This window comes from Ovis canadensis, chromosome 6 (genome assembly GCF_042477335.2).
Source record: "Ovis canadensis isolate MfBH-ARS-UI-01 breed Bighorn chromosome 6, ARS-UI_OviCan_v2, whole genome shotgun sequence".
In the NCBI taxonomy this organism is placed as follows: Eukaryota; Metazoa; Chordata; class Mammalia; order Artiodactyla; family Bovidae; genus Ovis; species Ovis canadensis.
This window is the reverse complement of record NC_091250.1, coordinates 118,969,034-119,041,122: the sequence shown is the minus strand read 5'-3', so window position 1 is coordinate 119,041,122 and position 72,089 is coordinate 118,969,034. Positions and strand designations below refer to the sequence as shown.

The 72,089-nt window shown below is 41.6% G+C and overlaps 1 protein-coding gene across 1 annotated transcript; it reads left to right on the top strand.

Moving 5' to 3' along the window:
- The first annotated feature begins 18,196 nt into the window (after nt 1-18,196).
- On the top strand, nt 18,197-69,881 carry SPARCL1 (SPARC like 1). Its single transcript, XM_069594683.1, has 11 exons — nt 18,197-19,198; nt 47,920-47,983; nt 51,291-51,458; nt 51,966-52,931; nt 54,394-54,463; nt 55,481-55,599; nt 56,323-56,443; nt 58,538-58,674; nt 60,791-60,939; nt 62,045-62,193; nt 69,433-69,881. Exons 2-11 carry the CDS (start codon nt 47,930-47,932, stop codon nt 69,459-69,461), a joined length of 1,962 nt encoding a protein of 653 aa, XP_069450784.1. The 5' UTR covers nt 18,197-19,198; nt 47,920-47,929; the 3' UTR covers nt 69,462-69,881.
- The last annotated feature ends 2,208 nt before the right edge of the window (nt 69,882-72,089 follow it).

Here is a 72,089-nt window from a genome sequence, read left to right as displayed (position 1 = left end):
CAGAGAAGCCTGGTGGGCTACAGTCCATGGGATTGCAGAGTCGGACACTACTGAGCGACTAAGCACAGCACAGTATGGAATCTAAAAAATGGTAGTGATGAATCTATTTGCAGGGCAGGAATAGAGATGCGGATGTAGAGGACAGATTTGCAGACACAGTGGAGGAAGGAGAAGGTGCGACAATCGAGAGAATAGCATTGGCTTATATACATTACCATGCATAAAATAGGTGACTAGTGGGAAGCTTCTATATAGCACAAGGAGCTCAGCTCAGTGCTCCGTGACGACCTAGAGAGGTGGGATGGGTGGGGAGGAGCCTCAGGAGGGAGGGGATACATAGATACTTACGGCTGCCGATTCACGTTGTAAGGAGAAACCAATACCACAGTGCAAAGCAATTATCCTCCAATTAAAAATAAAGCAACTAGAAGGAGGTGAACAAGTCAGACACTTGGTCATAGACAGGAAGAGCATTCCAGGCAGAGGCAGCAGCCAGTGCCAAAGTCCTGTGGCATCACTGTGTCCAGTGTGTTTAGAAGCTCAGGAAGGAGACCAGTCTCATTAAAACAGAATGAGTGAGCTACTCCATTTCTGCTGCTACTGCTATTGCTAAGTCGCTTCAGTTGTGTCCAACTCCGTGCGACCCCACACACGGCAGCCCACCAGGCTCCTCCATCCCTGGGATTCTCCAGGCAAGAATACTGGAGTGGGCTGCCATTTCCTTAACCACTCTCAACTGGTCTCTCCAAGTCCTTTTCCTCTTTTCTCCTTTGTTTTCCCCTCGCTTAAATGAAGTATGTTTTATAACAATAGGTGAGGGCTCAGAAAGGGCTTCCCAGGTAGTTCTTGCGGTAAAGAACCCACCTGCCAGTGCAGGAGACATAAGAGACAACGATTCAACCTCTGGGTCAGGGAGAGACCCTGGAGGAGAGCAAGGCAACCGGCTCCAGTATTCTTGCCTGGAGAATCCCATGGACAGAGGAGCCTGGTAGGCTACAGTTTATAGGGTTGCATAAAGTTGAACAGGACTGAAGCAACTTAACACACACACTCACACACACACACACACACACACACACACGTGTTCAGAAAGGTAGCAATATTGACACGCGTTTTGTTTTGTTCCCATGAAAGTCTTGTTTCAACTCAGTGCTGAGAACTGGAATGACAGACCAATTCAAGAACACCAAGCCACAGGGGTTTCCTCTAAGAATCTTTCACCAATGCTTTTCTAATCCTCAGCCCAACTGGCAGAGTGAAGGCTTATAATCAAAAAGCAACTATAGAATACCGCCTCTTTATTCACTCGGCCTGTTTGTTCCTGTGTGTTTTTAAGAGGCCACGGACGGTAATACTTAACAAAACCAGAAGGCAGGGCTATTATTTCTAAATTGTATATAAACCTGTATTCTAGGAAGAACTCTCTAATTCTTGATCCTGATGTGCTGCAAAGGAGGAATCACTCGGGATACCATCAGAGCAAAGCTGATCTGTTCTCAAGCCCACGGGTTCACTCAGAAGGGCCTGAACACCTGTGTCTGTGAGTGAAACCCCATGTACACAAGTGAGCCTTGATGGAGTCGTGATACGCGCATAAGATTTTTTTTCACTTAATGTCTGATGGAGGCAGTTGGTAATGCAATGCAAGTACGGGAATAATAACTTTTAATTTATCCCTCATCTTGTTCCACAAAAATGAAAACGTTTTTGTTGTGAAAAGATGACACAGACACAAGATAGAGGGTGAAACAAAAGCCTGGGTAAGCCCAGGGTGGAGTCCACCTGCAGTACAGGAGAGGCAGGAGACACCGGTTCGATCCCAGTGTGGTCAGGAAGATCTCCCTGGAGGAGGGCATGGCAACCCACTCCGGCATTCTTGCCTGGAGAATCCCATGGACAGAAGAGCCTGGAGGGCTGCAGTCCAGAGGGTTACAAAGAGTCGGACCTGACTAACGCGACTGGTCACACATGCACACGTGAAAGACCACCCAACTCGGTGTCCTCTCAAGACTGGCCTCATCCCTTCCCCACCTGCATCTACACTTCAGCCCTCCTGGAATTTATCTTCCAGTTGTCAGGATGCTCGATGCTGCTCCCTTCTGGTCAGGAATGCCAGTGCCCCACCCCTCCAACCCCACCCCTGCACCTCAGGTCATTCCTACTCATCCGCAGGTCCAAAGGGCACTTCTTCAAATTAAGTCCAGTACCCCTGTTACACATGTCATGCTATAAAGCTTCCTTTCCTTCATCGCCCTTTTCAGTTTACACACTGACCTGTGTGATTAATGAATATCTGTCCCCTCCACTAAGCTGTAGGCTTCATGAGGACAGAAATCCTCTACTTGCACTCCCCATCATAGCTGGCACAGAAGGGGCGCTTCATAGATACCTGTTGGATAAAAGAAGCCTCCTGGGAGTCAAAGGAAAGAGAGAAATATGATACATTAAAGCATTTACAAAGTCAATGAGGAAAAGCAAACAAGTTTTCCAGGCAAAACACAGGTTTTCCTATGTTCTGAGTTTTGAGTAAATTTTCTCCCATAGGCCCTCAAAAACAGAGGATTGTGTAAATTTGCAGGATTGCCTGCAAATCTTTATGTTGATATAATAATACATTTTAAACAGCTGTCTCTTAAAGTATCCCTCAATATAGGCCTCTGCATGCATGCAAAGTCACTTTGGTCATGTCCAACTCTTTGTGACCCTATGGACTACAGTCTGCCAGGTTCCTTTGTCCATGGGATTCTCCAGGCAGGAATACTAGAGTGGGTTTCCATGCCTCCTCCCGACCTGGGGATCAAACTCACATTTCCCTGCATCTCCTGCATTGCAGGTGGATTCTTTACCCACTGAGCCACCTGGGAAGCCCAGTACATATATACCCCTTCTTTTTTTAATTTTCTTCCCATTTAGGTCACCACAGAGCATTGAGTAGAGTTCCCTGTGCTATACAGTAAGCTCTTATTAATTATCTGTTTTATACAGAGCAGTGTATATATGTCAATCCCAATCTCCCAGTTCATCCCACCCCACCCCATCCCCCCTTTCATGTGCTTATATTTGTCAATATAAATAATTAAGGGGAGCAGAACAAGGTGACCTATGAGTACAGGTTTCTCAGGGTTCTGGCTTAATGCAGAGGTAACATAATGTCAGTGAAACTGAGAGAGAGGGTTGCCTGTCCTTCGGGTCCTCTTCCCACAAATATTTCTTGCAGTCAGGATTAAAGTGTAAATAGACAGCAGAGAGCTGAAGGTTATATTCTCTGTGAACATAGAAAGGGCAAACCCACACTCATCCTCTGATGATCAGCTGGAAGGAGTATGATTATTCAGTTGACTGTTGCTCCGAAGGAAGCATGCATTCACCTGGAGAATTCTTCAGTTCCTCTCATTTGTTTGTGAAAGATGACAGTGGTTCATACTCCCCTCTTGTGGCCACTTCCAAGTTTACTGGCTTTCAGGCACACTACAGGAGCAGAGTAAGGCAAATGAGAAATCATATTCCTTTTCTCAAGTCAGGTAATCTTGGAATCACCCCATCAGTCATTCTAGAATGTCAGACCAATTTTTTTTTTAAGTGACAGGATGTTTAACAGCATCTTAAAACAGCATTTGAGTTAAAACTGGCAGAAGATTTGATGAAAATACATGAGAGGTCTGATCATTCCTTGTGTATTACCCTTCCTTAATCACATTTGGCTTATCTCAATTTGGGCTTCCTAGGTGGTGCAATGGTAAAGAATCTGCCTGTCAGTGCAGGAGATGCAAGTTCGATCCCTGGGTCAGGAAGATCCCCTGGAAGAGGAAATGGCAACCCACTCGAGTATTCTTGCCTGGGAAATCCCATGGACAGAGGAGCCTGGTGGGCTACAGTCCATGGGGTCACAAAGGGTTGGACACAACTGAGAGACTGAGCAAATGAGTACTTACATCTCAGTTTAGTCCCTTTAAGTGGCACAGCAGTCTATTTGGAATTTGGGGAGGGAAATCAGAAGAAATGGCCAAGTGGATGAAGCAAATGCATCACAAACGCTCATATTACAAATGTTTATTGAGTACTTGACACTGCAGGGCATCGGGGAAGTCAGTCAGTCGTATCTGACTCTGTGACCTGATGAACTGTAACCTACCAGGCTCCTCTGTCCATGGAATTTCCCAGGCAAGAATACTGGAGTGGGTTGCATTCCCTTCTACAAGGGATCTTCCCAACCCAGGGATCAAACCTGGGTCTCTGGCATTGCAGACAGATGCTTTACCATCTGAGCCATCAGGGAAGCCTGAGGTTACATTTAGAAAACAATCCTTGCTTTAAAATGTTACCCAGTAGGAGAGATACCCTGGTGGCTTAGATGGTAAAGAGTTTGCCTACAAAGTGGGAGACTCAGCTTCGATCCTTGGATCCAGAAGATCCCCTGGAGAAGGAAATGGCAGTCCACTCCAGTATTCTTGCCTGGGAAATCCCATGGGTAGAAGAATCTGGAGGGTTACAGTCGGACACAACTGAGTGAATTCGCTTTCACTTTCAGGGGAGACAGGGACTTATATACGTATAACTGTATCGCATGATGAAAAGTGATAGATTCCAAAGAAAAAAATTAAATTAATACTCTTCCCCTCTGACACAGGACAATACCAGAGATGAGAAGTGTTAGGGGCACAGTAATATGCTACGTCTTCTGAACCAACACATTCTAGTGCAGGACAAATATGGACAAAGGATTTACTCTGCATCAGATCTTCTAAGCATCTTATCAAAAATAGTATGCTATTCACTCCACACCTGTTAAGATGGCTGCTATCCAAAAAGAAAATAACAGAGACTTCCCTGGTGGTTCAGTGGTTAAGACCCTGCAGTCCCAGTGCAGGGGGCCCAGGTTCGATCCTTGGTCAAGGAATATCTCATGTGCACTGTTACACAGCCAAAAATAAATAAGTAAATACATTTTTAAAAGTGTGCAATTCTCTTTTTAAAAAAGAAAGGAAAAAAATAAAAAAAAAAAGAAAGGAAGTGTTTGCAAGGATGTGGGTAAATTGGAATCCTTGTGTACTATTGTTGAGAATGTAAAATGGAATACCTACTGTGGAAAACAGTATGGCAATTCCATTCCTCAAAAATACATAAATAAAATTGAATTACCGTATCAGCCAGCAGTTCTACTTCTGACTATATTACCAAAGTAATTGAAAGCAGGGATCAAAGAGATATTTGTATATCCATGTTCATAGCTGTAAAAATAAACAATAATAAAAATGTGGAAATAACCCAAGTGTCCATTGACAGATGCACAGATAAACGAAAATGTGATACAGATGTTCAACAGAATATTATCCAGCCATAAAAAGGAAGGGAATTCCGACATATGTGCCGACATGGATGAACCTTGAGGACGTTATGCTAAGTGAATTAAGTCAGTTACAAAAAAACCACAGTTACCACTGTGCAATTCCATTCATATGAGTTACTTAGAGTAGTCAGAACTGTACAGACAGAAAGTAGAATAGTAGTTCCAGGACTCTGAGGGATGAGAAGGGATAGGGGGCTATTGTTTAATGGGTAGAGGGTTTCAGTTTTACATGATGGAGAGTTACGGTGATGGATGGCCTAAAAAGTATTGAAAGTGTTAGTCACTGAATCTGACTCTTTGCGACCCCATGGACTGTAGCCCACCAGGCTCCTCTGTCCATGGGATTTCCCAGGCAAAAATACTGCCATTCCCTTCTCCAGGGGATCTTCCCAACCCAGGGATCGAACCCAGTTCTCCTGCACTGCAGGTGAATTCCTTACTGTCTGAAAGTGAAAGTCACTCAATCCTGTCCGACTCTTTGCGTCCCCATAGACTATATAGTCCATGGAATTCTCCAGGCCAGAATACTGGAGTGGGTAGCCATTCCCTTTGATCAATATTTAATAAGCACATAAAGTTTCAGATTTTTGACTTCTCTTTAAAACAATAAAATTATCTGGCAACACTGGACATTTATTCCCCCATGGGAATAAGAATGCAGTAGTAGAACGACAGATGACTGTTTTTAGATCAGGGGTCCCCAACCTCCAAAATCTAATGCCTGATGATCTTAGGTGGAGCTGATGTAATCATAATGTAAATAAGATGCACAGTAAATATAATGTGCTTGAATCATCCCCAAACCATCCCCCAACCCTGGTCCATAGAAAAATTGTCTTGCATGAAGCTGGTCCCTGGTGCCAAAAAAGGTTGGGGACCGCTGCTTTAGATGGATCATCCTTTACAGTTCCCAAGTCCCAAGCACTTCCTCTTGTCTTCCTGACACAGGGCCCAATGTCAGCTGCCAGTCATCATTATCCTGAGTGTGTTGTTTTCTTGCTTCTGACCTTCTCCATTCTTGTGTCCTCCCTGGCCCCTGTGGGCAACTACATCTGTGAATGTGAGTCCAGAGGGAGAGAAGAGTTGGCTGTGAGGTGACCAGTTCTTCCAATCAGGAAGGTGATCACAGGAATGAAGAAGAAGTTCATGTGCTAAAAATACTTATCCTGCTGTTTTTCACTGAATCTCAAACTATTAACATATAACCTAAGAAAAGCTGACAAAATGGAACAAAAACCTTGTAATTAAGAAAAATTTGACTACATTTCTTCAGAAAAGCAACTATAATGTTTTCAGAAAGTTTTCTGACCTTGTTCCTTTATATAAGTTTTAGAGTAATGAATGCTGTTAGATATTAGAAAAGGTGTATGGATTCATTACATATTCTAATGTGTTGTCTATAGATTATAAGATAAAATCAAGCATGTGCCTGCTGATACTTTTTAAGTTGACCTGTCTTTATACTTAGAAATGTCTCTTAATAGTAGGCTTTCCTGGTGGCTCAGATGGTAAAGAATCTGCCTGCAATGCAGGGAACCTGTGTTCAATCCCTGGGTTGGGAAGATACCCTGAAGGAAATGGCAACCCACTCCAGAATTCTTGCCTGGAGAATTCCATGGATAGAAGAGCCTGGCAGGCTCTAGTCCATGGGGTCACAAAGAGATGGACATGACTGACTATCACTCATATATATTAAAAAGAGTTCAACAGGAAAACATAAAAGACTCAATCTCTCCAACCATGAATTATTATAGTCAATTGAGTGTGTGTGTGTGTGTGTGTGTGTGCATGCACTGTCATGTCTCACTCTTTGCAGCCTCATGTACTGTATTGTAACCTGCCAGGTTCCTCTGTTCATGGAATTTTCCAGGCAAGAATACTGGAGTGGGTTGCCATTTCCTACTCTAAGGGCTCTTCCTGAGTCAGGGGTTGAACCCACGTCTCCTGTTTGGCACGTGGATTCTTTACTACTGTGCCACCTGGGAAAGTGATGAAAGTGAAAGTCACTCAGTCATGTCCAACTCTTTGTGGCCCCATGGACTATATAATCCATGGAATTCTCCAGGCCAGAATACTGGAGTGGGTAGCTGTTCCCTTCTCCAGGGGATCTTCCCAACCCAAGGATAGAACCCAGGTCTCTCACATTGCAGGCAGATTCTCTACCAGCTGAGCCATCAGAGAAGCCCAAGAATAGTGGAGTGGGTACCCTATCCCTTCTCCAGCGGATCTTCCCCACCCAGGAATCAAACCCAGGTCTCCCGCATTGCAGGCAGATTCTTTACCAACTGAGCCACCTGGGAAGCTTCAGTCAATTGATTACACTACAATAAATTGTATGTTTTTAAGCATGAGATGTGCTTTAGTCAATTGTTGAGGCTCTTTAGTCAAGGGTGCAAAACTGACTCTTGGGAGAGGTAAAAAATCCTATTCTTTTTTGTATATAAAACAAAATTATGGATAGAATACATAAATGCATGTCCAGTGTAGCTATGATATTACAGTTTCGTGAAGTGGAAGAGCAGAGGCACTCAGGAAAGCAGTTTCAGAGGGCCTTTGGCAGAGTGACAGTAAAGAAGAAACGTTGAGAACTACTAGACTAGAAAGAACAGGCATTGTTCAAATCACCCATGGTGTCTCCACTTGAGTTGCCAGCCAGTTAACGCCAGTGCAGACTCTGAGCTGTCTGTGCTTAGTTGCCCAGTTGTGTCCGATTCTTTGAGACCCCATGGACTGTAGCCAGCTAGGCTCCTCTGTCCATGAGATTCTCCAGGCAAGAATACTGGAGTAGGTTGTCATGCCCTCCTCCAGGGCATTGAACCCAGGCCTCCTGCATTGCAGGTGGATTCTTTACCATCTGAGCCACCAGGAAGGCCTTCTGATCAGTCCTGATCAGGCTCTCTCATCATTTGCTAGAGATGGAGCCTCAGTTGTAGCACTGCCAATGCTCATGTGTACAACCAACCCACGTGACATCTCTCTAGCAACCCCAGTGCTCTTCCACGACTGAATTATTGACAAAAATACAAATGCCCTTGCTCAAAACCAAGAAGAAAACACACGCACTGGAGCACATTTCCAGAACAGGATTGAATTATTACACAAACAGGACTTCTCAGTCTAAAACAGCTTGCTCTGGGAACTAGACAGTACAGCCAAAAACGCATCAGACAGATTGAGAGGAGGGCGGGCTTTGGCGAAGAACAGCAAAATGACCTCACCCCTGAGATAGCCTGAGCATAAACTTCAGTCCTGGTGAGCAAGACACATCCTGTGAGTCAAATGCACAGAAATGTGAAGTCCAGCTGCACCTCACTTGGACAAGAGATCTGAACACCGAATGTTTGACACATTGCGTTGTGTGTCTAGCCCAAAGTGGGATCAGGATGAGAGCAGCTCACACTGCTAGTACAGGGCCACCCAGATTCCCCCAAACTCAATGAGGGCTCTGTCTGAGAAAAGACAACAACCCAGGCCTCCAGGGACGGATGTGAGCAGCTGCTGTGTTTGTAGAGCTTAACTGAAAGGATGTGTTTTAGCCCTCTGCCTGAAAGCCATCATCCTTCAGAGGGTTTATTAGCAGTTTTTGTGAAAAGAGAGGGCATTCTAGTCTCTACTGCAGAAGGCTCCATGACACTTCCAGCAGCATCCAGCTTCCTTATTGGTGGCTTCACCATTCATTTATTCCCCAAATAAATCCACCACAGTTTATTATTATTATTAATTTATTGCTCCTATTCCAGTCATGCATTAGACAAAGCATTATGCAGACATCATCTCTTCCTCAGAATTACCCTATGAGGTAGGTATCGGGTTGGCCAAAAAGTTCTTTTGGGTTTTTCTGCACCATCTTATGGAAAACCTTGAGCTACATTTCAGGGCAACCCATTATTATTAACATCTTCATTTGACAGATGAGGACCTGAAGACACAGAGAGGTTAAGTAACTCCCTCAAGGTCACACAGCTAGCAAGCAGCTAGGACTTGAAGTCAAGTCCGTCAGACTCATCAATTCTCTACAGTACTTCATCCTGGGAGAAGAAGGATTTTCAATACATGCTCCACCACCTGAGAGCCGGATTGGTATCAATCATATTGAAGGTAGCAGCACTTGTTTCTGGTGATATTCAGTCACGTCAGTGATTAGAAATATCCTGTAGGCCTTTTTAATGTCCTTTGATAATCTGGCATCTGATAGGGAAGTCAGCACAAAAGAATGAAGGCAGAAGAAAATGACAGGCATTGAATTTCAACTTTTAATGTCCTTCAATTTAGAATTTACCAATTTTGAATCAAATCACTGGATTTATGTATCTATGGGTAACTTTTTAGACTGGGACTCAGACATGGGTCTTGCATCTTAGTAACAAATTTAACAATTATGTTAATAGTCAAGTACTATCAGACTGGGTCCTTTAGGAATCTTTCAGTGGTGATTAAAACTTCTCAGGGGACAAAAAAAAAAAAGAGAAAAGATTTCTCGCTATTGTGATGAAGGACTTCAGAAACACAAAAATGGAGACAGACACTTAACTACTAAATGAAAACCATCTGCTCACATGCAGGTGCAAAAATATCATCATGAGCTGGGCGGCATAAAAAACAGCTGTGGATTTTGATTAAGCTGAGAATAACCTTAAGCAATTACAGAGGACAAAAATATGTATGAAATTCTCCTGTTTCCTTCATCAGGCCATTGCAGCTTCACTCTTTTGAATTTCAACTTTAGTCTTTAAACTCAGCTCTCTAGAACAGAGATGCAGACATAGAGAGTGGACACGTAGCCACAAGGTGGGGAAGGGGAGGGTGGGAGGAACTGGGAGATGAAGACTGACCTAGGCACACTACCATATGTAAAATAGACGGCTAGTGGGAACCTGCTACAAAGCCCAGGGAGCTCAGCTCGATGCTCTGTGTTGAGCTAGAGGCATGGGATGGAGCAGAGGCGGGGAGGTCCCAGAGGGAGGGCATACATGTATACAGTCAGCTTGATCTCCTGAAGGAGATCAACCCTGAATATTCATTGGAAGGACTGACGTGAAAGCTGAAGATACTTTGAACACCTGATGCAAAGAGCTGACTCATTGGAAAAGACCCTGATGCTGGGAAAGATTGAAGGCAGGAGGAGAAAGGGATGACAGAGGTTGAGATGGTTGCATGGCATCACTGCCTTAAAGGACATGGACGTGAGCAAACCCCAGGAGATAGTGGAGGACAGGGAGGCCTGGTGTGCTGCCTGGGGTCCCAAAGAGTTGGACACAACTTAGCAACTGAACAACAACATAGCTGGTTCACTTTGCTATATAGCCGAAACAACACAACATAGTAAAACAGTTATACTCCAATAGTAAAACAAGAAAAGAAAAGCGGAGCCTTCCACCTGAAAGTTACACACAATCATTATTTTCCTTATGTCTTCAAAGACTTCTCACATGTTCCCAGATTCTCAGTAATCACATCTTCAACTTTGTAATCTCTTGCATGGCTCATCGGGGGTCATCCACTGTCTGGGAAGCTACTTGAGGTGGGTCCTGCTCTGAGACCCATGACTGGGTCACCAGCCATTGCCCCCTCCTATTTAGCTCCTATTTAGTGCCCCTCTTGGGCACCACTGAGCCACCAACCTCACCAAGCCCTCTGCCTCTGCCCAGCACTGTCGCTGCTAGTCGACATCACTATTGCCATCACCCCAAGGGTCTACACTGCACACTGTTGCTGGAGCCAATGAGATGCTCCAAGTAGCTCCATGTGCTCTGGAGTCATCCATACACCAGAGCCTGCCATGCCTTGCTTGACCCTGAGTCACGTGGTATGCAAGCGGGACTGCTTATCAAATCAAGAGACTTAATTAAATAGCTTGTTCCATTTAAACCTAGTGTCCCCCTCTTCCCAGAGCACACTTGAGTCCACTGAAGACTGGCTTAGGGTCAAATATAAAAGAAATAAACTATCCCACCACTCCACAGGCTAGATTATTGAGCTAATCTTATCTCCCTGGTTTCCTGTTCCCTTAGAATGAGTCTTTCCCAAGAAGTCCTTAGTTCTTCCCAGAGGATCCATCCCACTCATCCTGCAGGCATGCCCAAATTTTTCAGTTGTGCATACAACTAGGGGCCAACTGAACCACAGAATAGATATCAAAATTTAATTGCAAATAAGAATTACATTTTTTTTGGAGTTTTGCTAATATCAAAACGGAAGGATAAAAACCAAACTATCACAGATTGTTACTGTCTCATAGAATCTTTTACTTAACTAGACTTTAACATTTTTCCATTACCTATCCACCTTAATGACGTTGTAGTAAACAGCAAAAAGAAGTGTGATATTGTAAGCATCCTCTAAGGGTACCATTTGCTGCTCTATATAGTGCCTTATATATTTTTCTGAAATTTTTTTACCCTATGAGTTTTACCATTCATCATAGTTTCCACATTCCTTTAGTTAAACCGGAAGTTTATGGTTAAATTGCAACCCACCTTGTAGTGGGTCGAGTTGTGTTCCTCAAAAAGATACATTCAGGACCTCCCTGGTGGTTCAGTGGTTGAGAATCTGCTTTGCAAAGCAGGGAATGCCAAGTTCGATCCCTGGTCAAGAAATTAAGATCTCACATGCCATGGGAAACTAAGCCTGTGTCCTGCAACAAAGCCTGGGCCAGTGCAGCCAACATTTTTTTAAAAAAGATATATTCAAACAATTGGTCAATAAAATATGGACAAAAGTGATGTGTGTCACACCCTGGCAGAAACTTTAAGAACTAAGCAGAGTTTCATCATTGATCCTATGTATAAAATAGGTAACTACTGAGAACCTGCTGCTACTCAGTGGTGACCCAAATGGGAAGAAAAAAGAGGGAAATATATGTATATGTATAGCTGATTCACTTTGTTGTACAGCACAACCCTGTAAAGCAATTATACTCCAATAAAAATTGATTGAAAAAAAGAACTGAGCATAGTTTGCCATACTTCTTCCTCCTCTTTCTGTGTTGGTCCACCCGAATCCTGGAGTAAAAACAATGCAGAGCAGAATTTCCACAGAGCACAATAAACTTCATGGCAGATAGACGGGAAACTGTGACGGACTTTATTTTGGGGGGCTCCAAAATCACTGCAGATGGTGACTGCAGCCATGAAATTAAAAGACACTTGCCACTTGGAAGAAAAGTTATAACCAACCTAGACAGCATATTAAAAAGGAGAGACATCACTTTGCCCACAAAATCCTGTCTAGTCAAAGCTATGATTTTTCCAGTAGTCATGTATGGATGTTGAGAGTTGGACTATTAAGAAAGCTGAGGGCTGAAGAATTGATGCTTTTGAACTGTGGTGCTGGAGAAGACTCTTGAGAGTCCCTTGGATTGCCAGGAGATCCAACAAGTCCATCCTAAAGGAAATCAGTCCTGAATATTCCACTGGAAGGACTGATGCTGAAGCTGAAACTCCAATACTTTGGCCACCCGATATGAAGAACTAACTCATTGGAAAAGACCCTGATGCTAGGAAAGACTGAAGGCAGGAGGAGAAGGGAATGACAGAGGATGAGATGGTTGGATGGCATCACCAACTCAATGGACATGAATTTGAGTAAACTCCGGGAGTTGGTGATGGACAGGGAGGTCTGGTGCGCTGCAGTCCATGAGGTCTCAAAGAGTTGGACACAAATGAACAACTGAACTGAACTGAACAATCAACGCGGAGTAGGGATGAAAACAAAACATTTGTTGTAGGCCCCTGACTTTCTGAAGTTCTTTTGTTATTTCAGCATAATCTGTCTTGATAGATGTATTTTATGTTTTTGCCTTCCTACTCTTTCTAATCTTCTAGAGCTCCTTTCTACCTAATGATAAAAGAGCCAAATTGCTTAGCCTGACATACAAAATTCACCCAACCCTAACCACTCTTCCTCTTTAGATTTTTTTTTTTTTTGCTTTGAGTTATAAGGAGAAAGATGGCAATTAATCACATTCAGCACATGATATTTAGCAAAATACTTTGCATATTTGCAACTGTCTTACTTTTTAATTACTTCTGTCAGTCAAGCCTCTGCTTAAGACCTAATAAAGGGTGTGACTAAGCCCATGGGTGTGCTGGGCCAGGGGAGGATGGCTACAGCAACATCTGCAAGTATCCATAGTCAGGAATTGACCCCACATCTGAGACATTGGAAAAACCAATTCAACGTCTCAGCACAGTCATCTCATTTCTAAAACAGGCATTTAATATCTACTGGGCTATTATGAAGATAAAATGTAAAACAGAATGTTTAGTGTTAGTCACTCAGTCATATCTGATTCTTTGGGACCCTATAGACTGTAGCCTATCAGGCTCCTCTGTCCATGGAATTCTCAAGGCAAGAATACTGCAGTGAGTAGCCAGTCTCTCCTCCAGGGGAATCTTCCCAACCCAGGGATCGTACTTGGATCTTCTGCACTGCAGGTGGATTCTTTATCGTCTGAGCCACCAGGGAAGCCGTAGGAAAATAGAAAATAGTGATGGAATAAGTAAAGAAAAACTATATTCTCTAATTCAATAAAAAAGTACAAAGATGAGAAAGAAAAATTAACTGAATGAGTTGATAACCAAGACAGAACTGAGAGATCTGAAATGGTTTGGTGTCAGGATATGATGGTAGTGCAGAGGAATGGAGGAAATTCCATAGAAAGAGGTCAGAGACTAAGCCAGAATTGAGAAATGAGTGTGGTTCTCAGAAGTAAGGCCCATAAAGAAATACATTTTAAAAAGTCTGAAAAATACATGGGATGCTATGGACTGAATGATGTCCCCCCCATATTCATATGTTGAAGCCCTAAACCCCAATGTGACTGGATTTGGAGAAATAGCCTTAACAGGTTATTTCAACTAAGGTGAAATGAAGTCAAAGGGTGGGACCCTAATCCAACAGGTCCAGCACCCTCATAAAACATGGAAGGGGTCACAGGGGTGTTTGAGAGTAGAAAAAAAGAAGATAAAGTGAGGACACAATGAGAAGACAGCCATCTACAAGGTAAGGAGAAAAGCGTCAGGAGAAACCAGCCAGGCGGCACCTTGGTCTTGGACTTCCAGCCTCCAAGACGTAAAGAAGGCTGAGCACCAAGGAACTGATGCTTTAGAATTGTGGTGCTGGGAAAGACTCGTGAGAGTCCCTTGGACAGCAAGGAGATCAAACCAGTCCATCCTAAAGGAAATCAACCGTGAACATTCATTGGAAGGACTGTTGTTGAAGTGCCAATGCTTTGGCCACCTGATGTGAAGCGCCAACTCATTGGAAAAGACCCTGATGTTGGGAAAGATTGAAGGTAAAAGGAGAAGGGGGTGCAGAAGATGAAATGGTTAGATAGCATCACCAAGTCAATGGACATGCATTTGAGCAAACTCCAAGAGATAGTGGAGGCAGAGGAGCTTGATAAGCTGCAGTCCATGGGATCACAAAGAGTCAGACACGACCTAGCAACTGAACAATGACAAAGCTTCCCAGCGTGTGTACTTTGTTATGGTGACCCTAGAAAAGTAACACAGGGCATCAGCAAGCAGAAGGTCCTACAGACTAGGTCTCAGCCGAAATAATCATCGACACTGTTTTCACTACATCTTCCCTTCATCCAGACTCACTTCCTACCTGGGACTTTCCACTCTGTGAAATAAAATTCCTATTTTATGGGACGACAAGAAAAATTTAAACATAAACACTTCTTCTCTGCCCTTCGTTCTCCTCTCTCCCTCACAGTGCACTGTGTATCTGATTATACATGGACCAGCCCTCCCCCATCAGCAGGATTACCTGCTCAACCATAAAGAGCGATGTTCTCTTAGCATCAATACAACAACTTCTTTAAAAAATCACATTCCTTCTTGATCTTGTGCAGGGTCACATGAACCACCATGAAGACACTCAGATCTGGAGTAGGTAAACTGTCAGTAATAATGTCATCTGATCAAACTATGAGTCTGTTTGTGCTTATATTTAAAATGGATAACCAACAAGGACCTATTGTATCACACAGGGGACTCTGCTCAGTATTCTGTAATAACCTAAGTGGGAAAAGAATTTGAAAAAGAGTAGATACATGTGTAAACATAACTAAATCATTTTGCTGTATACCTGAATATAACACAGCATTGTTAATAAATTATATTCCAATATAAAATAAATTTTTAAAAATATTATGTCATTTGATGTACAGCCCTCTCTCTCAAAAAACTTATATAACCGTGCTTTGACTTCTAATGGATGGAGCAAGTCTCAGAGCTTGCTGAGCTGTTCTTCCTGGGCTATAATCCTCAAATCTGGCTCTATTGAAATTTTCCTTTTTTTCCTTAGGTCAGCTGATCAATTGTTCATCGACAACTTGTCCAAGGTAACCATGCCCTCTTCTGACAATGAGTGTACTCTTGACCCTTAGGTTCCTAAGACGCAGGAACTATGACATTTCTCTCCTATCACCCAGAGATTTGTGCTGTGTATAACAAAAGGACTTATCTGATGCTTGAGGACTGGTGAATATGTTCCGTGGTCCTTAACCTGAATCAAAGGTTCTTAACTTCAGGGAGGTTCATGGATGAACTTTAGGAGTTTGGCCACAGCTTTCACTAGGGTAAAGGGGAGTCCTAGAATTAAAAGCTTGAAAAACCACCAACTTTGAAAAAACACTTCAAGGGTCTGACTTTTGTTGGAGCCTTCTGACCGAAGCTGATTTTATGTGGGTCAGTTCATATGCAGGAATGTAATAAGCTCCTTTTTATCAAAGTTCTCCCATCACATTTAGATAATGGATAAGTGTCTAAATCCATGCCACAGCTCCATCTGTTAGCGTGGTATTGGAGTAGGCTTATTGTCCTCAGCTTCATGAGCTGTAAACTATTTTAGAAACAACAATTTTAGAAACAATTAGTTTGGATATCTGCCCATAAACATTTCCAAAATAAAGTCATACTTAGATACTGTGGATTCAAGGTTAAAAATACACACATTCTCTCTTTTCTCTGTTATCTAATTGTAAGAAATGCAATGGGTCTTTTTAATCACTTAGATTAATAAGACCTAGAGCAAAATCCTGTATAACTGACAGTCAAAATTCTCAAGCTTTGCCACCTACAAATTCCTTAGGTACATATTTACATTTGAGAGATAAATCCAGTTTACTCTAACCAAGTTATTTGTTATGTTAACAGATTTCTGTAGGAAATTTTATTAGGATCATTTTGTAAAAACATAAAATATCAATTTTAATATTAGAAAAAATACTTTTCTTGGTCAAATCTTTTCCCCACAGCCCTCCAGCTGAAACTTTCCCTACGTTCTCAATGAATTGATATAATTACCTGAAACCAATCTCATGAAGACATGTCAGACAAACGGGGAATGTTGTTATAAGAAGTTAACACTTTAGGTCCCAGAGAAAATTTTCTTTAGCCTTTCCAGGTAAAATCTTCGGTAAAGCTCGTGCTTCAGTAACGCTTGTCCTATGTACCCTGTAGGGCTTCCCAGGTGGCGCTAGTGGTAAAGAACCTGCCTGCCAATGAATTAAGAGACATGGTTCCTTCCCTGGGTTGGAAAGATCCCCTGGAGGAGGGAATGGCCACCCACTCTGGTATCCTTGCCTGGAGAGATATCCCGTGGACAGAGGAGCCTGGAGGGCTACAGTCCATGGGGTCGCAAGAGTTGGACATGACTGAGGTGACTTAGCTCACACACGCGTACCCTGGAAGAGTCCCACCACACCTGAGGTCCTCAGAGCCTTTGAAGAAACGGTGCCCATGTCTCCCACACTTCTCAGACCCAGATGTGTGAAGAGGCAGAGGAGAACCAGAGTTTAACACAGCCCACCCCTTTGATCCTTCTCTGAGGAGACTGCTCACACCCCAGACCTTGGCTAAGGAAAAACATCCCATTGTCTGAGGCAAAAGGACATCACGTCATTTCATCCTGCGCCTGGCAAGGCAGTTTGGAACAAGCGATCCTGATTGCAGAGACATTGAGACAGTTCCCAGCTGCACCGTGACTTGTTTGCAGTTCCTAGGCAACTTGCCCAGTTTCCTCTGCTCCCAAATTTTCCCAACTGCAAAACTGAGATAATTCTTATTACCTTTCTCTTGCAGTGATCTGAAAAATAAATAGGGCCAATGTTTCTAAAGTGACTAAAGACAATTGTCTGAGGGCGTATTTGCCTAGAATTACAGGTGGGGTTTTTCTTTCTTTTTGATAATGTTGTTTGCCTTTTGTGCCAATTTTGGCATAAACGTAGTAAAATTTAAAGCTACTTTAAACTCTGACCTACCTAATGTTAATGGAACGTTCACATTATGCCAAACACTGTGCTAGGCACATGGAGAAAACACAGAGACATGTTCCCACCCTCAGGGACCTCGCAGCTCATGGAGAAGGAAGTGTTAGAGCCTAGATATTGAGTAGCGTCAGTCAGCAAGGTAGCTGGGTTGGAATCCTGCTCCACATTCTACAAGCTAGAGACCCTGGAAAAGTCACTCAGTTTCACCAAGCTCCCGTCTCCTTGTGTAAAGCATAATCACTAACATTTGAGGGTCTATTGGGTGGCAAGAGGTATTTACCTACTTAGGATGTAGAACAGCCATCTGAGATGGACACTATTATTATCTCCTTATCTGTATGCCCATCTTATAGATAAGGATTCTGAATCATAGAGACTTTATTTGACTCATCCCAGGTCATACACAGTTAGGAACCAATGTGCAAACCCACGTGGTGTGGCCTCAAACGTGCAGACTTTCCCACCAAACCACACTATCATCGAACAGACGTGATGGTCACTTCATGTAGACTGGGCAGGATCAACTGAGACGGATGCATAAAGAACTGTTAACCAATGTCTGACACATAACAAATGTTCAATAAACGCAGAAGTTGCAGTGGAAGAGATGAAACACATATGGAAGTAATGGAAATGGTAAGTCTATTTCATGGGAAAGCTCCCTCTTACAGATCAATCATTATACAGGGGGTTATGGTAGGGAGTTCTGTTGTGGAAAGAAGGGTTTATGAACTGCAACATTTCTGGATCAACATATAAGTGATCCAGACAATGAAGGAATAGTGCTTCATATATATGTAAATTTCTGAAGGTCATCTTTTGAAAAGGTTAAAGTACCTGCAATATCCTGCTGTTACTAAATTCAGACGCATTCGTGAGAACAGTTTTTGCACAGGAGACGTAAAAAATGCATCTACTACGATTATTCTTTCCCCTTCCTTAACCCCCATCCCCCCTCCAAGTTCCTTTAGGAAGAAACCACAGCATGGAGTCTCTTTTCAGTCTCTTTTAAAATTAAAAAACTCCCAAAAAGAGATCCTGCTTGTAAAACCTTTTAGAGTTGTTTGAAAAAGAGAAGGGGGGGGGGGGGGGGGGGGAAAGGCGCATAAGGAGCCAAGTGCTTATATTCTGGCCAAGTTATGAGCCTCTGAGAACAAGAGCTTGAGGGGAGGACAGTTAACCCCATTCTCTCGGGCAGAGTGAGCTCCTTCCCGCGGGTCTGCACTGCCTGTGACGCTCAGCGCACCCTCACCCTCCTCGGGAGAGGCTGGACCGCCGGAGAACTGCGGGAATCCGCAACAACAAAAAAAAACGATGACAGTCTGAAATACGTCCCAGTGCCAACCTCCGAATTCGTCTGTCACCTCAGACCCTGACGAGCTGACAGAGCAGCAGAATTTCAACTCCAATAGACCTGAATGTGTTTCTGGGCAAAGAAGCAGAGCTAAACAAGGAGAGAGATTTAAAGAACATTGGGCATTTGTCAAACTTATTTCCAGGCTGTGTGCAAAGACAGGATTCAGCTGCAATTTTCTCCCACGGCTCTGGGTCCAGCCACCTACCTGAAGGTAAATTTTAAGAAGTTTACTGTATTGGCTTAATTGTATTTGTTAACCTAGTTTGCATGATCAGATAGAGAGGTCTAATATTTTTGCCTAATACAAAGCCACTCGTTAACAACAACAATGAAAAAAAAAATCCTTTTGCATGATTTACAGAAAAACTACTTACTAGGGAATTTTAACACTAGAAGTCATGTTTCCTTTCCTTCCCCATGGTTAAAGAGCAAATACTAATAAATGATGCTTACAAATGTAAAAATATTGTTGGCCAGACTAGCATTCAGATCTTGGTGAAGTCTGAAATCCTGAAATGTGTTTTGCAGAAATACTTGACTAACTGTATTAAATAAACCAAAAGAAAAGTGGTTGTTAAAAATAAACTTTCAAATCAAAGTAATTTGGGTGTTTTCCCTGTTTAAATTATCTAAAGTTATTCAGTCATCACCACTTTCCCAGTCTTTTACCTAATAGCAATGTAGAAATGGAACATTTTGCTTCTCCAAAAGATAAGAAAATTTCTATAGTATTATATTCATCTTTGATCGCTTCTTTAGTTATTGTGAATATTTTTTTTCCTGATTCCCTTTTAGAGTTTTCTGACTCATTGTCTCTTGTCTCCTTCCATTATTTTTTTAGGATGCATACTCACATACACAAAATTCCTAATTCCTAATAATGTTTTATTTAGGAAGAGATAAAAGGGGAAGGGAATCAAAGAGCTAAAAAATTATCATAACTCCTATATTGTGAGGTACCTTCATTTCTGACTCTGTCTTCTAAAATAAAACAATAATGCAAGCCATGCTTCCTCATTCCTCCTGGGAATTAGAGGTCGCCCTGCAGGAGAAAGCCGTGCTTTCAACTGCAGATCAACGCTGTTGATCTATAACCAAGAGGTCTTGCGGAGAGTGTATCCCTTTCGAACTGCCATTAATCTGCAAAGAGGTTAAATATGTCACCTTGGCATTATATCCGAGCTCCCCTCTGGCCCAGGGCCTAAGTACACTGAATAGAAATGTTCACTTGGTCCAACTCAGCAGAAATCTTCTTTTTTATTCTCCCCTTTCTCATGGATATCAGTCTTTTTCAGTTCACAGCTTATTCAGCTCAGCCCTGATGGTTATGACTATCATTCACTATGACTATTTAAAAAAAAGGACACCCCTTTCAGGAAATATTTAAGTTTATATTTCTGTCCATTCAGTAAGAGCCAGCAAAGCACAGAAGTCTGTTTCATCTACTGACCATCCAGTGCTGCTTTCCACATTTTGGAAAAGAATATATATATGTTATTAATCAATCTTGTTTATTTTCTTTCAGGGAATTTTTGTACAGCCATTTAGCAATTCAAGTCCTGGGCTTTCTTTTCCAGATCCTTTGGTGTTTAATCCCCAATAGGCACTCAGGCACAGTTTTACTTATCAACTAAGTAAAAATAATAAATAGTGATGACAGAAATGAAATGAATAGTGATGTGTCTAGACAGTTTCAAACATTTTTCATTTCATTTCCTCTCAACTGCTTATTTTTATTCAATTGATCTGTAATATAAAACATTGCTATCTTATTTAAATTTAGCACAAGGTCCAGAATGTGTATTGAATCTTTTTCCCCCAAGAATATAAGTGACTAATTTTCAGACTCCACATATCATTTTGGAACAACCTCTAGTGAAGGAGAAGGAAGCCCCAAAAATTCAGAGGAACTTCCCCTGTAGGCCTGGATGTCCAATTAGGCTAGGAACTGGTTCACACAAGGCCCACAGAGCATCTTCTCCCAAGGGCTGTGCTTGCAATGGTGGTACCACCTGAGGCTAGCCTGATTTTTATCTTGGGCATTAAAAAATGGTCAGAAGTCTGGGGAATAGAGTGTGTGGTATGGTCTTGACTGATTGTAGGGAGATAGTGTAATAAAGTGAGTAAGATCATGGGCTCTTTAAACATACAGATCTGGTTTACATCTGGCCTTTACCAGGGTCTGTGACTTTGTGAAAATAACTGTTTGATCCTCAGTGCCCTCATTTGTGGAAATCGGGATCTTAAAATTAGTTACTGCCTTAGCAATCTGTTGTGAGAATTGAGAGGAAGTTAGCTATGCCTGATATATTTGAATCAATCTATCGATCATAGCTAATATGAATGGAACTCTGTAGAAAGGAAATTTACTCTAGCTTTTCCCTCAGGGTTTCTTCCTTGTAGTTACACACTTGCTGTAAAATAAAATGTCAATGCCAGGTCTATGCCTAGAAGAGTAGGTAGATCATGGGTTTCAGTGTCTTACATGCCTGAGTTTAAATCCTGACTTCTGCCTCTTACAGGCTATGCGAGCTTGTGGGGTCACATCACACCTTCTGGACTGAATTTACCCATCTATTAAGCAAATAGTGATAATAATGCTTACACTAGGGTGGTTGTAGAATTTAAATAAGGTGTTTTTTTTTAATGTCAGGTACCTCACCTGGCAGAATACTAGACACAGAGTGAAGAAGTTTTTAATTCATTTTTATTGAAACATAGTTGCTTTGCAATGCTGTGTTAGCTTCTCCCGCATAGCAAAAGAAATCAACCGTATGCATACATATATCCCCTCCTTTCAGATTTTCCTTCTATTCAGGTCACCGCAGTGTGCTAAGTAGAGTTCCCTGTGCTATATAGTATGTCCCCATCAATTGTCTGTTTTATACGTAATATCAATATTGTATACGGGTCAACCCCAATCTAGTGAGAAAGTGTTTGATTACACACTTGGAATAATTTTTCTTGCAGTAAAATTGGGGGTCAAGAAAAAAATATTCTTTGAATTTTCTTTTGATTCAAGGAAATGGAAAAATAAATAAATCTGACCCCTAGTGAATTCCCTTGGGTGTATGTGGGTGGGTGGGGGGAGAAGCTCAGCATAAAGTATTACTGCTTTACCAATTAGTTGCTTCATAATGGCCAAGTCAAGTGAAACCAAAGTGAGCTTTCTGTTTCAGATTGCTGTTAAGAGGGGTGAGACGAAATGGGGCTTTGTGTTCAAATCTGTTTTATTGGCTACTTGGACAGGAGAGAAGGCCCCAACATTTCTCCTTTCTTATCTTTTCTAAAGGCAAGAATAGGAGTTTTGACTTGCTCTTGGGGTTGTTTTTTTTTTTTTTTTTTCCTTGCTCTCTCTAACTGAAATTCACACGCCAGGGTCTGGGTTTTGTTTTTTGTTTTTGTAAACCTCTCCCCTATGTTCCTAGGACCGAAATGTCAGCTGCTTTTTCTGGCTACATGCAGCAGGAGCCTCCTGTCGTCATAGCAATGAAAGCGTATAGAGAGACTCGAGTTTCACAACCCTCTCTGTGAAATCACTCTTAGTCGGCTTTAAAAAGCCTTCTTTAGAAATGGAGCCTCCCGTCCTGGCTTCTTTCCTTCCTATTATGCAACCAACTTATGTACACCAGTGGCAGTAGCCAAACATTTCCTTTAAAGAGTCAATGAATGGATGTAAAGACAATGAACAAGAAAGTTACTAAATGGTGACCATTTTACTGTGGAGTGCAGGGAACAACCACCGGGAAGGCCAAGGAGGAAAAAAAAAAGCAAGGAAAAAAAAAAGCAAGGACCTCACTTTCTAGCACAGGCTGCACATCCCACAATAGAGCCATTTTCCGAGTTCCCACTACCTCCTCCCAGCTTCATCATGAGCTTATCCAAATGGTTATCAATCAAGGGGATACAGGGGCAGGTTTCCTGGAATCCTGGCACTCAGACTCTCCAGATTTTTATCGTCTCCACTCTTCACCTCATCCTCCCATATATAAAAGAAAGATAATAGTGGTCATAAATTTGTCATGGGAATTGAATGAGCTACTGTGTGTAAGACTCTTATTACAGATTCTGACCAGTGGTAAAGGTTGGCTGTGAAGCTCACCAAGCCTCAGTTTCCCCTGCATCTTAAATGGGAATAACAGCTAACATAGATTGTTGTAGGGTTCACTGAAACAATGGATGGAAGTGCTCAAGGAGTCATAGCTCTTTTAATACTCTTCTCATTAGGTCTAACTCTGATAAGAATGACCTTTTTGAACCTTGAATCTCCCAGTAAGTAAACTATAATGAAAACAGGCCTCAGAATTGTCACTGTATAAACATGAACCCTTGAGTATCTTAAGAGAATAAAAGGGAATAATTGAGGATTTTTACATTTATAAAGAGTAAATAAAAATTCTTCTCATCTTAATTAATGCTAGGGCAAAAGGTATCAAAGCATTTTATCTTTCATTAAAATGCCTTTTTTTTTTTTTTTTTAGTTTCTGGCAGAGCAGTGGTTAAACTTGTGCTTCCACCACAGAGGGCACTGGTTTGATCCCTGGTCAGGGAACTAAGATCCTGCTTGCCACACAGTGCAGCCAAAAAAGAAAAAGAAAATTCCATTTTAGTTTCCTCAGTGTTGAAATATTACTTATTTCTTCAGGTCATGAAACAAATATTTTTATCTTACATCTCAAATGGCTAATATGATGGCATCACCAAATCAATGAGCATGAGTTTGAGCAGACTCCAGGAGACAGTGAAGGACAGTGAAGGAAGCCTGGTGTACTATAGTCCATGGGGTCACAAAGAGTTGCACACAGCTGAACGAATGAACAACAATTCTGTGTGAAATGCCTGGAATACTATAGGTGCAAACAGAGAAGTGTTGTGTTCTTGTAGCACTTACTATGTAGTTAGGCAAACAGGCATTAATCAAATCATCACGGTAATAAAAAGTGGAAAAATATATATTTTTGTTAAGAACATGTGTGTGTGTGTGTGTAATTGAATCACTTTGCTGTACAGCAGAAATTAACACAAAATTGTAAATCAACTAGATTTTGATAATTTTTTTAAGAAAGTACCTTTGCCCAAACATAAAGTGGCCTCAAACAAAAAGTCATCTTCGTTTTTCTAATGAAAAGATCCTCAGGCAAAGTCTTTGGCCGGCCTAAGTGCACAGACGGATAATATATTGTAATGTATACTTAGGACACTTACTCCATTGTTACAAATACATTAAGTCTCATATCATTTTAAATATTTTATGCTTCTAAAAATACTTTTTACCATTCTTCTATTTCCTGAAACGACGTTGTTAAAACTCTCTCTGTGCATCTTTAGATCATTGTGTTCACCGGATCCAGTCTGTAATTATCTAATAGAGAACAGTGCATCATCCATCTTCCGCAAGTCACTTCTCAGAAATCTGCTGATGCTGCAGATTTGAGCCCCAGGCATAAATTCTCATCCTCTGGTTATGATCTCTACATTTAATTACCTGCTATATGACTTTTTTCCAGTGCTCTTTAAAAGGCTTATTTAAAACCACCTGAGTCTATAAAGTGTGGTTTTCTAAAACTGTGTGATTCCAACACTTGCAAAAATGAAGTCATGCCTCAGGAATAATTACCAAATCTGCTTTAAATATCTTCATCTCTTTTTTTCTTGTCCAGGTGACCTTCTTAAGATCAAAAATAAGCCTTGCTTTAGATCATTTCAGGCTGTTTGCCTGAAATGGTACTCTGTTGTTGAAAATGAAATAACTGAGACCATGACCTTTCATGTAGGAGACATCAGAAGTACTAGAATATAAGGCAAATCCCTCTTTTCTATGGCTTGATCTGGGGTGGGGGGAGTTTGCATTATATGGAGCATGAATTGTGTATAATTATATGCTGATTGATAAGTGTTAAGAAGGCAAAACACCTTTGTTCTAAGAATGTATATAAGGAACCTGACCTTCACTCAAGGTCAGTGATGGCTTCCCTTGATCCAAGGCTAAACAAAGATTAACTCTATGAGAACTGTGTGTGCTGGGCAGTGGTGGTTGGGGCAAGTGGGTGCTGGCAAGAGAATTCTGAGTGTGTCAATACTTTGTGCAAGGACCCTGTAGCAGGAGGGATCATGGTATATTTGAGGAACAGAGAGAAGGCCAGCTCTTGTGAGAGGAAGGAGCAAGGCAGTGGGAGACATGAAGTGTAAGCAGGTCCCCATAACACCCTCTTCCCTAAGTACTAAAAGTATTTATCCTCTGCTTGAGTCATGTTTAATATTCAATTCTGGTTAGAATTGAAGATCCAATGGGTATGAACTGTATCCATCCCTGCCTAGACTTGCATAGTTGTTGTTTTTGTTCAGTAGCTTGGTTGTGTCCCACGCTTTGCGACCCCATGGACTGCACAATGCCATGCTTTCTTGTCCTTCACTGTCTCCCAGAGCTTGCTCAAACTCATATTCTTTGAGTTGATGAGTCAATGAGCTCCAACCATCTCATCCTCTGTCACCCTTTTCTCCTCCTGCCTTCAATCTTTCCCAGCATCAGTGTCTTTTCCAGAGAGTCAGCTCTTCGCATCAGGTGGCCAAAATATTGGAGCTTCAGTTTCAGCACCAGTCCTTCCAGTGAATATTCAGGGTTGATTTCCTTTAGGATTGACTGGTTTGATCTCCTTGCAGTCCAAGGGATTCTCAAGAGTCTTCTCCAGCACCACATTTTGAAAGTATCAATTCTTCAGTGCTCAGCCTTCTTTATGGTCCAACTCTTACATCTGTATGGACTACTGGAAAAACCACAGATTTAAATATATGGACCTTTGTCGGCAAAGTGATGCAGGTTCAGTTAGTCAAGATGACAGGCAGGTGAAGGTCATACCCTTAGAAAGGTCTGCATCTGTGAATCTGAGTGTATCATACACTGGAAGGGCTGGAACACTTTGATATCAAATGGTGATTCAGCAGAGATCTCGAAATAGAAAGCCATCTTTCTTAATCCTTCAGATTACTGTAACACCCAGATACAGAGCTCTCCCAAGAGATTCACTAATATTTTAAAAGCCCTGAAGCAACAGAGTTAACTCTGGATCAGGTAACAACGTGTATACCTTAGCCAAAATGTGACTAAGGGATTTGCTCTCTGATAATCTGGCTATGTGTAAAGGCAAGGTGGAGGAGAATGTTCTGCTTGAGTCTGATTATGAAATATCTATAATAATCATTTTGGTCACTCCATTTCCTTGAAGGGAAATTTTTCCATAGCTGTAATAATTTCTTAAAATAGCAGCCTACAGTCTTCCCCTGATATAAACAAACTTCACCAAAGATACCTGGCCTTATTTGGAAGCGTGGACATACATACTCTGGGAAAGATACTAACAGTAAGAAGAAAAGTGAAGTAACAGGGAAAATGGTCAGTGCAAACCTCTCCTTTTTCTAGGGCATATGTTATGTTGCGTTCAGTTCTTCTTACTTCCAATGAGGCAAGATGATCGGATCAAGTAGTCATCATCTGCCTTGAAAACCGAAAATGGTAAAGGAAGTTTCCTAGGTCTCAAAGAAAAGGAGTAGGACTTATAAGTTTGGCTGAGGCTGCCAATGAAGGAACCAACAATGGTAGAGTATATACTGGCTGCCTGAGGAACTCGAGTCAACATGAGAATTCAATTAGAAAAACTTGAAAGGATAACTGCCAGAATTAAGATTTCCAAGGAGTCGACGTAGCCAACACAAGAGATGGAAAAGAGTAGACTCCAAGCCCGTTCCTGACTTTAAAGGCATGGAAGGCCATGTTTCCATTCCAGTTCAGTGGTCAGACAGCTTGTCAACGCTTAGGAGAAAAAGGAAGAGCAGAGAGATAAGAAGAGAGAAGAGATATAGCAAGATACGGAGTATCCCATGAAGATAGATGGTTGGAGTAAGTAGATTTATATGGCAAGGCAACAGCAGAACTTTAAAAATAAAATGTGACATTTAAAATGTAAATTTAAACTCATGTTCTTTTTTAAAAAAACATCTATAGGAACTGAAAATAAATCAAATACAGTACCTACTCTGACCCAATCTTATTCCAATTTAGACTTCTAGAAAATATTATGGAAACTGAAATGGAACCAATACAAATAAGAACTCAAAATGAACCACAGTGCCCAAAATGTTTTCTGGTTGTTTGTGTAAATTCTGTCTAAATCTAGATGGAGAATGCCAAATTCTACAATATGCCAAACTTTAGGTGCTCTTGCCTTCTCTAGGAGCTAGAAGTTTTAGGAAACCAAGAGACAGAGAGACAAAGAGTCAGAGGGCTTCATTCGGAGGAATGTCCTATGTTTCCTACCAAATGCCAAGCAATATTTAGCTATCACTTGCACTGCTTTCTACCCTCAACCTGAAGGACCACACACTTAGTCTTGGAGACCAGAGCTGAGATTACTCCATCAGAGGTCAAGGGTGGCTGACACCCACATGGCCCATTCTACCCATTCCTTTCAGACCAGTCCCTGCAGGCTTGGCTGGACTACCCTTCTAGCTAGAAGGAAGATTATTCAGACCCTTTGCTTTTTTTTTCCAGTGACAGAACTCATAGACCTGCTGAGAAATCTAATTACAATCTCCTTTCATGGTGAAATCCAATTACAACGTCTCCTACCGTGAAAGCTAATCCTTTAGATACAAAAGGAAACTCAACAAAGTGGTTTCAGACTTGAGGATGTGTCTATGTTCTGACCTCTCTTAAGCAACTATGCAGAAAGGTTGCAGTGACCTTGACCTGCCTTGTTTAGGAACAATGGTCATTCTATTACTACTCCCATTCCCATAAGAAAGAAAAGTATACTCTTATTTGATCCCAGGAGTTTCTAAACTCCTGTCTCAAGGATCTATTAGTTGAGCAAAGCAAATCCTCCATGTACACAGTCTTGATTCCGCAAAATGACTTCTGGAATGTGGAATGTCATGCCAAACAAGAAAAAAAAAAAAATGAAGAGTTTGTAGTCAATATCTTCCTATAATTTTTTCCTTATTTTCATTTCTTTCTTTGGCTGCTCCAACTCTTAGTTGCTGCATGTGGGATCTAGTTCCCTGATGAGAGATCGAACCTGGGCCCTCTGCATTGGGAGTTCAGAGTCTTAACCAATGGATGGACCACTAGAGAAGTCCTTTTCCTAACATCTTTAATGCCCCATGCCACTCTTTCAGCCAACTCATTCCCTTGAGGATAATAAGGAGCTGCCATGCTGCTTGAAAAAGGGTCACCCCAAATTCCTAAAACTTATTTGAGATAAATGGAGACACTTCTCAAGATAGTCATTTATGGAAACACATATTTTACAAATGCCTGGCAAAAGTCTGTAATTGCTGAAACAATGAAACTACCAACCACATTCCAATCACATCATTATTTCTACCACATAATCACTCTAGTCCACTGAATAAGTAAGTGTAAGACCCAGATTTGCAGCCTAGCCCCCCAAATGGGCAATATTTTTAGAAGGAGCATCCAATCAACTTGCAAGTGTTTTTTCAAGGGGTCACTTATTTATTTATTTCCTTTTGGCTCTGATGGGTCTTTATTGCAGTATGCGGGCTTCCCATTGCGGTGGGTTCTCTTGTTGCAGGGCACAGGCCCTAGGGTGTGTGGGCTTCAGTAGTTGCAGCTCCCAGGCTCTGGAGCACAGGCTCAATAGTTGTAGCTCATGGGCTTAGTTGCTTCAAGGGATGAGGGATCTTCCCAGACCAAGGACTGAATTCACGTCTCCCGCATTGGCAGGTGGATTCTTTACCACTGAGCCACCAGGGAAGCTCAACCCATACATTTTTAATTGAGTATGAGCAGAACAAGAACACATAAATACTTTTGTTTTGTTTTGTTCTGTTCTGTTTTATAATAGGGTAAAGTTTACTATGGGCTTCCTGGGTAGCTCAGCTGGTAAAGAATCCACCTGCAATGCAGGAGACTCCGGTTCAATTCCTGGTAGGGAAGCTCTCCTAGAGAAGGGATAGGCTATGCACTCCAGTATTCTTGGACTTCCCTGGTGACTCAGACAGTAAAGAATCCATCTGTGGGAGGCCTGGGTTCAATCCCTGGGTTGGGAAGATCCCCTGGAGCAGGGCATGGCAACCCACTCCAGTATTCTTGCCTGGAGAATCCCCAAGGACAGAGGAACCTGGCAGGCTACCATCCATGTAGAGACTAAAGGGAAAGGAAAAGGGAAGTTGCTCAGTCATGTCCGACTCTTAGCAACCCCATGGACTGCAGCCCACCAAGCTCCTCCATCCATGGGAGTTTCCAGGCAAGAATACTGGAGTGGGTTGCCATTTCCTTCTCCAACGTATGAAAGTAGAAACTGAAAGTGAAGTCGCTCAGTTGTATCCAACTCTTAGAGACCCCGTGGACTGCAGCCTACCAGGCTCCTCCATCCATCGGAGTTTCCAGGCAAGCGAAGTTTACCACAGTTTTATAATACTGCTATGCCCATAGAGTTAATAAATGTAAATGAACAAGGATAAGAATCCCCCATTCAGAGTGACCCTCAATAGCCCCAAAAGTAATGTATTTTTACTTGATTCAAGTTGAGTTACCTAATTATCTGTATAAAATGATAGAGACACACAGGGAAGATGACCTAAAATCTACAGAAGTCAGAATTGATTTTGATTATGGGTCAAAGAAAACCTGTAGCTGGTTTCAAGACATCGTGACTGGTCAGATCTTCATACTGCCTCTCTTGTTGTTGTTGTTTATTCGCTAAGGCGTGTCTGACTCTTGTGACCCCATGGACTGTAACCCTCCAGGATGCTCTGTCCATGGGATTTCCCAGATAAGAATACTGGCGTGGGTTGCCCTTTCCTTCTCCAGGGGATTTTCCTGACCCAGGGATCAAACTTATGTCTCCTGCATTGGCAGGTGGATACTTGACCAGGAAAGTCCCTCATGCTGCACAGTGGAATCATTTTTAACTCTCAAACCATTTGTTCAGTAAATTTCGCAGCCCTTTACTGGGGACCAAACAACTTTGAGCTAAATCTAAATCGACAAACCATTCTGTTGGAATTCACAAGGAGCAAAACGCAGGTGCTGAACCCCAGGTGTCTTCTTTCCTTCTCTTTTCCTTCCTTGCTTCCCGGTTCCAGCACACATAACAGCAGGCTTTTAAGGGGATAGAGATTAAGCTCTTTCTAGGACAACATTTCAATGATTTCTAAAATACAGGCAGATAAAACTACGGGAAGCTTTTGTTTTAAACCAGGAGCTTAGAGCTTTTGGCATAGACCTTGGCATGCCCAGTGGTCTTGCATTAGTATCTTTTTAGGGGGACAGAGAAGTGGAAAGTACCAGCATCAGCTCACCTATAAAAACAGATGATTGATGTCTTCCTGTGATAGGAAAACAATGCAAAGCGATTGATTTCTAAAGTAAATGTTTTCTTATAATTTGAAAAATAACCTGGGTAGAAAGTTGGAGATTACCATGGTCTGAGATCTGGATATGACTAACTTCTTTTCTTTCTCAAAAGGTGACACACAAAATTCCAGCCCATGCTTCTTCTAAATTTGATTCTTTGTTGCTTTCTCTTTCCCAAATCCTGTGTTTAGATGGTGGCCACAGTAAGGTCTGACGTTGTGGTCATGGCTGGAGGTGGCCAACTCACCTCACGCTTCCCAGCATCTTGTTAGAGGGGTTAATATCTCTAGAGATCCATAGCCAGTTATTGAATGCGGTGTGTACTTATCAGTGCCAGGAAACCCAAAATAGCCATTGTCCAAAAACAATTAACAACAGATTCCCTTGTGCAGTATTTTTCATCCAAAATACAATTTTGTTTTAATTTGGCTAAGTAGATTACTCTTGATTGGGCAAATTTCTACCCATTCTGGGACTAATCGTCTAAAACCAGTATTTTTAGAAGTGTTCAGTCAGCCTAAGCTAATGAGTTGTGTTTCCTTTGGTGTGGGAAAGGAAAAGAACAGAGAGACTCATTTACTTCCCAAGTCTCCAGATTAATCCTGGTGTCAGGACATTCTAGAGACTTCATGAAAAGGGAAATGGAAGAGTAAAGAGAAAAATGCCAAGTTCCAACTCAAAACACTCCCAGAGCTAGTTGCCCATATTTCTTTCTAAAAGTCTTCTATTTTATACCACCTTCAAATCCTGTGTGAAATCATTTTAATTGAGTACTAATCACACGTAACATCTTGTAATTTTTTATTGTCTCCAAAGATAAAGACTGATATGTTCCATTTAAAAAGAAATATGTGCACTTGCTAAGATATGTAAGGGAGGAAAAGCTTTTTCCTCTACCCTCTTATGTTAAGTAATTGGGGTCTGCAAATTAAATTGACCAAATACAGATTAATAGGAGAAAAAGTTTATTCCCACATATAGAGAAGCCAACAAAGGTTCAGTTCAGTTCAGTCACTCAGTCAAGTCCAACTCTTTGCAACCCCATGGACTGCAGCACACCAGCCTTGCCTGTCCATCGCCAGCTCCCAGAGTTTACTCAGACTTATGTCCATTGAGGCTGTGATGCCATCCAACTATCAAATCCTCTGCCGTCCCCTTCTCCTCTTGCCTTCAATCTTTCCCAGCATCAGGATCTTTTCCAATGAGTCAGTTCTTTGCATCAGGTGGCCAAAGTATTGGAGTTTCAGCTTCAGCATCGGTTTTTCCAATGAATATTCAGGACTGATTTCCTTTAGGACGGACTGGTTGGATCTCTTTGCAGTCCAAGGGACTCTCAAGAGTCTTCTCCAACCCCACAGTTCAAAAGCATCAATTCTTGGGCACTCAGCCTTCTTCATAGTCCAACTCTCACATCCATACATGACTACTGGAAAAAACATAGCTTTGATGGAGCTTTGTTGGTAAAATAATGTCTCTGCTTTTTCCTTAAGCTGTTAAAGTCTTACCTACCTAACACAGTGGGAGAAAGAAAAGGGAGAGAAACAGCTTCCATTGGAAAAGCAAAAAGGTTTGTTTAGGAAAGACAAATAGTTTTTAGAACAAATGAGATAAGAGTTTGTGATACTTGTCTATAAAGATACAAGTGGTTTTTTGGTCTCCTTCAAAGTCATAGAACTCCCCTGAAGAGGACTAGGTCTTTGTCTCTCTTCTGGGAGTAGAAGCCACACTGAAGAGGGAATTTATATGACCGTTCTCACTTCTCAAATTTTCTGTTTGTAGTTAGACAAGGGAAGCTCTGAGAAGGTTTCTTTTTGCCTCTATTGAATTCCAATGTCTTCATCCTAATAATCTGTATATCAACTCTAGGATTCTAAGTGTGTCCCTATAGCTACTACAGAAAGACTTGAAACAGGGCAGGACAGGGGAGCAGGAGGAAGCTTTGTTGGCAGTGGATCTGAATTATATTTAAACCCATAAATCCCAAATTTGAATCAAAGACTGTGTGGTTTAAAGTCCCAGCAAGGAAATGATGGATCCAGGAAGGAAAACTGAATTTGTGGACTTGAGTGTGTTTCAGTTGTGTCTGACTCTCTGTGACCCCATGGACTGTAGCCTCTCTGCCCATGAGATTTTTCAGGAATAGTGGAATGGGTTGCCATTCCCTTCTCCAGGGAATTTGAGAAGAGTGAAATTAAGGGGTTACTAAGGAGTGAGCAGGGCATAGCGAAGTCACAAGGGGTTGCAGGAATAGACTAAGAAGAGCTAAACTTGTATGAAGCAGGGAGAGGAAGACTTTTTGAACTCAGAAAATGCTGGGTGGAGAAGGACACTGATCTTCAGGTGAGGGACATAGTCACCAAGAGGGTGCTGAGAATATATGTTCCCTGATTTTACTCTCCTCCTTCCCTCCAATCTCTCCTGACAATGCACCCCATTGGCTGAACCCAACAGAAACCATCCATCATGCAAGAAAACCTGCTGATGCAGTTCACACAGGCCCTGGGGCAGCTCAGGATGGAGAACGCTGGAGAGTGGGTGTGGAATGACTCTAAGATGTGCGGATGTTCAGAAGAACAAAATCTCTTCCCAACGTGGGAAAGGCAGAATGCACAGCTCTGTAGACCAGCTGTGTCTTCTCCTTGCTTGAAAGAATTTTCTAGAACGTCCCCTCTGACAGCATAAATAAGCCTAGGGTTTTCACCCTATTTTCAAAGAACTCCCCAAACCCCAGCCACGAAATCCATTAGGGTTTACTGTATCTGCGGCTTTCACAGAAGGCAGATAAGGAGTAACATTTCACCACTGGGGTGGGCAGTTCTCTGATTCAGCATGTTGGCCGCGTGAGAAGCCACTGTGGGCATGAACTGAATTCTGAAGGGACTTCTGCTTGGAGTGAGTGTTTTCATTAGCAGTTCTCAAAACTGCTCCTCAAAGCCCATCATTGTTCCCCAACACCATGAGAATGAGGTTACTTGGAACTGTTCTTAGGTATGACTTGCTGTTTTTCTTGATCCTGGAAAAGAACAACCCCAGTGAATGATTCTTGGTACATTCACAGAGCCAAAAGCACTTGAAATTCTTTTCCCAACTAGCTGAACTCAACAACGGACTTACTCTGTTAACAAAAGAGCAGAGACAATTTCCATTGAATCCAAAGAGATATTATGTGCTGGTAGAGTTTAACTAATAAGGAAAATTCAAATAAGAGCAGTCAAAGGAGAAAGCTAAGAACCTGGCATTGAGAAAAAAGACATTCCAAGGAGGTTGAGAACAAAATAACTTATGGGGTTGAGAGAGGAACTAAACACCGGCAAAGAATAGGACTAATGTAACTGATCACTTCAGGGGCTAGGTCGGCTTTGAAAGGTGACTCTGACGAGTCACCAGCAAATCACTTAGATATTAATTCTGTAATTGACAAGTGCCACAGGCCTTTAGGTGAGCCATACTCAGGAGTGGATTCAGAACTTGCAAACCAGAAGTTGACATAACGTGTGGGAACTTCTTTTTTAAAAATAGAAAAATCGAAAGTGGCATAGGCTTTTGTAAGAAGCCTGTACAAGTAGGAAGCCCTGGAATTTGAGCTTCTTGGCTTTGTGGCACATCCACCTCTGACCGTACTCAGAAGTCTGTGCCTCAAAGGATATGCAAGAAAAGGGAAAGGAATGAATAAATGTAAGTATGAGAAACCCCCGCATTCACAGAGAAAGAGGAAATTGACAAATAACGGAATATGATTTGAGGAAAGAAAAATAAATACGGCCCAAGTCATTTCTTCCCTACACCCCAGGGCAGGGAGGGGTGGTGATTTTCCAGAGGACTGTCAAATGCCTCAGGAGAACAGAGCACTGCCTCCAGGAGTCCATCCCATACAAAGCTGTGAAATGAGACCAAGGTTGCTCCATGTTTAAAGAATCCACCTCCCAATGCAGGAGATGCTGGTTCAATCCTTGGGTCGGGACATCCCCTGGAGGAGGAAGTGACAACCCACTCCAGTATTCTTGCCTGGAAAATCCCATGGAGAGATGAGCCTGGCAGACAGTCCACGGGGTCGCAGAGTCGGGCATAACTTAGCAGCTGAGCATGCACACATGGGATTAGTGGGTAGCAAAGTAAGATAAGGAACTCTGAAAGGAATGATGAAGAGATGTCGAAACAGGGTTATCGCACAGTTTTGCCTAAAATAAGTCTGTAGGGATCCTCTAAATATAGTTAAAGTAATCCCTCAATTACACACTACAGGATGGAAAGAATGTACTAATTTCTCCTGAGCTAGAAAGAGAGAGATCCTTGAGAAGGTCAAAGCCACCCCTTTGGAAATTCTTGCATCTTTTGGCTTGCATGCTCCTCATTCACAACTGGACACAGTGGTCAGAAGGATGTGCAGGAAGCTCTCATGGAATGGATGGATGGATGTATGGATTCTCTATGAAGTAGAAGTGAGGTGACAAGTGGGAATACATGAATGATGCATGAGTGAAATATTTATGATAGTCCTGGCACATAGTAAAATCTCAAAAAAGATACGCCATCACATCAGTTACTTTATTAACCAGCCAAGAATGAGAACCTATGTTTTCAATAAAATAATACATTCTTGAATATAAGTGATTCTACTTCTAAAGAATATTTCACTCAAGATATTTAATGCCCATGCCAATTCTTCATTGCTGCTTACAAACTGTGACTTTCAAATAATACTTATTGCACAATTTCTCAAGATTTTGTGGGTTAGGAGTCTGGGCAGGTCACTCAGGGGTGCTGAGTTGGCAGGTGAGCCACTCTGCAGGGCCCACAGCGGCTCCACTCAGACACACTGTGCCTTTGCAAGCTTTGAAAGCTGGGGTCAGCAGGGATCATTGAACAGTGTGTACAGTAGGGTGACAGTCTCTTACAAAATGGCTTGGAACTCCCAAAGCAAAATGTTCTGAGAGATTCGGGTCAAAATTCCAAGGCTTCTTATGAGCTAACCTCCAAAGTCCCAGGACATCACTTCCACTTCAATCATGTGGTCAAGTAAGCCACTAAAGGCAGTCCAGATTCAAGGGGAGAATTTGACTTCACTTCTCAATGGAAGATGCAGCAAAAAATTTACAGTCATCATTATTATACCATATGCTTATACATATTAAATGAAAAATGTTAGAAATTGTCTCAAGACAACTACTCACATGAATTAGAATAGAGTTGACATTGGTGGGTATTTAGTTCTTAATGGAAGACCTGTTTGTGCCATATCAATGTTTCATATGTATATTTGTTTTGGTGGTCTATGGGCCAGCCAGAAGACCTCCAGGCATTTGAAATTTCAAATCCTGGGCTTCTGCAGAAAGGCTATACTTATAAAACAGAGTCTAGCAGTCATCTTGTAAAACCCCAGAGGAGTTTTCCTACAAATTTGGTAATAAGACACTTTGTTTCTAAGAGACGGAAAAGGCTCTCCTTGAATTACCCTACCATCTTTCATCTTTAACCTCTGTATTCCCACGGGGGGTGGTGGGGGAATGGGACAAAGGGAAGGAAATAATAACTTAAGGGAATTCCCTGGTGGTGCAATGATTAGGACTCCATGCTTTCACTGCTAAGAGCCTAAGTTCAATCCTTGGTTGGAAAGCTAAGGTCCTGCAAGTCAGGGGGCACAGCCAAGAAAAAATAATGATAATAATTTAAGAACTCCAAGTAAAAGGATGAATCAAAGTTTCTGTGCATTATTACATATTACAGTTATTAAGCCATCTTTATCCTTATGAATATTTCAATGAAATGATATCTTTTTTCATTTTTATAGTTAGTAAAATTGTCAAATGACTAGTTGATCACATTTGAATCTCAAAACAACCCAAAGAGATAAAAAGGAAAACTATTATCGTTTTTCCTGGTTTGTAGATGAAGAAGACAGTGACTTGACCAAAGTCTCTGGCCTAGTAAAAAATATATAGTTCAGGTCAGGGGACTTTCCTAGTGGTCCAGTGGCTAAGACACTGCTCTCCCAGTGCTGGAGTCCCAGGTTCAATCCCTGGTCAGGGAACTAGATCCCACATGTCTCAACTAAGACCCAGCACAGAGCCAAAAACATAAATAAATGTTTTTTAAAATTTATATAGTTCAGGTCTAGACTTAGATCTTCCAGTTCCATACTATGCTTAAATTCCAGGGCTCGTTACTTTCAGCTATGCTGCTGCCTTTGAATAAATTCATACATTTGGGCAAAATGACATTTATCTAATTTCATATAAACACTGAATATTTAAGTCTTCAAGAATAATAACTCTATATTCAAAATTTTTTCTCACTCCTGCATTTTTATACAGTTTTATTTGCGCTTTCTGCAAAAATAACAATTTGTATTCTGTAGAGTGCACACCAAATTTGAATGTCTCAAAATATGACTTTTTACTTACCCAAGAATAAATGGTATTCATCATACTTAGCAAGAACATCATGGGTTTCATTTTCAAAGTATGTTGCAAGCATCAGCTGATTAAACCTTCTGTAGTCTCCAGTCTGACAGATGTTTTAAAAAACCTCTCATTTCCCAGAAAAGTTCTCCACTCTGTCTTATTTACACAAATCAGTAAATTTGTTCAGTTCTTAAAATAAGAAGCAAAAGGCTGTGAAATTATTTTTGATCAATATATCGCAAATACAATTAGCTTCGTGAGACGAAAATGCCCAGTGACTAATCTGAAGGTCAAAGTGGAACACAGCAAGGGAACTCGAGGCCTTTTGCTTTCTAGATACTGGACTATTCCACAAAGCTCTGTCTTTAAAAATACAACACAGGCATCTGCTTTACAATTAAAACTTAAGGTGCTTTCCTGGTTGGGTCATTCTAAATGACATAACCATAGTCTTCCTTTAAATTTTGTTTTTAATTTCAGGTGGAAATAAACATGAGACCCCTAAAAAATAGTTCCATCCTGGGACACAGTAAAGAATCAGGGACCATGCAAGAAAGGTTGGGGTGGACTCCCCAAAAGCCTGCACAGCTGACCACTGAAGCTCATACAACAAGCTCATCCTGCCTTCATATGTCTTCTCCACAGCTGTGCCAAGATTCTCAGCATTCTATAGTTCACTTGAGATAAGGCGAATGTGAAAATAGCTCTTAACTAAGACTAGAAAGACACTAACTTGCAAATTTTATCTCCTACTGATGGATTAGATGTATGTGCAAAACTAGAATTTAAATGTGTGGAATATAGAGCAAGTGAGTTGGTTTTACTGAGAGAACCAAATGTGAACATATTCTGGAATTAGGACTCCTGGGCAGCTTGAAATCCACAAGGGGAAGAAGACTTGAAAAGAGGGAAGAGAAAAAGTAAGGAACACTGAAGGCTGATTTCTCTTATACCACACAAAATAAAGGGCTTCCCTGATAGCTCAGTCAGTCAGGAATCCACCTGCAATGCTGGAGACCTCGGTTTTATTCCTGGGTGGGAAAAATTCCCTGGAGAAGGGATAGGCTACCTACTCCAGCATTCTTGGGCTTCCCTTGTGGCTCAACTGGTAAAGAATCCGCCCACAACGTGGGAGACCTGGGTTTGATCCCTGGATTGGGAAGATCCCCTGGAGAAGGGAATAGCTACCCATTTCAGTATTCCGGCCTGGAGAATTCCATGGACTGTATAGTCCATGGGGTCTCAAAGAGTCAGATACTACTTGAGCGACTTTCACGTTCACACTAAATATGAGCCATAATGGCTATAATGGTACTATTATTATGGGATTTTTTTTTTTTTTTTGCTTACTGGAACTTTGTTGCTGTGCACGAGCTCCGTAGCTATGGCACCGGGACTTAGATGAGACATAAGAGATCTTAGTTCCCCGACCATGGATTAAACCAGGCCCTTTGTATTGGGAGCATGGACTCAGCCCGTGCACAACAGGGAAGTGGTCCCTATAATGATAATCTTGATGACAAGCACCAGACAGAGCAATAGAAATAATACTCATTTACACATATATCTTTCAAGTTTACAAAGAGCTTCCCCGCCTCCATGGTGCCCTTTGACACTGGATTTGTTATTCCCATTCTGTAGATGAAGTTTGGCAAGATTCAATAATTTGCTCAAAGTAGTATTTAGTACTTGGCAGAGCCAAGGCCCAACGCCAGACTTTGGATTTCTATTCTGCAGCCTATTCTGTGAAACCGTGTGAGAACCCTGGACTTGGAGTCCAGAGTGCCATGTTCTAGTCCTTGCTCCTGCTGCTGCTGCTAAGTCGCTTCAGTCGTGTCCGACTCTGTGCGACCCCATAGACGGCAGCCCACCAGGCTCCCCCGTCCCTGGGATTCTCCAGGCAAGAACACTAGTCCTTACTTACCTCTTAAGCCTTTACATGTGTGCTGAGTCACACAGTCGTGTCCGATTCTTTGTGACCCCACGGACTGCAGCCCACCAGGTTCCTCTGTCCTTGGGATTCTCCAGACAAGAATACTGGAGTAGGTTGCCATTCCCTTCTCCAGGAAATCTTGCTGACCCAGGGATTGAACCCGGGTCTCCAGAATTGCAGGCAGATTCCTTACCATTTGAGGCACCCGGGATATATATAGCCAAATAAGTTAGATATTTCAAGCTTCTGTTTCTTTCTTTCTTTCTTTCTTTCTTTTTTTTTTTTGGTCACACCATGCTGCATGTGGGATGTTAGCTTCCCAACCAATGACAGAAACCATGCCCCCTGCAGTGGAAGGGCAGAGTCCTAACCATTGGACCGCCAAGGAATTCCCAAGCTTCTGTTTCTTTAGAGTTAAATGTTATCTCTCCTCCTTTCCTTATTGGATAAAATGAGACAGTATGCAAGAAAATATTTTACATGCTATGAAATGCTATATGAATGTGAGGAAGGTGTAAATACATCCAACTTAATGAACTGATATTTCTAGGCGCCTTACCTCAACAGATCCCTACAATTAAGCTTTCCTCCCTTTTGTCTGGAAGAACAAAGAATCTCTCCTCTTCTAAGTAGTATCAAAGGCTTCAGTTCAGTTCAGTTGCTCGGTCGTATCCGACTCTTTGTGACCCCATGGACTGCAGCACACCAGGCCTCCTTGTCTATCACCAACTCCTGGAGTTTACCCAAACTCATGTCCATTAAGTCGGTGATGCCATCCAACCATCTCATCCTCTGTCATTACTGAGCAAATATTTATCAAGGGCTTACTGACATTTTATCATCTTACTTAATCTCCATCATCACTTTACAAATGAAGAACTGAGGTTTCAAAAAAGCTGAATAATTTACATAAGATTAAACAAAGCCCAGAAGGTCCCCTTTCAGAGCCTATGCTTTTAATCACTGAGCAATACTGCCTTCCCAAGGACTGAGGCAGCTTCTCTGTTTTTCCCCCATTTTCATTATCTATTACTGCATAACAATCCACCCCAAAATCAAATGGCTTCAACCCGATCCCCTTATTTGCACATGATTCCACAGTCCATCCTGAGCTCACCTGGGTCGTTCCTCTGTTGACTTTGTCTAGAGTCACTCCGGAGGCTTCAGCCAGCTGGGAGCTCTGCTGGGGCTGAACCTCCCACAGGCTCTCATCCTCCAGACTCTTTTTCGTGTGGCCACTTACTGGTCAGCAGTCTGGACTGGCCTCCAGTCCAGGCCTTTTTGCATCACGGCAGATGGCTTCCACAGGACGACAAATCCCACTGCGTAAGTGCTGCCCAGGCCTCTGCGGTCATCATCCTGGCTGATGTCACATTGACCAAGGTAGTCACAAGGCCAGGGGCAAAATCGCAGTGTATGAAACCCAGGAGGTGCGGTTCACTGGAGGTCATCGTGTTTACCACAGCTCCTGTCTTCCCACCTACCTTCTCATTCATTACTTATGCCTTCCCCTCTGCAAAGAAAATGCTTGGATGACCACGTAGGTGTCCGACCCTCTGTGACCCCATGGACTGTAGCCTGCCAGGCTCCTCTTTCCATGGGATTCTCCAGGCAAGAACACTGGAGTGGGTTGCCGTGCCCTCCTCCTGGGTCAGGAAGATCCAGAGATCGAACCCGCATCTTTTAGTCTCCTGCATTGGCAGGCGGGTTCTTCACCGCTAGTACCACCTGAGATATGGATCAGCATATTAGAATACAAATAAACATTTCCTGTGCCTGCACTTTCCCCTCTAGCTAACATCTTACTCTCCTTCCTTTCATAGCCAGCTATCTTTTATTATTATTATTATTGATTAATTGATTTGGCTGTGCTGAGTCTTAGTTGTGATATGTGGGATCTTCAGTCTTTTTTGAGGCACACAGGATCTTTAGTTGTGGGATGTGAACTCTTAGGTGAGGCATGTGGGATCTAATTACCTGACCAGAGATCAAATCCCGGCCCCCTGCATTGGGAGCAGAATCTCAGCCACTAGACCACCAGGAAAGTCCCTCCCCGCCAACTGTCTAAAGAGTGGCCTACACTCACTGTCTTCACTCCATTGCTGTCTATTTACTCCCCAGTTACTGAAGACGCCTCCACTGACACTATCACACCAAAACCACCTCCTCTTCTTCAACTCTCCACTAACCTCTGCATTTCCAAAGGGAAGGATAATCCTTAGCCGTGTTTACTCTGACCTCTCAGTAACATTCAACACTTTCTTTTTCTTACGTGGCGCTCCTGTCTCATCATTTGTATCTTTCGTCTTCCCATCCCCCAACAGCACCTAATGATCTACACTAACCAGTGTGCTGGCTCCTGCCCTCTGTTCTATTCACTGTATGAAAAGTAAGCTTTTCATGTTCACTTCCAGATCCGTTTATCTAAGTATGTGGAAGTCTCAGTTGCTCAGTCGTGTCTGACTCTTTGCAACCCCATAGACTGTAGCCCACCAGGCTCCTCTGTGCATGGAATTCCCCAGGCAAGAATACTGGAGTGGGTAACCATTCCCTTCTCCAGGGCCTGGAACCCAGGTCTCCCACATTGTGGCAGGCCATCTCTTTACCATCTGAGCCCCCAGGGAAGCTGCTTATCTAAGTATCAGTTCAGTTTAGTTCGGTCGCTCAGTCGTGTCTGAGCCTTTGCGACGCCATGAATCGCAGCAAGCATCACCAACTCCTGGAGTTCACTCAGACTCACGTCCATCAAGTCAGTGATGCCATCCAGCCATCTCATCCTTTGTCGTCCCCTTCTCCTCCTGCCCCCAATCCCTCCCAGCATCAGAGTCTTTTCCAATGAGTCAGCTCTTCGCATGACGTGGCCAAAGTACTGGAGTTTCAGCTTTAGCATCATTCCTTCCAAAGAAATCCCAGGGTTGATCTCCTTCAGAATGGACTGGTTGGATCTCCTTGCAGTCCAAGGGACTCGCAAGAGTCTTCTCCAACACCACAGTTCAAAAGCATCAATTCTTCAGCACTCAGCTTTCTTCACAGTCCAACTCTCACATCTATACGTGACCACAGGAAAAACCATAGCCTTGACTAGATAGACCTTAGTCGGCAAAGTAATGTCTCTGCTTTTGAATATGCTATCTAGGTTGCTCATAACTTTTCTTCCAAGGAGTAAGTATCTTTTAATTTCATGGCTGCAATCACCATCTGCTGTGATTTTGGAGCCCCCCAAAATAAAGTCTGACACTGTTTCCACTGTTTCCTCATCTATTTCCCATGAAGTGATGGGACGAGATGCCATGATCTTAGTTTTCTGAATGTTGAGCTTTAAGCCAACTTTTTCACTCTCTGCTTTCACTTTTATCAGGAGGCTTTTTAGTTCCTCTTCACTTTCTGCCATATATCTCTACTCAAATTCAACAAGTTCAAAACTAATTCATCATCTTTCTTCTAAAACTCTTATAATCCCTTGTCTTAGTATTAACACTACTGTGTACCCAGTGGCCCAAATTAGAAATATAATAGCCCAACCCTCTTCCTTCTCTTCTTTCCACAGTATACAATTTGTCATTAAGTCCTACCTGTTCTGCTTTTAAATATTTCTCAAAACTATCCACCAGTATACCAGCAAATGTTCAACAACCATTTTTTTGCAGGGAGATGGTGGAATTAGGTAGCATTTGAAGATTTCCATGGTGTAATTCTCCCGCCATGGTTGATTTCAAGCTACTAGTGTGACATCACTGAACAGACTTGGGAAGAGAAGTGCATTACCACACATTATATAGTATTTCCACCTACAGATACAACAGGCATAAATAACCTTAAGAAAATAAGTGGTAAAGTAGTAAAAATAAGTATAAAGGGGTGACTTTTGAGTATTTCTTTTGTTTTTAACATAATTAAGTTGTAAGTGTATATAATTTAATTTTCAATGATGGCTTTGTTTAATAGCCAGCTCACAAAATTCCTGGAAAGTTAGCAACTGGCTCCCATGAACCAGGACAAGCTGGATCTGTCTCTTTGTTTTCCATTCTCAAAACCAGAGGCAAAATTTAAGGCTCTGACCATCTCTCATCTTGATATTGCAATTTCCTCCTGGTAAGTCTTTCTACTCATCTGTCCCACACATGATTGTACCAAGGATCCTTTCTAACATTCAGATGTGATTATATCACTCCCCCACTTACAATCAGTCATTGAGGCCCCATAGTTTTTCAGCTGGAATTTAAAATTCCTAGTTTAACACACAAAGACTTGCCTTGTTTTGAGCCTTCTCTCCCTCCGCTTCACCCACTAACACCCTAGGAACACAAACACACTGTCTTATGACTCTGGACCATTACCCATGCTGTTTGCATCCTCAGACGGCCCTTCTGTCTTTCATACAGCTAACTAGTACTGACTGGTTTTTCAAATCTCAGGTCAAAAACTTCCTCTTCCTAAAGCCTTTCTATACAGGAGCAGTAGACTGTAATGGTTAAGAACACAGACATAAAAGCAAATTCCTAGGTCTCAAACACTGGTTCTGCCACTTAGCTGAGTAACCTTGAACGCATTACTTAACCTTAATTTCCTTACTAATAAAATGATGAAAATCAAGTGTTAGGTAGTAGAATTATTTAAAAGATTCAAAGAGCTAGTATATGCAAAAGCCTTAGAATGGTACCTAAAATTTAAGCCCTTAAGACTCAGTAAATGTTAGCAATGTGTGTGTGTGCTAAGTTGCTTCAGTCTTGTCTGACTCTGTATAGCCTGCCAGACTCCTCTGACCATGGGGTTCTCCAGGCAAGAATCCTGGAGTGGGATGCCGTTTCCTTCTCCAGGGGATCTTCCTGACCCAGGGATCAAACCTATGTCTCTTATATCTCTTGCATTGGCAGGTGGGGTCTTTACCACTTAGCAACACCTGGGAAAACAATGTTAGCGTTAAAACTACCTAATTGTAAATGCTTCTTATCTGTATTTCCACTGCATCATGCACACACTCATCACATTATACTAAATCATCGATTTACTTGATACCTTCCTTTGTAACTCTTCAGGCAGGAACCAGGTGGCCCTGTGCTTAGGCAGAGTCTAGTAAGAGCTCAATAAATGAGTAAAAGAGTGATTGAGTAATAGTGAAAGAGTGATTGAGTTGGCTCTGGCCAACTGGACACATATTTCGTTTTTACTCATTTGGTTTCATTAGATTTGAGAAAGTGAAGGGAATTTGTGAGATCCTGTGATCAAATCAAAGGGAAACATGTTCTCAAATGTAATTACCTATATATACTGCTATTAAAACTAAAATCAGAAGGAAATTAGCCTTAAAACCCACAATATTTTTGCTGATTCATTCTGCTTTTGTGTTGCTACCATTTTAAAGAAGAGTGGTTAACAGTCTCAGCCTAATTCCGTCATTACTTGTGATGAACGTAGGAAAGACTCCTGGAGTTAAAGGGAGCTTTGGTCAATGTGTGGGCAAAAGGACTTTATATGTTCCACTGGAAAATTCTTCTGACCTCACGGCAAAACTTAGATTATATTATTTTCTGAGGTTCTACACTGTTGTCCAAGAATTGCTATTTGACTTTTACGGAAAATGAAAAACGCAAAAAGATGAATCAAGCACTTCTTAGGCATCAGCCATTTATACAAATACTATTTCTTCTTCTTTTTCTTTCTTTCTTTTTAATTGAAGGAATCACAATACTGTGTTGGTTTCTGCCATACATCAACATGAATCAGCCATAGGTATACTTTGAGCCTCCCCATTGAGCCTCCCTCCCACCTCCCACCAATACTATTTCTTCTAATCTTCACAGAACTGAATTAGATGTTGTACTAGGGTTCTCCAGGGTGGTGGTGGAGGTGGGGGGGATATATATGTTTATGTGTACAGACAAGAGAGAATGATTGCGTGTAAGAAATTGGCTCATTCAATTATAGATACTGGTAAAGTTCTGTGATTTGCCTTCACAAGTTAGAGACCCAGTAAGCATGGTGATCCCAGTTAACTCTGCAGCTCTAGTCTGAAGGCCTGAGCAACAGGGGCCCTGATGAGTGTATGTTACATCCAGAGAGCATCCATCCAGACCAGTGTTCCCGCTCAAACGGTGAGGCTGAGGAAGCAAATTCTCACTTATTCCAACATTTTGTTCTATGCAGGTCCTCACCAGATTGGATGAAATCCAATCAGCTTTATGCAGTTGACTGATTCAAATGCTAATCTCTTCAGAAACGCACTCACAAATGCACCTAGAAAAAATGTTTAACCAGACACCTGGGCATCCCACAGGCCAGTCAAGTTGTCACGTAAAATTAACCATCACATAGCCAACAGAGACCTACCAGGAACTCTGCTCAGTGTTATGTGGCAGTGTGGATGGAAGAGAGTTTGGGGAAGAATGGGTACATGTATGTATATGGCTGAGTCCCTTCACTGTCCGCCTGAAATTGTCACAACATTGTTAATTGGATATATAACAATACAAAATTTAAAAATTAAAAAAATAAAATAAAATTAACTATCACAGGTGTTATCCCCATTTTCAGATGGGGAATCTGAGGCTCAGAGGGTTAAGTAACTTGCCAAAGATTCCACGGATGGCAAATGTGGGTTCACGTTCAACATCGTCTGTGTTTCTAATCCCAAAGTACCATGTTCCTTCTACTAAGCCAGTAGTTCCAAATCAGGTGAGTTTGCCCTCCAGGGTGACTTGGCAATGTCTAGAAACATTGTTGGTTGTTGTAACTGGTGGGGATTAGGGGACTTGCTACTGACATGTAGTGGGTAGAAGTCAGTGATGCTACAAACATCCTATGATGCACAGGACAGCCTCCACCACTAAGAATTATCCCACCCCAAATGTTAATGGTGCCAAGATAAAGAGACCTTGTGCTAAACCATACTATTTTATATTTAAACAGTTTTCTAAAACAGTAGAAAAATAATAGGCTGATCTAAAACATAGATGATTCAGTTCAGTTCAGTTCTGTTGCTCAGTCATGTCCGACTCTTTGCGGCCCCATGAATCGCAGCACTCCAGGCCTCCCTGTTCATCACAAACTCCCGGAGTTCACTCAAACTCATGTCCACAGAGTCGGTGATGCCATCCAGCCATCTCATCCTCTGTCGTCCCCTTCTCCTCCTGCCCCCAATCCCTCCCAGCATCAGAGTCTTTTCCAATGAGTCAACTCTTCACATGAGGTGGCCAAAGTATTGGAGTTTCAGCCTCAGCATCAGTCCTTCCAATGAACACCCAGGGCTAATCTCCTTTAGGATGGACTGGTTAGATCTCCTTACAGTTCAAGGGACTCTCAAGAGTCTTCTCCAACACCACACTTCAAAAGCATCAATTCTTCAATGCTCACCTTTTTTCACAGTCCAACTCTCACATCCATACATGACCACTGGAAAAACCATAGCCTTGACTAGATGGACCTTTGTTGGCAAAGTAATATCTCTGCTTTTCAATATGCCATCTAGGTTGGTCATAACTTTCCTTCCAAGGAGTAAGTCTCTTTCAATTTCATGGCTGCAGTCACCATCTGCAGTGATTTGGGAGCCCCAAAAAGTAAAGTCTGTCACTGTTTCCCCATCTATTTCCCATGAAGTGATGGGACCAGATGCCATGATCTTCGTTTTCTGAATGTTGAGCTTTAAGCCAACTTTTTCACTCTCCACTTTCATTTTCAGCAAGAGGCTTTTTAGTTCCTCTTCACTTTCTGCCATAAGGGTGGTGTCATCTGTATATCTGAGGTTATTGATATTTCTCCCAGCAATCTTGATTCCAGCTTGTGCTTCTTCCAGCCCAGCGTTTCTCATGATGTACTCTGCATAGAAGTTAAAAAAGCAGGGTGACAATATACAGCCTTGACATACTCCTTTTCCTATTTGGAACCAGTCTGTTGTTCCATGTCCAGTTCTAACTGTTGCTTCCTGACCTGCATATAGGTTTCTCAAAAGGCAGGTCGGGTGGTCTGATATTCCCCTCTCTTTCAGAATTTTCCACAGTTTATTGTGGTCCACACAGTCAAAGGCTTTGGCATAGTCAATAAAGGAGAAATAGATGTTTTTCTGGAACTCTCTTGCTTTTTCCATGATCCAGCAGATGTTGGCAATTTGATCTCTGGTTCCTCTGCCTTTTCTAAAGCCAGCTTGAATATCTGGAAGTTCACGGTTCACGTACTGCTGAAGCCGGGCTTGCAGAATTTTGAGCATTACTTTACTAGCATGTGAGATGACTAAAGCTCCATAAATTTAATAAATATTGATGGAATGAGTGAGTTAATATTAAATTCTAGACTAAGATTTTAATAGCTTCACCTGCCTTTGAAAATTTAGGAAGAGTAAGTGATGGGTTCATGAGAAATTATTTTTAAAAGGGAGTCAGTTTCTAGATCCAGACAAAAGCAAAATATTGTTCAAGAAAAGAAATTTTAAAATGATTCAACACAAGAAATTACTGTTTTGCTCAGTTGTGAAGAATATTTACATTGTCATAATGTTAAATAATGTTTTAAACAGAAATTGTGATACAACTACTTTAGGAAGAGGGGGAAAAAGGAGAAGAGTATTGTGTATATGTGTGCACGTATGTTGTGTGTGTGTGTGTGTGTGAAATGATAGCTGATATAGTATTAAATCAGTTGGATAATGTTTAATATTAATACATTTTTAAATACCCACTTAAGCATTTTTAAAAAATATGAGTAACAGAAGAAACTTCTTCCTTTCCTTAAAACATCAAAGTATTTTTTAAGCTCTAGGGATGCATTTGTACATAAAACTATGATTGTAAGAAAAATCATCTAAAACAGTCATCTCCCATTTGTAAAACTCTGCACTGAATGTGTGTTTCTCCAAAACCAAGAAGCAGTTTGTTGAATCCAAACCTAACACACTGTATTACTTCACTTTGTGACTTTTACGTTCACTGTGAACACTTACAAACCTTCAGATCTAAGATCTGCATACGCCTCCAATTAAGGAAGCACAATCATCAACAGAGACAAGTTCTGCCAAACACAGCCAGGCCAGAAAATCCAGGAGCATTCTCACTGGGACACGATTGGGTAAAAACTGTCATGAATCTGTCTTTTCAGACACGTTAATCCACAAAGACAAGTGCCTTTAAATACAAAGGACAGTATCAAGCTCAGTATTTGCTAAGCAGAGTATCTTTTAACTTCTTACAAAGAAACTTTTACCCATGACTGTTAATTATCTTCTTGATTTACAGGTCTAGAACAATGAAGACTGTCATTTTTTTCCTATGCATTTTGGGAACTGCAGGTGCTATTCCGGTAACTGTCCTTTTCTCTGTTGTTACTTAAATCTCTCCCTCCTGACATTCAGTTTAGGAATCCTCCATTAAAAAAAAAAAATGTTCTTGAGATTGTGCTATTTACTTAGTAATGTGTTAATCATATCACTTGATTTTATAAAGCCCTAAACTGTTAAGAAATAAACAGATCAGGGACAGCCCCAACCAAAAAATAAATAAGTAAATAAAAGTGTTCTTATATAACAGTTTAAAATTCTTTTATAATTTTAATCATATTCTTTTTCTCATGCAGGGAATGAATGACTAGTTAAAATGAAATACGGCACTTTTTCAAAATAAATTTCTTCAAGAACTATCAGGCTCTACAAATATAAATATAAGTGAAACTGTTTGCTAACAGTCTATTAGCCAAATACCAAAGAGAAAAGGAAGAAATAAATTCTCCTATGGAAGTTCACCATACTAATATGAGAAATCTAAGAAATCAGTTTGAGAAATCTTGGAGCAAATACCCACCCTCTCCAGCAGTATTTTCTGCAAGATCAATACATCCTGACTGAGAAATTCTGAGTCTATAATAAAAACAGGAACCAAGAGGTTAGGCACAGGAAAATGATATAAATTAATCAGATCCTAACTTATCCTTGGAGGTACATCCAAGCAAGCATGCTGAAAGCAGACAGGACTAAAACATTCTTTTCTTCACACCCAGATATACTGGCCCCAGCATTCACCCTGTAATAAATCAGCCTCATAGAAATCAGATCATTTGAGACTGTGTCAGCAGCCTCAAAATACCTGAAAGCTGTCTTTGTTTCTTCGTTTGATTATAGCTTGGATGATCATTTGGCTGTCTCCCAAGAGATCTATATCATCCTTAATCAAACTAAGGGATTTGTGCCTTTTTTCCCTTTTCACCAAATGAAGGAATCAACCTTGAAACAGACAAAGCCCTTTATCTCTTGTCCCTTCCCTCCCTCTCTATTGCATCCAAGATTCTGTCCTTGCTTTTTGGATAGCTTCTGGTTGCCATCTGTGCCATGCCACCCGGACCAATAGTTCTTAGAAAACAGAATTTGTGACCACCCCTGAGAATCGTGCTTAAGTAGCAAGGAGCTACTCCGGCTGGAATTCTACATTGTCCTCTGAAATTACAGAAGTGGAATCACTATTTTCAGCATAGAGGAAAGTTCCCACAGAACCATTGTTTTCTTGCCCTTGCAGCTGTTGTTACAAATGTAAACAGGCATCAAAAGTGTCTTTGAACCAAATGTTTGAATGGCACGCCTGTCTACAGACATATTCCAGATGTTTCCCTATTAGGAAAACGTGTTTTAATACAGATTCAGTCCATTGGCAAAAAGCTAAGTATCTTTTCAAATGATGTACCTATTAAAAGTATTGTATCATTTTTCCCACCTGCCTGAATTCTCCAGAAATCAGTGGGTTCTGTATGGTTAGGAGATTCCACATGGATTTCCAGCGGGTATGTTGTTTCAAATGTACACATGGACAGAATGATGAAACAGAATTTTGCCTTTGAAAATTCCTGAAAGATAAGCTGTCATGTTTTTCTTGCATTTCTTCCAGCTTCCTGAGGGGGTGTGGGGGAGGCAGGACACAGACCAGGGGAGCAACTGTCCACAAAGCCAAGATCCCCAGCCACCACTGTCATCCATCAGGCCAAACCGGCCACCACTCTCTTTCCACATTCCTCTGAGGGCTTTTCTGGAGGGCCTTCCCTGGTGGCTCAATCAGTAAAGAATCCGCCTGCAATGCAGGAGACCCGGGTTTGATCCCATGGTCTGGAAGATCCCCTGGAAAAGGGAATGGCAACCCATTCCAGTATTCTTACCTGAGAAAATTCCATGGACAGAGGAGCCTGGTGGGCTACAGTCCATTGGGTTGCAAGAACTGGACACTACTTTGCAATGAAATCACCAGCACCACGCATTTAAGACTTTGCCTTCCAGTGCAGGGGGTACAGGCTCAATTCCTGGTCAGGGAGCTAAGAACTCATATGACTTGCGGCCGAAAAACCAAAACACAAAACAGAAATTTAATAGAGACTTTTAAAAATGGTCCACATAAAAGATCTTTTTTAAAAACGGTTTTTCTGTATACTTGATTCAAATATGATCATTCCTTTTAGTTGAAAAGATAATAAGCAAGAGAGGAAGCCACATCTTAAAAAACCTCATACACTATATATTTCTTTATATTATACAATAAACAATATAGGACTTGCTAATGGAGTAGACCAGTCAAACCAAATAAAATCTGAGTTTTGGACCTGCCTGACATCTGAGTGTCCACAATATCTCTCTAACAAAGATCTGTGATAAATACCTGCCTAAGATACCAGACAGTTCATATTATTACCACTGTAGGATATTACTACTGGCTATAGTAATTTTTCACTTGGATTATCATCCCTTTAAAATTCAGAAAATGTGTTATATACTTAGCCTTATCTCGATATTTCTTCTCATTGCACCTTTAGAGATGAGAAAGTAGAGATAAACAATTTGTCAGACCACCAACAGATAGTAAATAGCACAGTCAAAACTTGAAGGTCTCTTGGCTCTATGTCCAATTGTTTGACTTTTCCATCAAGCCTCACTGCCCAACTCTTCATCTGTGCCTCCAATCTTGCTAGAAATAGAACCATTCCTCTAGAGGAAACAATATTCGATAGCTATTCAACCCTAGTAGACCTGGTGTCCTGTTTCATATAGTTCATTAATTAGTTCAAGATTAAATTATTTTTTACTATTATACATGATTTCTCAATGGATATAAGACTGATAGTGTTAGGAAAATATATAAATACAGAATAAAGGATTTATAACTTTTTCTGCTAATTATCAGTGAGCACTTATAAATTAACTTAAGAAAATATTCAATGCAATGATAACCTATGATTAATCTGACTTCAATCTGACTGTATGCTAAAGAGTTTTCAAAATCATGAAGTTTAAATGCTTTGTAAAAGTTTGAAATAATGCCAAAATTATTTTGGAAATAATTTGAAAATAATTCCAAAAGTCAAAAGTTGCTATTCTTGAGATTATTTTGCCCTATTTTCCCCTAGTCTCTGCATTATAACTTTTTCTTAATCATGACTGGGATTTTTTTATCACTTAAGATTATATTCTGACTATTTGCTTATATCTTTAAAAATTCTAGAGAGTATTTTTTTGCTGATGTTACAAATGAAATATATTACTACTAACAATGATGACAAGAAAAAATAACTAGAAATTGTAAGTATTAACATCTAGGCATGAATAACACAAATCAGTGTTTAATTTTTTTTTTTTCAGACACAAGCAAGGTTCCTATCTGATCATTCCAACCCAACTGCTGACTCCTTGAGTTCCTTCCAAGAGGCTGAAACATCTGAGCACACTGCAATCCCACTTGTAGAGGCTGAAGATGCAGAAAATGAAAAGGAAACTGCAACATCCATAGAAGACCATTCCCATCATAAGGTAAAAGGAATACAGGTGTACTAGTACAATTTTTTAAGTCTCCAAAGGCCTCAATTTTAAAGCATGGTTAAACAGACTACCTTATTCACTCTAAGTTTAATTTTTTTAAGATGATGATCATAGAAATACATGAATATGTAAGACTGAGTGCCTTTGCTGTCCACCTGAAACTATCCCAACATTGTTAATTGGCTGTACTCCAATATAAAATGAAAAGTTTTTTTTAAAAAAAGATAATGATCATATCAACTGCCTCCAATCTCTAAAAGAATTGTGAGGATTAATGAGTTTTACTTCTTGGGCTGAAGTGGTACATAATTCTTATATTTCACAAAAGTCAAATTCAGGTTAAACTCATAGTTGCTAAATGTGAAAAACATCATAAATAAGTTTATAAGACATTGTGTGAAGAAAAAGAATAATAACTATTCAATCTTGCTTATGAATTGCAAATATGACATAGATTAATATTATCATTTGTTTCAAGAATAAACTTTTTTTTTTCAGCCTGAAAAATCTTCAGTGCTAAAGTCAGAGGAGGAAAACCATGATCAGTCAGCGGATCAGGAAGAGAGTTACAACCAAAATCTGGGATTGCAGGACCAAGAGAAAACTGAAAGTGACTTAACTGAGAATTTGGAGTATTCACCAACTGAAGGCGCATTGGACCTAAAAGAAGACATGAGTGAACCTCAAAAGGAGAAACTCCCAGAGAGCTTCCTTGCTCGTGATGTTAGTTCCATTGTAGATTCTAACCAACAAGAACGCATCACAAAAACAGAGGAAAACCAAGAACAACCTGTAGATGCCTCTCATCCTCAGTTGAACAGTCAAGACCCAAGTGATCAAGGAAACCAAGATCAGGACACAAATGGAGAAGAGGAAGGAGGGAGAGAGCCAGGTGAAGTGGGTACCCACAGTGATGAAGAAGGACGGGAGACAGAGCTTCCCAAGGAGCCTTCTAACAACGAGCAGGAAGAAGACAGTACCCAATCGGATACTGTTTTGGAAGAGTCTTATCAACCAACTCAAGAAAGCAAGATGCAGAAAGAGGAACTTGAACAGGGTAGCCGAGAACAAAAAGAGGAAAACAGCAAGGCGGAAATGGAAGAAGAAACTGCATCAAAAATCGATAAGCCCAGTCAAGATACAGAATGGCAGAGCCAAGAAGGAAAGCCTGGCCCTGAAGTTATCAGCAACCATGAGGAGATGGATAAAAAGACCCTTTCTGAGCCTCTATTGGTGGAGCCTACTGATGGTGTTAATGCCATGGCCAGAAATCATGGGGCCAAGGATAACAGCGATCATGGCCCCAGACACAATGCAAGTGAGGACTACTTCATCCCAAGCGAGGAGTTCCTGGAGAATGAAAGAGCTCAGTCCATTTACTATCACACCGAACATGAAGAGCAAAGAGAAAAAGCACAGGAGAATGAGAACGTAGATACCAGTGAACCTGTAGAAAACCAACGGGTGAGATTATTTTCAATGATGCTTGTCTGATAAAGCAGTTAGCTTTATTAAAAAAAAAAATAGCCATGACCTTTCTCTGTGTTCTTGCAATCTCTGTGCTTATCTCTCAGTACCTTAGTGAAATATTTTATAATTATGTATTTTTCTCTGCATCTCCATCATTAGCCTGAAAATACCTGTTTTATTTGGGTTCCCCTAGAAGTAGACCCTGGATTTTAGTGCAGTTTGTTTGAGAGGTACAGGGACAAAGAGGAGTGGAGAAGGGATTCAGGGAAGAAAAGGAAAGTAGGTAATCAGTGGTATATCAGTTAAACCATGTAAAGCATGTTTTTCTGAATTATCAAATTTGGAGAGTGAAGGAGCTATGGCTTTTACATAAGCTGAGAACACTAGGAGAGGTGTCAATTTCCAAGTATTTCCAATCTATCCTTGAGAAGGCCTTCTAGAGTTTTCCAGGCACCGAGATGCAGATACTGGCAGCAGAAAGTTCCTGGTGCTAACTAAACAGGTAAATTCTGACAGATATGAGGATGGGAGATGTGACAACAGCTGCTCTCATGCCTTGAGAGCAGACACCAGGTCAGTCAGGCTGAATCACCAATATCTTGCAAAATGCCTCTAACATAATAGATCCAGCAATGTTTGTTGACTTAGCTTATAGGCAATGAACAAAGACTTGAGCCACAACTTTATTCAGCAGACATGCACCAAAAGGATAATCAGGGAACAGCAACAGGGTGGGGGAAAGGAAGAAACACATTGTTATTTGGTTGTTTAATCATTTGGAGCTTTCATGCAAAACCCTGGCGGGCACCCACCAGAAGCACCTGATACAGCTTTTTGGTAGGCAAGGTGGACAGGAATTTTGATTCCTGAGAACTCTGCTGCCATTCTAAGGTAGGAGTTTTCTTACATTTGAGGAACTTGGTAAGAAAATTTTCCCAACAGCTTCATAGAGATTACTGACATAATTGTGTCTTAAGAGGATCACATGGTAATACCACATTTCTACTCTCTTCCCAAAGCAAAGGGGGAGGTTCCAACTTTGCTTCTGGTGTTGGTTCCAACTTTTACTGGGTAAACCCAGACATGCACCTAAACCCAGTTAATAAAGACAGAAACAAATCCTGTTTTCAAAGGGCTACTGTCTCTTTCCACCACTGTGGCTCGTGTCTCCCTCTGAGATCTAAAATGATTGGGGTAGGGACTTCCCTGGTGTCCAGTGGTTAACACTCTGTGCTGCCAATGCAAGGGGCGTGGGTTCAATTCCTGGTCAGGGAAGTAAGATCTCAGATGCCATGCAGTGTGGCCAAGAAAAAAGTTTTTTTTTTTAATAATAATTGAAGTAAAATAAAATGATTGAGGTATGAAAAGATCTGTGAAGGGATGCAGAGTGAAAATATAAATAATGGCACAGCTTTCCTCTAAACATAATTCCACTTCCGCTTTTGTTATTATACAGGCCAAGAAAGCAGAGAGCTCACCGAAAGATGAGAGTTCAACTGAAGGCAACAGGAGGGTGCACAGTGTCGGTGAGAATGGGCTCAGCCCACTGTCTGTGACCGTATCTGGGAGAGACGGAATGGGCCACGCTGGGCTATCCCCACCTCTTCATCCGAATTTTTTCTCTCCCAACTCCTCCCCTAGGAAATACTCCCATAAATTGCTCACATTCTCCTGTGCACATTTGATAGACAACTTCGGTTAACTGTGTTTACAAACTGGAAGTCCAGTTGCAATATTACTGATAGAATTATTTTTCTCAAAATCATTTTGCTTTGAAGAAGCATTAATTCTGCCTTATTTACACTCAAACTCATATAACTTAAGAATTTAGATTCCATATTTAATTAAGACCTAATCTCAATCTTTGAGTTTCCCTGGTGGCTCAGATGGTAAAGAATCAGCCTGCAATGTAGAAGACCTGGGTTTGATCTCTGGGTCAGGAAGATCCCCTGGAGAGGGGAATAGCTACCCACTCCAGTATTCCTGCTGGAGAATTCCATAGACGAGTCCAGTGGAGTACAGTTCACAGGGTCTCAAAGAGTTGGACACAACTGAGTGACTAATACTTTCAATCTCAGTCTCACACTCCAATCACAAAATTTTAAATTTCAACCAATAAAATTCTCATGGCTTATTTACCTTTTGACCAACTTGCACAGCCTAGCACTATAGATGTCAGACTATGACCATTACAGGCTGGCCAAGAAGAACTGTTTTTTCTTTTTAAATCCCCAATCCAAACTGTACAGAAATCTAGCCTATTGTGTAAAATAGCCTCATACCAGAGAGTCCCACTTGAAAACCAATACATTCATTCCAAGGGAGGGGATGTAAGTAGCAAACAGCTGATTCACTTTGTTGTACAGCAGAAACACAACATTGTAAAATCATTATACTCCCCTAATAAAAAAACAATTTTTTTTTAATTTCTAATGTTTCCCCACATTTTCTCTTATTCATGAAAATGGAACTATCTGGGTGAATCTGAGTTTATGTACTCAATTTAGCTTTGTCCGTGTTTCCTGTCCAAATTTTTCTGTTAGATTCTTGCATGAGCTTCCAGTGCAAAAGAGGACACATCTGCAAGGCTGATCAACATGGAAAACCCCACTGTGTCTGCCAAGATCCAGCATCTTGTCCTCCTACAAAACTCCTTGACCAAGTAAGTATTTTACAAAATGATCTTTAAGGGACATCAAACAGTTGGGTGATTTGAATGAAAGTAATTTGCAATTAAAATTTTTGTTTCAAAAAAAAAAAAATGTAGGGACTTCCCTGGTAGTCCAGTGCTTAAAAATTCACCTGCCAATGCAGGGAACACAGGTTTAATCCCTGAACTGGGAAGATCCCTCATGCCCATGCCATAGAGCAACTAAACTCATCAACAAGAGAAGCCACCGTGATGAGCCACCTTGCACTGCAACCAGAGAGTAGCCTCCGCTGGCTGCAGCTAGAGGAAGCCCAGATGCAGCAATGAAGACTCAGCACAGGCAAAAATTTAGAAATTAAGTTTAAAAAGAAGTAAATGTCCCGGTTATCACCTGATATTTAAATAATAGCCAAGAGAAACAAATACCAACAAAATCAAAGAATTTCAACTGTGCTCTCAAATAATAATGGCATTTATGTAGAATTCATTTTAAAATTCATTCTATCCTTGGAATCATCTGCAGTTTCTATTCTGCGTTTATCAGCTAAATTAGCATCACTATGGGTATAAGTTAGTTGATTTGGAGGGTCAGATGGGATAGTTATGGTTTTAGTACCATCCCCTACCTGACCACATTTTTGGCTCAGCAGTTGGTTAAACAGCCTATAAGGAGCAGAGTATTTTCCCAATGAACATTCATCAACTTGAGGTTTTTCTTATGCTTCTCTTTCCTAGGTTTGTGGCACTGACAATCAGACCTATGCCAGCTCCTGTCATCTCTTTGCTACTAAGTGCAGCCTGGAGGGGACGAAAAAGGGGCACCAACTGCAGCTGGATTACTTTGGAGCCTGCAAATGTAAGAGTCCATCACTACTGCCATCTACCATTGCCAAAAGAGTTTGGGGTGAACCTGAATAAAATGTATTTATACATATATATTCATATATATATATATGGGCTTCCCTGGGAGCTCAGCTGATAAAGACTCCACCTGCAACGCAGGAGACCCTGGTTCAATCCCTTGGTTGCGAAGATCCCCTTGAGGAGGCATGGTTACCCACTTCTTGCCTGGAGAATCTCGTGGACAGAGGAGCCTGGTGGGCTACAGTCCATAGGGTCTCAAAAAGTGGGGTATGACTGAGAAACTAAGCACAGCACAACACAGCACTCATATATATGCAGACAACATGAACAACAAAATCTAATGTAGTACTGAATTCAGGCTGTACATTAAGATAACTGGGAAGGCTTTTTTTTTTTTTAATTAGAAGAATGAGGACTTCCCTGGTGGTCCAGCGGTTGGGACGCCACGCTTCCAATGCCAGGGACAAAGGCTCCATCCACAGTTGGGGAACTAAGATTCCATGTGCCTTGCACCACAGCCAAAATAAATAAAATAAAAATTTTAAATAAAAATTAGAAGAATAATTCCCAGGCTTTAACCATAAGTGATTCTGATTTAATTGGACTGAGCTGGAACCTTGGCATTGTTCTCAAAGTAACCTAGACAATTCTAATGTGCAGCTAGGGTTCAGAACCATTATGATAATGTTATCCACTTAATAACTGAGATGAATCATTGGAATTTTGTTAAATTAGTTGTCCTCTTCCCAAGTGAAAGCCTGCCAAGAAGCTTTTAAAGACAACTTATTCTTCCAGACTTTTTAAAAAATTGTCTTCCTTCCCCAGGATACTCTCAATTGTGTTTGCATCTTCTGGTCACTAAATGATTCTCCACATGAGCAATGCTCACTAACCTCTCCTGTCCTTCCGGACACATGAGAGGAGTCAGTTTCTCAACCCCTTGATGTTAGATGCAGCCATATGATTTGCTTTGTCCAGTGAAATCTGGGCAAAAATCATCCACGTGAGCTCTGGGCAGAGCGTTCAAGAGCTGGAATATGGGAACTTCCCTGGTGGTCCAGTGGTTAAGACTTCACCTTCCAATGCAGGGGGTGAGGGTTCAGTCCCTGATTGGGAAGTTAAGACCCCACATGCTTCTTGATCAAAAAACCAAAGCATAAAACAGAAGCAATATTGCAACAAATTCAGTAAAGACTTTAAAAATGGACCACATCCCAAAAAATTCTAAAAAAGAAAAAAAAATCAGATTTGACTTGAAAAAAAATAATAAATGAGCTGGTGTGTGGCTCTCCATGCTCCCTTCACCTCTTGTTGAAATGGTGTTAAGATGGTGGTGTCTCCCCTACCCTGAACCCCAGAGAGACTGAGATGAGCAGAGCTCAGTTGCCAACTTGCATGGGACATGTAGCAGGATTGAGAAATGTTTGATGTGATATACAACATAACGGTCAGCACTGCTGTCTAATATATTTGAAAGTTACTAAGAGAGTAGATTCTGAAAGTTCTCACCAGAAGGAAATGAAACATGGAGGTCACTATACAAGGTTATGAATGTTAACCAAGCTTGCTGTGCTATCCATTACACAATATATCTGTATGTAAAGTCATTATGTTATACACCTTAAACTTACTGGGTGGTATGTCAGGTATGTCATACCTGAAAAAAAAAAAAAAAGATCCCTTAAGTCAAGATTTAATATTATTATCACAGTATTAGCTGACTTCTGCCTTTCTCTCTTTTCTCCTAATAAATACCTCTTGTGACCTCCACCTCTGAATTCTAGAGCAGTGGTTCTCAGTCCTGGCTGCATGTCACAATTACTTACTGAGCTTTTAAAGCATCCTGATTCCTAGGCTCCATGCCAGATCGATCAAATCTTTGAAAGGCCGCTGGCATCTGGTATGGCTTTACAATGCTCCTGGCAATTGTGTTTCAGCAGCAGGATAAAGGACCGCTGTTGTGACGGAGGACCAGTGAGGATGCTATCAGTCACCGGAAGGTGTAAAGCATCCTGTTATGAAGACTTTTCCTGGGACAGGAGTAAGACTTCAAAATTAAAATCAGTGTACTTTCTATTTGGAACAGCTATTCCTGCTTGTACGGACTTTGAAGTGACCCAGTTTCCTCTAAGGATGAGAGACTGGCTCAAGAATATCCTTGTGCAGCTGTATGAACCTAACCCTGAACACTCTGGATATCTGAATGAGAAGCAGAGAAATAAAGTAAGTTATCCACAGTCAGCTACCCCGTCTGTCTACCAGGAAAAAAGGTATGGGGCGGGAGAGAGGTATGGTGAAGTCTTATGCTCCTCTGTAAAACGACACCTGGTTGATACATATGGATGAACAGAATAGTAGGGGTCATTGTTCATGCCCCAAAGTTTGGGACATGGCCAAACCCCGCCCTCCCCCTCCCCCACCCCGTTGCTCCATTTCTACACACAGGGCAGGGGCCTTACAAGGGCTCTGGAACTCATACCCAGAGCAAGCTCTACTGACCTCAATTCAGTGTTCATATCTTCAGGCCCAGACATATTCTTTAAATCTAAACCTCTTTCTTGCCCTCACAGGGCAGATTTATGATATAAGATCAGTTCAGTTCAGTCGCTCAGTTGTGTCTGACTCTTTGCGACTCCATGGACTGCAGCACACCAGGCCTCCCTGTCCATCACCACCTCCCAGAGTTTACTCAGACTCATGTCCATTGAGTTGGTGATGCCATCCAACCACCTCATCCTCTGATAAATCCGTTATTAACAATGTCAGTAATATATTGACAGATGAAAAAGGGCAGAATATTGGTTCTAGAAGTTCCCAGGGGAAAACTAGCATCTGATAGTTATTGAGTGTATACCAGGTACCTGGAATTGATTTACATGCTGGAAACACAACAAAGAGGAACCCCTGGAGGCTCAGAGGGCTCAGAGGGAAAGAACAAGCCTGCAATGCAGGAGGCGCAAGAGACCGGAGTTTGATTCCTGGATTGGGAAGACCCCCTGGAGGAGGGCATGGCCACCCACTCCAGGATTCTTGCCATGGACAGAGGAGCCTGGCAGGCTACAGTCCATGGGCTCGCAAAGAGTCGGACATGACTAAAGCACCAGCATGCACCATACAGCAGAGAAACAAACAAAAAAAATAATATCTGGCTTCATGAACTTATATTCTAAGCAGAGAGACAATATATAGTTATAAACACACATGCTAAATCACTTCAGTCGTGGCCAGCTCCTTGTGACCCCATGGACCACACATAGCCTGACAGGCTCCTCTGTCCATAGGATTCTCCAGGCAAGAATACTGGAGTGGGTTTCCATGCCTTCCTCCAGGAGATCCTCCTGACCCAGGGATCGAACCCTTGTCTCCAGCATTTCCTACATAGGCAGGTGTGTTCTTTACCACTAGTGCCACCTGGGAAGCCCATGTATGTGTATATAATTATGGGGCTTCCCAGGTGGTGCTTGTGGTAAAGAACATTAGATACAACACAGGGACATTTCAGTAGAGATACCACATGGCATCACACCAAGACTAACCTGAGACGCAACAGGCACTGGATGGAAATACTTAGACCAGGGTCTCCAACCTCCGGGATCTAATGCTTGATGATCTGAGGCAGAGCTGATGTAAAGATACTAGAAATAAAGTGTGCAATAAATGAAATGTGCTTGAAAGTGAAGTGAAGTCTCTCAATCGTGTACAATTCTTTGTGACCCCATGGACTGTAGCCCACCAGGCTCCTCTGTCTATGGGATTTCCCAGGCAAGAATACTAGAGTGGGTTGCCATTTCTTTCTCCAGGAAATCTTCCTGACCCAGGGATCAAACCCAGGTCTCCTGCATTGCAGGCAGACTCTTTACCCTCTGAGCCATCAATCATCCCAAAACCTTTCCCTCCTCTTGGTCTATGGAAAAATTGTCTTCCGTGAAACTAGTCCCTGGTGTCATAAAGTCTGGGAACCACTGATGTAGAGGATTAAGAATGGAGCATACCAATGGGGGAAGAGCAGGACTTTTCACCAACTAAGTGCCTAGATCAGTTCAGCCCTCTTCATTCAAACCTTCTCATTGTTTTAAGAAACATGATGGACATTATTTGGTTAAAAGATCAAAATAAGATTTAAATTTCTTCAAAAACCGCAGGATTTTTTACTGTTAGCTAGTATTCTATATAGAAAGGCTGTAAGTGTCGATTAGTTAGAAGGCGTGTAATTTATTCTCAAATAACATTCTGGGCTTGTTTTCCTCTGTTATGCTACAATGACTCTTCAAGTAAAGTTTATTAAATGATAATTCCATTACACTTGTCTGATTCTCTGATGATCCTCTCCCTCCCGAAGGTCAAGAAAATTTACCTGGATGAAAAGAGACTCTTGGCTGGAGACCATTCCATTGACCTTCTCTTAAGAGACTTTAAGAAAAACTACCACATGTACGTGTATCCTGTGCACTGGCAGTTCAGTGAACTGGACCAGCATCCTCGGGACAGGTAAAAACTCTCCACCTTCCCATCGCTAGGTCATGCCCCTGATGTAATGGCTAGTTGTTTATACCAAGAGAATTCTAAACAGATTTAGGAAACTTCCCACTATCCACTGGAGGACACAGAAATGCCAAACAAATATGGCTAGGAGTCTACATACAAAGCTGCTTTGAAAACAATGGAATATGGCCACACCTCTGCCCCCTAGTTCACTTGTTAGGGTCCAGCCCCCCACAGAGACCTTTCAACTCTTTCTCATTTAAAAAAAAAATTTCCTTATTTGGCTGCACCGAGTCTTAGTTGCAGCATGTGGGATTTAGTTCCCTGACCAGGGATAGAACCCGGGCCCCCTGCACTGCAAACTCGAAGTCTTACCACTGGACCACCAGGGAAGTCCCAACTTGTTCTCATTCTTTTTTAAAAAAAAATTGTTTATCTATTCATACTTTTGGCTGTGCTATTCTTGTTGCTGTACCGGCTCTTCTCTAGTTGCGGCTAGTGGGGGTTACTCTCCAGCTGTGGTACACAGGCTTCTCATTGCAGTGGCTTCTCTAGTTGCAAACCACGGGTTCTAGGACTTGTGGACCAGTAGTTGCAGCTCCAAGGCTCTAGAGCACAGGCTCAACAGTTGTGGGGCATGGTCTTAGCTACTTCCCAGCTTGCAGGATCCTCCCAAATCAGGGATCGAACACGTGTCTTCTGCACTAACAGGCCAACTCCTTACCACTGACCCAACAGGGAAGCCCTCTTTCTCATTCTTGATCCTAAATTTCCAAGATACTCTGATGGACCCCACTTGAGTCAAATGCCCACAATCGGGTAGCCCAGTGGTAAGATCTAGGTTGCATAAACATGATTCTTGGGGTGCATCCGATAAATTTAGGGTGGAGGGAGGACAGTTCCTAGTGAAGGAGGAAACCTTATCCATTGACATTCAAAAAGCTGCATCTTGCCCATAAATGGTTTATTTCATTTGTAGCTTTTCATGAATGTACTATGTATTTGCTATCCTTGGCAACCTTGTGAAAGAAAAGTGCCCTTGGTGATCAGAAGAGTTCACTTTTCATACCCTGGTTACCCAGTTAACTGGCTGCCATTTGTCTCATTGCAGGGTCCTGACCCACTCTGAGCTCGCGCCTTTGCGAGCATCTCTCGTGCCCATGGAACACTGCATAACGCGCTTCTTTGAAGAGTGTGACCCCAACAAGGATAAGCACATCACCCTGCAGGAGTGGGGCCACTGCTTTGAAATTAAAGAAGGTAAATTGACCGTCAGCCCAGGGAGAGGGGTGTTTTCTTCCCCCAGACAAGCCCTAAGCCCTGCAGTTCCCAGAGGGGTCCTGCTTGCTGTGTGTTAGACTGCAACCTAGGAGCCACAAGGTGGCAGTGTCCCCGGTAGAACAGCTATCACTGCAAGGTCATTTCTTAATCTGTTCCAAAGGGTGTGCCAGTGTGCCCAGTCACTCAGTCATGTCTGACTCTTTGTGAACCCCTGGACTGTAGCCCACCAGGTTCCTCTGTCCATGGGATTTTCCAGACCAGAATTCTGGAGTGAGTTGCCATTCCCTTCTCCAGGAGCTCTTTCAGACCCAAGGATTGAACCCAAGTCGCCTGCATCTCCTGCACTGGCAGGTGGATTTTTTTTAACCACTGAGCCACCTGTTCTAAAAGGTAGCATGGGTGAATATTTAAGAGGTAAAGGCACTGAGGTCTCAGAAATTGGTTAAACCTGAGAAAGTGATGTGAACTCCAACAGTTGAGCCAAATCTCAGAAGGCTACCCTCTGAGCAAGGAAGGAAGGATTTTATATCCTTCCTTAATTTGAATATTGGGCCAAACTTTAAAAATTATATGTGAAACTGAAACTCCAATACTTTGGCCACCTGATGCGAAGAGCTAACTCATTGGAAAATACCTTGATGCTGGGAAAGATTGAGGGTGACAGAGGATAAGATGGTTGGATGGCATCACCAACTCAATGGACATGAGTTTGAGCAAACTCCAGGAGATAGTGAAGGACAGGGAAGCCTGGTGTGCTGCAGTCCATGGGATCACAGAGGTGGACACAACTTAGCAACTGAGCAACAACAATGTGAAGGGTAAAACAGCAAGCTTGATTCTGAAAATCAGAGATGCCAGAAGAATCTTAGAATTTATTACCAACACAAAAGATTTTCACCAGTTGTGCCCAGATATAACTCCTTTAATCCAAAAGGAATTCCTCCTGCAGTGGAGGAATTTAAATTTAGACATATATTTTGCTAAATTATGTCTTAATCTACTTCCTTTTCTTTTCCTAAGTCACAATTTTTTTTGAGCAACCATGCTTTTAATAATCAAGATATGAAAAACAGTTAAAAATGAGCAATCAAATCTGCTTACAGAATATAAATCAACAATGAACATCAAATCTCTATAGCAGAGATTTGACCCATATGTTCACTATATACATGCATGTAGGATGACTATACAACCAAAAAGTAAAAGAAATGTAAGTTCATCAAAGGTCAGAGTTTCCCCAAAAGAGGGAATCTGTGGGAACTTCACTTTAAAAATATTCTTCATGCACATGTGTGATGCCTTGACATTGGAAAGAAAGAGTTGAAATATGAGGATTTAGTCACTTATGGATAAACAGATAAGCATTTCTCTACAATGTTATTCTATGAAATAAACACAACTGTAGTGAGCTAAGAATGAATAAGCACGTGAAAGTGAAAGCTTAGTTACTCAGTCATGTCTGACTCTTTGAGAAGAGATGGACTGTAGGCTCCTCTGTCCATGGGATTTTCCAGGCAGGAATACTGGAGTAGGTTGCCATGCCCTTCTCCAGGGGATCTTCCCAATGCAGGGACTGAACCCGGGTCTCTCGCATTGCAGGCAGATTCTTTACTGTCTGAGCCACCGGAGAAGCCTGGTAACATAAGCACAATTGTAATGAGCAAACAATGAAGAAGCAGCTCACTCTGTGTATTAGTTGTGTATTTCTGCACAACGAATTGCCCTAAAGGTTAGAAGTTTAAAACCTCTCTCACAGTTTCTGAGGATCAGGAATCCCTGGTAGTTTACCTGGATGGATCTGCTTTGGGGTCCACGCTGAGGACTGATGCTTTAGGATCCGCTCTAAGCTCATTTAGGTGGCTGTCGGCAGGAGCCTTCAGTTCTTTACCACGTGGTCCTTTCCACAGTGCTGCTCATAACATGGTATCTGGTTTCCTCCAGAGCAAGTGATCAGAGAGAGACGGAAGGAGAGAGAGAGTCCAAGACAGAAGCCACAATGTCTTTTAGGAATAATCTCAGAAGTGACGTTTTTCTGCCATATTCTGTTTGTCACACAGTTGAACCCTGCCACGGTGTGGGAGGAGATCACAGGAGATGGGGATCACTGGGGGCCCTCATGGAGACTGGCGACCACATACGGTTTGCACCCTATTAGCATCAATAGGAAGTTAATGGGAAGTTAAGAACCAGACTCAAGCAAATAATACCAATTTCCTTTCTAACACGTCTTCTATAAACACAGAATATGTGTTATCTATGTGGCTTAGAAGGTAAAGCATCTGCCTACAATGAGGGAGACCTGGGTTCGATCCCTGGGTAGAGAAGATCCCCTGGAGAAGGAAATGGCAACCCACTCCAGTATTCTTGCCTGGAAAATTCCATGGATGGAGGAGCCTGGTAAGCTACAGTCCTTGGGGTCGCTAAGAGTCAGACATGACTGAATGACTTCACTTTCACTTTCATAGATATCCAACATCTATCTTACACACTCACATACACCCCTAAAAAGGGTTAACACAGTTTTTTCCAATTCCCATTTTAAAAAGACAAAATGTACCCAAGCTGCCTCACCCCCTCCTCTCCACCAGAATCAAGAGAAAAATTTAGCTGAGACAGGACATATTTATGCACACCCTCTTAACACAGCACGTGATTTTAAGGGTGTGATCCAAAGTCAAATTTAAACAGAGGCCATTTCAGGAACCCAGTTGCCCTTCACTGTTCATTTTGAAACTTCTGGCAGCTCTTCAGCACGTGGGCCCACTCAGGCCTTGTGCTGGCTGACTGTCTGGGAGAAGCAGAAAGAGCTTCAAGTTCAGCCACTCGCAAAGCCCCTAATGATCTTGTTTGTTCACTGTGGTTTGGCCATGATTATGTTATTTAGAAGAAAGGAAAGATTTATCACAGAGTAAGCCAATAAAGCAGATATTAAATATTCAGTTGGAACATGTAAACAAGTACTGATTTGGGATACAGCTAGGCGGGGAAAAGAGGCATACCCTTTACTCCCTTAGGACTGAGAAATCCACAGGGCAAAATACATTTTAGCCAGTGTTGTCCTGAATTTTAACTCCCTTTGCTCTGAACTAGATGTGCTCAAATATTCCAGCTCTGTCATTAACGAGCTCTGCAGATTAGGGCATGCCACTTAACCTCAGCAAGTCTCATCTTCCTTGTATGTAAAATGGGATTCAATGCAGAGGTGAGGAGTCTTATTTATTGAATACCTATGACATACCATGGACTGACATATATCCATGTGAATCTTTAGGAAAACCTTCCAAGTAAGACGAAGAAACCAGTCACATCATGCAGGTCCTACTAAGCCAGTTAAAGACGTTATCCTCAGAGTACTGGAGGATCACCAAAGTGCCTTAAACAGGGCAGTGATTTCACTGGATTTGTATTTAAGAAAGATTCTTCTGGTTACAATGTAGATAAGCCAGAGAACCCTTGTGGTAAATCCAGGCAAGAACTGATGAGAACTTGAATCAGGGCAGTTGTAGTGGGGGAAAAAGATGAATAAACATATTTCAACTATATTTATTTTATTTTTTATTTATTTGTATATTTTCTTGACCTGGCCACGCAGCATGTGGGATCTTAGTTCTCCTACCAGGGATCGAACCCGCAGCCCCTGTGTTGGAAGCACAGTCTTAACCACTGGACTGCCAGAGAAGTCTCCTTAAATATATTTTTAAATATAAACATATTCAAGATATAGTTGACAATATAAACATATTCAAGATGTATAGTATGTAGAAATAATAAGACAATGTTTGATAGGAAATACGTGGGGGCTGGAAGCTGGCAGTTGAGAGCCCAAGAGGAAGAGGCGTACAGTGCCTCGGTTCCTGGCTCCAGCAGGGCAGACCAAGGAGAGGCACTTTCCACTGAAAAGTAAACACAAGAACAGAAGTTGGTTTGGGGAAAATGTTAAATCCCATTTGGGACACATTGAGTTTATAAGTCCTTGGGTGACAGTGTACAGTTGATAGTTGAATATATGAGTCTGCTTTTCAAGACAGAGTTGGGGAGTTGAAATACGTATTTGGGGATTGCAAGTGTACAGAAAATAACTGATACCAGGGAAGGAAATCAATTCCCTAAGGAAAAGGTGCCGAGTTACGTGGGAAAAGGTCTTGCATTGAGTATCAAGGAGCAACATCCAGACAATGGACAGAGGAGGAAGGATTTAGTGAAGGAGAATGAAGAGGTTCCTGCAAGAAAAAAGAAAAGAGGAGAGGGCCACATCTCTGGAGGTGTTTCAAAGAGGAGGAAGAGATCACAGTGCTACATGCTGCTGAGACGTGAGTTCAGTTCAGTTCAGTTCAGTTCAGTCACTCAGTCATGTCCGACTCTTTGCAATCCCATGAATTGCAGCACGCCAGGCCTCTCTGTCCATCACCAACTCCCGGAGTTGACTCAGACTCATGTCCATCGAGTCGGTGATGCCATCCAGCCATCTCATCCTCTGTCGTCCCCTTCTCCTCCTGCCCCCAATCCTTCCCAGCATCAGAGTCTTTTCCAAGGAGTCAACTCTTTGCATGAGGTGGCCAAAGTACTGGAGCTTCAGCTTTAGCATCATTCCTTCCAAAGAAATCCCAGGGTTGATCTCCTTCAGAATGGACTGGTTGGATCTCCTTGCAGTCCACGGGGCTCTCAAGAGTCTTCTCCAACACCGCAGTTCAAAAGCATCAATTCTCCGGTGCTCAGCTTTCTTCACAGTCCAACTCTCGCATAGTAAAGTTAAAAAGAATTTCCAGTGGATGTAGAAATAAGGATACCCTCAGTAGCCTTGAAAGAGTGGTTTTTGTGAAACAGTCAAGATGAAAGCCAGACACAGTAAGAAAGAAGAGATGATGTGGAAGGCTAAAGAGAGGAGGTTTGAAGGCAGGAATGAGCTAGAGAGGGATACAGAGTTGAGGGAAGCATTTCCAAGAATAAAAGAGGCTTGAGCTCTCACTCATTCACTCATTCATTCATTCCTTCAACAAATCTGTCCTGGCAGTCTGCACAGGGCCAGGCACTGCTCTCAAGGCTGGATATGCAGCATAGTTACACATTAATGGGAAGGGCCTGGTTAAAAAAAGAAAGAAAAGGAAAGACTGAAGTTATAAGAAAAAAAGAGGAAAATGGGGGTGAAGGTACCCTGAACACAGGCAGAGGATTAGCCTCCAAGTCAACAGGAGGGCTGAGTGCCCAAGAAATGATGCTTTTGAACTAGAGAAGCGTGGTGCTAGAGAAGACTCTTGAGAGTCCCTTGGACAGCAAGGAGAACAAACCAGTCAATCCTAAAGGAAATTAACTCTGAATATTCATTGGAAGGACAGGTGCTGAAGCTCCAATACTTTGGTCACCTAATGACTCACTGGAAAAGACCCTGATGCTGGGAAAGATTGAAAGCAAAAGGAAAGGGGGGCGGCAGAGGATGAGATGGTTAGAGAGCATCACCAACTCAATGGACATGAATTTCATCAAGTTCCAGGAGTTGGTGATGGACAGGGAGGCTGTGTGTGCTGTAGTCCATGGGGTCACAAAGAGTCGGACACGACTGACTAAACAACAGCAATAGGAGGAACATCTCTCATCCGAACAACAGAAAGAAGACAAAAAGTATGAGTGCAAATATAAGTAAATTTATGAGTAAGCAGACTATTATCCCTACTTTACAAATGAAGCCAGTGCTCAAGAGAAATACACCAGAAGTCTGTGTAATACACCCCTCCCTGGGGCAAGATGAAGACTGACATCAGGCAGGGAAGCTGCCTGATGTTCCAGACAGGGTAGTATGCCTCAAATTAGTCCACTTTACATGTCTGCTCAAGAATTAAGAGTGGGCCACCCTGCTAAGGAGTCTTCCATCCCCCAGAGGATGCTGTTTTCTTCCATAAGTGTGGCAACAAGTTCTTTTACAATTACTTGTTTGGAAATTTGAGATAATTGGCACTCAGTTCAGTTCAGTCACTCAGTCATGTCCAATTCTTGGCGACGCCATGGACTGCAGCATGCCAGACCTCCCTGTCCATCACCAACTCCCAGAGCTTGCCCAAATTCATGTATACTTCTATTTATTTGGGTTATAGCTCAGCAACCCTTATAGATTAATCCAGTAAGTACCCTACATACGAATGAGTTCCATTCCCAGAGCATGTTCAACTGGTTCGTTAAGTCCAACAACGTGTGCCTAGGTACCCATCTAATACAATCAGCTCAATACAACTGCTCTTACACTTGCTTCTAGACATCCTGGGTTTGAAATAAAGACACTGTACTACTGTACTCTATACAGTGCTGTAAAGTACACAAAAGCGTGGCTAATTGTAGAGGATGCACGCATGTGACAATGTACACCAGAGATGAAAGAACTTATGTGACTGGACTTGAGAATGTATGTTCACATCTTTGAAAGTTTGCAACTTGAAGCTTCGTATGTAGGAGACTTACTATTTAGTAGTTCTTGGCTGGGTTTCCCCTCAACCTCCTCTATCAGCAGTTCTCACCCTACATCAGAACTACCTGTGTGCTCAGTTGCACAGGCATGTCCAATTCTTTGCAACCCCATACACTGTAGCCAGCCAGGCTCCTTTGTCCGTGGGATTTCCCAGGCAAGAATGCTGGAGTGGATTGCCATTTCTTTCTCCAGAGGATCTTCCTGCCCCAGGGATCGAATACATGTGTCCTATATCTCCTACATTACAGGTAGATTCTTTACTGCTGAACCACCGAGGAAGTCGCAACTAGCTGCACAGCTTTCCTAAATGTATACATGTGATTGATCCATCTAATCCCATGGATGGAGGAGCCTGGTAGGCTGCAGTCCATGGGGTCGCTGAGTCGGCCACGACTGAGTGACTTCACTTTCAGTTTTCACTTTCATGCATTGGAGAAGGAAATGGCAACCCACTCCAGTGTTCTTGCCTGGAGAATCCCAGGGAGAGGGGAGCCTGGTGGGCTGCTGTCTACGGGGTGCACAGAGTCGGACACGACTGAAGTGACTTAGCAGCAGCAGCAGGGATGCTGATTCAGGAGGCCAGGAGCTAGGCCCGAGGATATGTATTTTTTCAAGTTTCATGGGTGATGTTAACACCCTTCCAGGACTGAGAACCACTGTCGTACTGCCTTATTCATGGCTTCTCTGGTGCCCTAGTTCTAACATGGTTTATGTTACTGCTCTGACTACTTTCTAAAAGTATGTTTTGTGTTTGTTTTTTACAGAAGACATAGATGAAAATCTCCTGTTTTGAATTAAGATTTGAAAGAACTCAAAATACCCAGCCTCCTCCTTTGTTCTGACCACTTCTGAAGTATATCCAATGTGATACTTGTAGATTTATATTTAGCAAAATGCTTGCATGTCTGAGAAGACATTGAGAGTAACTGCTTGATAACAGTATAGACACCAGGCATTTACCATTAGCTTTAGAAATAAAACTTTAAAATTAAAGAGTCAGTATATGTAAAATATTGTACACTGTGAACAGGAGTTTAACTCATTACTCTCTGCATCCATTTATAATATACTTAAAGATTATAAAGCTAAAAAAATACATTCATTTTGTCCATGGTATCATGTGCACTTCAGAAAAGTAAAATAAGTCTCTTTGTTACTGGTGTGTGTTATTGTCAATACCTTAATATCCTAATAAAAATCCATATAAATCCAATGCTTATTCAAGTTTATTTACAGTCATTTACTTAAATAATTATACGTGAATGACCAACCCAGGGCTCATAGTTCATATCAAATCACACTTTCTAGAACCTACTACTTTTTAAAAAAGTGAGAATAATTTCATCAGCACCATTTTTCTAGATTTCTAGTTTGTTTTCTCTTTCTGAGTTACTTCACTCTGTATAATGGGCTCTAGGTTCATCCACCTCATTAGAAATGACTCTAATGGCAACGGAGATGCAGGCATAAGAGAACAGACTTGTAAACACACTGGGGGAAGGAGAGGAGGGGACAAGTTGAGAGAGTAGCATTGAAACATATACAATGCCATGCGTAAAATTAGACAGCCAGTGGGAATTTGCTGTGTGACACAGGGAACTCAGATCTGGTGCTCTGAGACAACCTCTAGGGGTGGGATGGGTGGGAGGTGGGAGGGAGGTTCAAGAGAGAGGGGACATATGTATACCTCTGGCTGACTCATGGTGATGTATGGCAGAAACCAACACAATATTGTAAAGCAATTCCCCTCCAATTAAAAATAATTAAAAACAAAAAGAAAAGTGTGGTTGAGGGGGATGTTTCCTATGGCAAACAAATATTCAGTTGTTAAATGGTAGCTGCTCATTAATGTTTTTTGTCATAATTTAAGTTTAAACAGAAAAAACTAAAGCCAAGCACTCTTCACCAAATTCAGTTTAAAATAAGGATGATTATACACTGCTTGATACAACTAATTTTAGCTTCTGTGTGGGTGTCCATGTCTGTCTGATAAAAAGGAGGCCCAGCAAAATCTCTACACATTTCATGTCCTCAAAATAAAGAGACTGTAAAGATAACAGACAGTGAAGAGCCCTGAGGAGTCTTGATGTCCAGTGTAGTCAGAGATGAACAGTACTAATATCATTTGATAGCAAGACAATGTGTCCTAAGAGAAAACTGGTATCTTTATTTGAGCTCTTCTTTGGTAACTATTAATACAGTAAAAGCCAGCTTGTACAAAGAAGATACCAAAATAAAGTTTAACAAGGGCTGAAACAAGGCAATAAAAAAAAACTGTCACCCAGTTAAATATCTACTTACCATATATTCTTTTAAATATGAAATATCTTTTACATATTATCCCATCTTTTTGTTTTCTGGCCACGAACTTGACATTTGCGATTTTAGTTCCCTGAACAGGAATTGAACTCCTGCACCTGCAGCAGAAGTGCAGAGTCCTAACCGTGAGACCACAGGGAGTCCCCACATCCCCATCGGAAATGGAATATGTCAGCACAATTGTCTTTTTCAAATAATCAAAACTGTGTTGTTATTTAGAGATGTTTTGTAATAGTGACTGAAAGAATATTCCCCTGGGAGTTTTATCTGAAGGATATTTGTGGAAGAATTGGTTTTTTTTTTATCAGAATTGTATTTATTATCTCTTTTCTTAGTTTACTGACTCACTTGTTCTTAATCAGAGCACATCACACCAGATCATGTCTAAATAATTAAGTTCACTGTGATTAATCAAAATCTAATTAAGCTAGCCAGTGAGAATTTGCTGTATGACTCAGGGAACTCAAACTGGGGCTCTGAGACAACCTAGAAAGGTGGGATGGGGTGGGAGGTGGGAGGCAGGTTCAAGAGGGAGGAGACGTATGTATACCTATGGCTGACTCATGTTGATGTATGGCAGAAACCATCACAATATTGTAAAGTTATTATTCTTCAATTAAAAATACATTTTAGAAACTAATTAAGCATTGTTTATAATTTCTTTAAAGTACAGAAATAAATTTAGAAATTATCCCCAAATTCAAAATGTTATTTACACGTGCCTACACAGAAATATCACAGGAGGTCCTAACTAATTAGAAACCAAGTTTCTAATTGCACGTTTATTCAGATAAGAAAATTAAAAGACCTGATTTACTATTTTTAATGTTCTAAGTATTTTAAATGTTTTTAAATAATGAAAGTGATTTTAATGCTAAGGATACTACCTAAATATTCACTAAAAATGTTTTATTTGAAAATAACTTTCATTTTGAAATAAAAATATTATTTAATAATATAAAGTTTTAGAACTTTGAAATGTTTACTAGTTAAGGCTCCCACATGTATAACTGTCTTGGATGATCTATTGTAAAAGCACTTTAATATCCTTAATAATCACAATTTTTTATTGTGAGTTGTTTGCAATAAAGACATTAATCCC

Excerpts from the sequence above, each read along its gene's own strand:
- SPARCL1 (XM_069594683.1), top strand. The coding sequence starts at position 47,930 with ATGAAGACTGTCATTTTTTTCCTATGCATTTTGGGAACTGCAGGTGCT. Across the intron at positions 52,932-54,393 it reads AACCTGTAGAAAACCAACGG|GCCAAGAAAGCAGAGAGCTC; the intron begins GTGAGATTATTT and ends GTTATTATACAG. Across the intron at positions 56,444-58,537 it reads TTACTTTGGAGCCTGCAAAT|CTATTCCTGCTTGTACGGAC; the intron begins GTAAGAGTCCAT and ends TATTTGGAACAG.